This window comes from Vigna unguiculata, chromosome 1 (genome assembly GCF_037176805.1).
Source record: "Vigna unguiculata cultivar grain cowpea cultivar isolate G323 ecotype 2 chromosome 1, ASM3717680v1, whole genome shotgun sequence".
In the NCBI taxonomy this organism is placed as follows: Eukaryota; Viridiplantae; Streptophyta; class Magnoliopsida; order Fabales; family Fabaceae; genus Vigna; species Vigna unguiculata.
The window spans coordinates 38,707,235-38,777,886 of NC_140792.1; the positions used below are offsets into that span (position 1 = coordinate 38,707,235).

Below are 70,652 nucleotides of genomic sequence, written 5' to 3' on the forward strand. Positions count from 1 at the left end.
AATTTTTTGAAAGTATATTGTTTTTCTTAATACAAATAAAATTTTCGTAGTAATAACTATAAAAGCTCTTAATGAATCTATCACACTATTTTTTTTCCACAAATATTTAAAAAACAAAAGTTGTTTAATAAATATTTTTTTAACTAAATGTCTTTATTGTGCTCTTTTCAGTACATATTTTATGCGTATATATACACTAAAAATATACTTGATTGACTGTATATTTTTAAAATTTTACCGGTTGATTATTATTTTAATTAAATAAATTAGAAAATTTGTAAATTTTACATATTGAATAACTCATAGTTCGTTGAATTATATTTATTAAGTATATATGATTTAAATTATTTTTATATTTGTATATTTTAAACAATATAAAAATTGTAATTTTTAAAGTATTAAATATATTTTTAATCCCTAAACTTACGTGAAATTAGAATTAATTATTGTCCCAAATTTTAATACATTTTGGTTCATAAATTTAAAAATAAATGAATATAGTCATTTTAATCTAACAACATTAATTTTGTTAAATTTATTAAACAGTATTTCAAATTAACATTTGAGGTGAAATGCGTTAAACAGTTTAAATGTTATCCTAAAACAGTGTTTAACACGTCAAAAAAATTTATATAATTATATTAAAATAACTATATTTAATTATTTTTAAACTTTAAATATCAAGTTTAAAATAGAAACAAATTTCAAATTTATGTTAAAGTATAGAGTATAGAGATAAAAAACATATTCAAAAATGTTTAAATTATAATGAATTTTATTTTTATTTTAACAATTTTCTCATATGCTATACAAGTTTGTAAAAATAAATCGTGAGACATGTCTCGTTATCTCTCACGTGTAAGTCAACGAATCAACAGGTTAAACAAAGTGAAGTAAGGGAATAACAAGGTAATTAAAACTAATCAAACTAAAAACATTATATTCTCTCCAATTTGATGGTTGGTCTGATTCAACCCATTTGATTCTCAACACATTGCTGAACAAAGTGATTATTATAACTCTGGAGAAGTGAAAGCAGCAATGAATGTTATTAAGTTGTTGAACACGATGAAGTCTATTTCATTAAACAACTTAGGTTAGAACAACACTAATTACTTCCCACATTTTACAAAACCCCCACCCTAGGTTACGCGCTTTCACCCAATACAAAATATCCACGTGTATTCATTTATTTTAGTTCATTTGCTCAACCTTTTAATGATCATTAAGAATTTTGTATTATATAATTAACATGGGATGATGCCATCATAATACAATTATAATTATTAAATTTAACTGAAAAAATAACAATCAAACCAAAAGAAATCAAGAGAGATGAATAAAAAATAAAAACAAGGACCAAATCCAAACACGAAGAATAACTATTTTAGCTTATATTAATTTTGCCATGTGTATATCGAGAACATCTATTACTTGATGGTTAATTATTGTTGTAGGAATATAAAATATATGATTCATATCTTGAACTTTAGATATTATGTTTTCATGCGTTAGATTGACGTAATTTGTCATGTGATCAACTTCACATAATTTGATTACATAACTTGAAGATGAAAATGCTATTAAGTCAAAGGAAAAATAGTTCCATATAGACTAAAATATGTAGATGTGTTTCTAAACCCAAGTAATCAATCTTGAAGAAAATATTTTAAAGTTGAAGAGAAGTTGCAATAAAAGCATGAAAAGCGATAGCATGCAAATACCCAAAATATGAATGATGATTACTAGTTAGCAATTTACAAGCTTGACCCACTCCATATTATTTCAAACACCTATACCTATATAGGATATAGCCTCTACCTAGATGACCCACAAACCCCAAACTTTTGAGTTTTGACGCCATTTTACAAATATGTCTCCAATCATCATTTGACTTCTACGGCTTTAACTTACAAAACCTTCCATGATCTACTACCACCATTATTTTTCAACGGGAGTAAAAAAAATAATGAAATTATGGTTTATTAAGCTTTATACCAAATGACAATTTTCTTTCAAAAGGTTCTCAATTTTTGTCTTTTACTTCAATTAGTGTCAATCAATGTTTCACGTACAGAGATAAATGAATTTATATTATATAAGTGGAAATAAACTTTATTTATAAATTAACTTTATAAGGTTAAGTTAGGCTTAAAGTTTACTTCTTAAAATAATACAAAAGTTATTCAAAACTTATCTTATTAAGATTTGTTATTTGTTAGGCCTATAGTATCATCTATTATTGGAAGATTTGTTGTTGTTAGGTCTATCATGTAACATATTATTGGACCGTTATCAAACTATCTATATATTAAGAAAAAATGTTCTTTTACACCATTTGACGACCATTTAACAATTCTTAGAAGGATAAAATAGTCTTAACAACTCTTAGAAGGGTAAAATAGTCTTAACAAAAGTTAATTTTTACTTATTTAGAAAAAAAGAGAAAGTGAATAATAACAAGAGATAGTATTAAATGGTAGTAAGAAAAAGTGTGATGTCAAAATACTAGTGTCCATATATTAATGTTTAGTTCTACGTTCGATCGATATCTATATGTTTCAGTGTGAGGAGTGAATTGGAGATTCCACGTTCACTAGAAGTAAGACGAGTTTACAATATATAATTAAGTACTAAAATCACCATATAAACCTAGGATTGAGTCAGATTTAAAATTGACTTAAGTGGTATAAATATTTTTATTTGGCATTTGATGGTTTGGTTTGTATATGTTGAGCATGTAGTATAAAGTGATAGGAGTTTTGTTGTGTAGCAATTATTTTGCCTTGCGTTTGATGAAAGGGGTTGCTGTAGCAGAAGGTAGCTAGGTGGAGATTATCTTGTTGTAGGCATAGATATATATCCTAAAGGTGTCACAACGATGTTATTTCTCATCTGTCGCAATGTTGAAAGATGCCAAAGGAGTCACCATCTTTAGGTTCCTTTTGTTTGTTCTTTATTATCATCCATTGAGCATCTAATGCACGCGCACTTTTTACTTCTTTGGGTCCCAACTCTGTTCTAGTGTGTGTGTTCTTCAGTTTTCACACGGGCCACCCTGCTCCTGCACCTCCATTTCTACATGTCAATTTCTTCCATTTAATGCTTCACCAGCTACTGCATTCCATCGCCAATTTAAGGTTGTTCTTCTCTGTTGCTCATTTCCACATACAATATCTATGCTATAGTTACCACTACTTCATCAAAAAACAACAGTGTTTCCCATTTTCTTTCTCGTGTGTTTGTGACAGTTTATGGTAGGGAACCATAAATTCTGGTTTATGTCTCTGCATTATGTGCTGAACATGGTTACGCCAGATTATCACTAATTAGATCATGACAGGCTGATATGTTAGGCCAAAACACAATAATTCAATAAAAATCTATATTTTTAGCTGCATAAAAAATAAATGACTATATTATTGAGTACGAGAATACTGTTATCTAATTATGTGATCATTTATATAAGAAAATAATACATATATCTCATAATTATAAGAAAGGGACTTATTTTCAAATATATTAATTGTACATTTCTTATATCTAAGCCGCAACTTTAATTATTTGCTTCATATATATATATATATATATATATATATATATATATATATATATATATATTAGATGTATAATATAATATTGGATAACTATATATCATATATATCAGCATTTCAACATCATAATATTTACAAATTGTCTTTACTTCCTGGTTACATATTGTCTCTGCTTTCTACCATTTATAGTTGCCATTTTCTTATATTATTATTTTTATATAGAAGTCATCTAACATGGTTGTTTTATGTATAATTTTTTATTTTATTTTTATAAATTTTATACCGTGTATAATTCTTTTACATAGTAATTTAAATACACATTATTCGTTTAAAAAATGGTCGGGTTGCATGTCCCTGCATGTTTTTCTTATAGAGAGTTGATTTTTAAGTCATTCTCATGGTACATGAGTCCAACGTTTAAAAAAATGATAAACTTATATCTCCGACCAAATTTTGCAGCATTTCACCTTATGTTTAATAGAATCTTTATTACATGTATTGTATTATAGACATAAGTTTTAAATTATAATTGGAGAATAGCATAAAAATTTGATCTTTTAAAAGCAATCTGTGTATGTAGGGGAACATAAAAAACATAAAAAATAAGACAATGAAGGTCCAGAGAAAAATAAGACAATGAACATAAAAAACAATCTGTTTATGGTTAGAAGGGTGCTACGATGCTTATACACTGTGGAATTTTAATTGACAATTCCAAAAAAATCATTTTTTTTTTCTGGCTGAACAAATTTCTAGAGTTAAATTTTAGGTAAATAAACAGAGACAAAGAAGAAAATCTGGATGTAAAATTAAAATAAATATTTTTTGTGGAAATATTTTTGTAAATAATAATGTTGTATACGAGAAAAAAAAAGTGATAATTGTGGGAAACCATTTAATATTATAACATATTTGTTGGTCAATAAGTTGAATATAGGTTGGTCCAACATATTACTTCGGCCGATAATATTGCATACGAAATACACTCATAAACAAGTAACATACAAGTTATCCGCACGTAATTTAGTTGTTTGAAATAAAATTCAACTCTAATTTATTTTGATTAAAAAATAATATTTTTATTTAATGTATAATTATTTCTTTTATAGTCCTGTAACATGAAAGTAAACCAATAACAGTTAAATATAATATGTGTGTAAGCTTTTTGCAATCATAATTTAAATAAAGTTCAATACATATATAATATGAAAAGAAATTCTACCAAAATATACAATGAAAATTAAAGTCTAAAATACACATTGTACATATGCAAGATTTTGCAATTTCACTGATCAGACCAAATTGCATCATTCGTATAGATGAAAATTACAGGAAACATGAAAATATGACAAAAAATCTCAATCAAAATAGCACAAAATCATAACCAAATCATACTTTTGGGATAAAAGTCCAACGTTTAAAATAAAATTAAAAAATTGCTTATGAAATTTTAGCAGTTGCATAAAGTCTTTCGATACAATTTAATAGAAATATAAAGATGAATTGAAACCAAAACCAAATTAAAAACCTTGTGTGGATCCTATATATACTTACCAATTTATAAAAAAAAAAAAATGCATCCAACTTTGTATATTTACTTGTTTAGACAATGTAGAGAAGCCTTTATACACGGATTACGAGGAACAAAATGTTTTTCACAAATTCAACCAAACGAGTAAAAAAACAGAGAATGATAAAAAAGTCAAACAGATAATAATAAAATAAAAATTAAGGAGATTCATCATACCAAATTAACAATTTAAATACACGTCTTTACAAAGACTCAAAGAAAATCCCTCACCAAAACATAAAACTTACGTAAAAGTTAACTATAATATATCTAGACTAGCCTGCACCTAAAACTACTAATTAAGCTCTTCTAAGAAGTTATCTAATAAACTTAATAGCAATTAATTACAAAAACATACAAATAAATACAAAAGACTAAATAAAGATTGAATGCAAAATTATATATAAGGTATCTAAATCTTAAATCTTATTTCTCTACCTTTCATCACATAAACCTTATATACCGAAGCTTAATAGTAATTCATTACAAAAACATACAAAAAGATACAAAAGATTAAGTAAAGATTGAATGCAAAATTACGATATAAGGTATCTAAATCTTATTTCTTGACCTTCCATTACATACAACCATATATACTAATCTTTGCTCCTCCAACACTTTCTCTTGGATTCAAATTTTTTACTAGTTTTTTTATATTAGTTTCTGTTGAACATTGAAATACAATAAAGTTGATACTTTAAAAAATTGTCATATATTTTAAAATATCAAAATCAATGTCCATTAATATAGTTTGAAGACACAATAGAGGAACAATAATAAAAGTTTTAGTAGAAAATCTTTTTTTTTTCTTGGTGCATCCTAAAACAAATATTTAAATACCAAAATTAACTCATTTGATATCAATTGGTGTATTGAGGTACGTGCAGTTTGTTAGGTATTGAGCTTCCTTCCTATGTGAAGAAAAGGTCCAAAACTTGAGAAGCTCATTTCTCACTTAACCTAGTGGAGAGGGGCTATAAAGTAAATAGAAAGGCAAAATAATAGAGTCAGAACACACTGAAAGCCCTAATACATATAGAGGGAGAGGTAGAGGAAAAATTATGTTTACGTTTTCCACATAACTGTCACCGTAAATTCGGTCCTGCGCATTCGTTCACTGTTGGATCGGGCTGAGACTCTTTTGTACTCTTGTTGATCATAGTGAAACTATTTCTTTGGTCTGGATGACTCGTGGTTTTTACTCTTATTTTAGGGGTTTTCCACATTAAAAATCTTGGTGCCTTTATTTATGTCTTTGGTGATTTATTATTGATGCTTTTTGATTGTTGGTCCTCATAGATTCTTGCAAATTAGGGAAAATTATATCCGCTGCATTTTTTAGTATATTGATTGTGTTGTTGTTTTCCCATCACACTTAAACCTATAATCCCAAATTAGAAAATTGATGTTTTAGATGGGTGATTTTAAAATAATAAGTGTTAAAAGATGTAGAGTAAGCACCCATGTTTTATGTAATTGATTTTGTCTTAAATGAAAAGGAAAAAGTAAGTTAGATGGCTTTGATTTTCGTCGCTAAAGAAACTTTAATGCACCAAAACCACCAATCTTTCTTGTATTTTGGTTGGAAATCTCAGACAAAAATTAAAGCAATTTATAGTATATAATCAAATGTAAATGTCATCTTATAAGTTAGTTATAAGTTAGTTTTGTAAATTAAATTAGGTTTAAAATTCATTTCTTAATACAATATTAGAGTTGAGATGAAGTGTATTATATATAAGTTAGTACAAATCTCATCTTATAAGTAGGTTTGTCAAATTGAATTAGGCTTAAAATTCATTTATTAATGTATTGCATAAATGTTTAATTAAGTTAATATATATTTATGTTTGCAAACAACAATTTCACTTTCATTTGTGTTCCATAAATGTTTAGATGTTGAAAACAATAAGGTATGAAATCATTTATGTTAAAAATGGCAACATGGCATCTTTTATCCAGTGATTCATATTGTCCCCAATGTAGAGTTACTAGAAGTGTGTGAAGGCAATGATTCAATGAGTTATTGAAAGGCAGAATGGGGAAGAGAGAAAGAGGTAGCAAGGTGATTAAAGGTTATGATAGTATAGGACATTAGGACACCTTTACCTCATCTCTTTTGGCCTTTTTCTTTTTGTCACATAAATCTTTTGCCTTTTCAACTCCATTTACTTCTGCTCCTTCCTTTAATCATCACTCCAGTTATTTCATACCTTTTCTGTTCTCTGACAATAATCTGTTGGCTTCACTATTATGGATTAGGACCAAGCTGTTGGGACGTGGAATAAGAATTTGGGGTATTTAATTAATTCATCACAAACGGCTTTTATCTCCAAACTTTGAAAATTGAGGATTCTGGATTTAATACGTATCAAAGTTTCCAAGGGTAACCTAATATTAAAATAATTGGATAATGAAGTAATGGGTAAGGAAAAGGACTTTTAGCCGATGTATATTTTTTGTGTCATTGTCAGTTTTGTAGAGTATTATTATAATGGTTTGCTGAATTGTTTATCAACTCAAGGAAGGGCTAAGGATGATAATAATAGAGTTCATGCAGAGAGAGAGAAAGAGGAATCTTGTGAGAAATAATTAACCGGTCCCCTTCTAAAACAATAGGTAGCACCATCATTATCATAAACTCAAAGGAAGAAGAAAAAGAAAGGCACTGTTTTCAATCACACATCATCGTTCTGCTTCACCCCAAAACCAGAAGAAGCAATCAAATTAGTCATCACTTGGAATGAACTCTACAACATCCCCTCTTATCTCTATTTGCAAGGGAGAGGACGCAAAAAAGAAGAAGAAAATAACAACTCAAAAGACTTCTTCAAAAAGGGTGGTAAAAAAAAAAGAGAGGAAAAAAGGACATTACTGATTACAATGAAATACTAACTAGTAACTTGTTACTACTACAACTATTCCTAGTCTTGTAATAAAATCATGATGAATGGAAAATTTGGATTTGACTTTGTGCGTTTTTTCCGGTTATTATCCTCATCAAAATGCAGGACTTTGGAGCCACGGTGCATGCAAAGCACACTGGTGAAGTCAAGAAAAGCCATTGCTTTCAAACTCTAAATTTTCTATTCCATCCAGCACCATTTCTTGGTGGCGGCACTCCCTGCTACAGAAAGCTTTCTCTCCTCTGCACAACAATAAACCAGTTCAGTACCTTAAACTAAATAAGATCAATGAATGAATAAAAAGACCATAGAGTACATAATCAAAAGGCTCTCGAGTTTTGTTGTGTTGTGGTTGAGGAGTCACAGAAGAAGGGTAAGATTAAAACTATTGGTGACGCAAATTGTAAAGGTTGGGATGGGAAAAGTGTGTGTACCTATAAATAAAGATGTCCTTGGTCTGGTCAAGATGTTTCTTGCAAGTGTGACAGAAGCTGAGGAAATTTGCGGAGGTAGCAGAATGAGAGTTTTGGTTTTGGGGGAGAGAATAATAGGTCTCCACCACAATGCAATTATTGAATATGTGTGTGGTTTTTGGGTTAGGTCCATGGGATATCACGCATGTATATTCCTCAGAAAGCTCCATCTCACTCCAAGACAGAGCCCTCACACTAGTTGAAACGCAATCATCCTTTGCAAAACTTTCTGACCCAGATGAGTTTTTTGAATCCTTGGGCTTGCTTCCAAAATCATCACCACATGTCTGAGACTCAAATGGGATTTTCACTCTAAGCAGAACGTTTCCTTTGTTGGTCTCTGAACTGTCATGAATTGGGTTATCGTCATCTTTGAAAGCACCAACAAGAGCAAGAGCAAGACCCTTTGAATCAGGCTTGTCCCAGGATGTTCTGCTTGGTGGGGAGGTTTTGTTTGGAGGAGTTGAGAATGGATTTGCAAAGGCAAAAGGGGATAATGCTCTGGCATCAAGAATTGAAGTTGGGCTCCTTAAGGCCTCGGTTCCTGAAGAGAGACACTTGTTTGTGAAATCTCTGAATTTTGGTGACCCAAATAGAGAGGGAATAGTTTTAGCATAGTTTTGAGTGGGGGATTGTTGAGAGCTATGATCAGCCATCAAACCTGGCTTGCTCACTGCTCTTGATCTGTTCCTCAGCAGCATAAGTGGAACGAAAATGATCCCACAAGGAAAATTTACTCCTGAACCAAGATCAACTCAAAATTAGAAAAAAGTAGCAATAACAAAATGTTACAAGGATGGTGAAATATTTATGATAAGTGAAACTCACCCAAAATGGTTATAGAGAGTGATGGCACTAGCAATAACAAACCACTCACACGGATGCAGATTGCTATTTCCTTTCAAAAAGGAAAACACCAGCAAAGGTCCTTTTCCTGGTTCTAGCACTGAACCCTGTCTGGCGTACTGGGAATGTTTCTGTACTTGGAACTCGTTATTTTTGAACTCACGAAAAACTGAAAACAGAATTGGCTCCTCTCGGTTATCTTTTTTTGTCAGTTTTGATATTGAATGAGAAAAAGCAGTGAAAGGCATGTGATCAGCAGCAGCTCTGCCATTTGATCTGTGGCGTTCTGAAACAGATCACGAAAAACAAACAGTTTTGGATTTGATGCTGTGTCTGAGAAAAGCATCATCCCAAAAATGAAGTCTTGAGCTTTGTTTGGTTTTCGTTACCAAGCACATGAACTTCCTGCCACTTCCTCCCCATCACTGATTCCTCACTCTTTTTGATTTTTCTATATTTCTTTTTCTGTTTAATGCTGCAAAGTCTGGGAGTTTAAATAAAGAGCTTTGGTTTTGGAGCAATAAAGAAGAGAAGAAAAAGAGAGAAGAGAGAGAGAGAGAGAAAGAGAGAGTCGTGTTTGGATTCACATGCCAGTTCAGAGATAAACGAAGGAGAAGCAAAGGAGTCGTGTGCATGAAAATCAAACGTTATTACTATATATGCTGAAATGCATCTTTGTCTTCATATGTATGTATTATCTCATTTTGTTTTCTAATTTGACTGAACAAAAACTTCTTTAAATTTATTTTTTTATATGCAGTTAATTTTTAATTTCATCTTCATCATTTAGTGTTGTTTAAATATCAGCCTTTGAACTTATACTATAACAAAATACAGAAATTAATATATATTAGATTTCAGAATCAAAAGTAGAATGCTTTCATTTTTATGTTTGACTAACGTGTTTAATATTATTATTATATATATTTTACATTAAAAACATATAAATGTCTTGAAATCATTTTGTTTTATAAAAAACACTAAATTGTTATGAGGATGAATTTCAAATTAATTGAGCATTAGAAATTAAAATACAATATTTTCCACAAAAATGCATATTACTATATATTATTGTTTTATTAATGAAAGAGAATAAAACGGGCTTTAAGATATTTTTAATCATCAGATACACATGCAGAGCAAGTAATTAAATATTTTAACTTAAACAATGGTCTTCATTAAAATAAAAATTTAATTAAAAAGAATAAAAAATTACAGATTTTTTTGCATACCAACTATTCTATCAACATTTACATTACATTTTCTTTTTCTCTTCCTCTTTACTCATTGTTTAACATTATGTTAGAATACGAACAATAGAAAAAGAATGAAAGAAATTAATTTAAGAAACTTGATTAAAATTTTTGGTGAAATTAAATTAAAAAATTAATGTATCTGTTATACAATTTTCACATATATTTTTATATTGTATTTATCTGTTTATCAGTCATTACTTTTCTTTTATTTCTTTTCGATCAAACAATTGTTGTATTAACTCATCTTCCCTGTTTTTCAAAATAATAATTTGGATAAAATACTCATTATACCATTAAATTATTTAATGGGTTATGATAATCTAAAAAAGAAGCACTAAATGGATTCAATTTAAATGTATATATGCATACGTGATTTAAAAGATTTTGCTCTTAGATTATTATATTAGCTATTAGGTCATCTACTTTATAAGAATATTATACAAGGTATTAATTTATATTTTTTGTTGTTATTCTAATGTATGATGTCACTTTTAAAATTTACTTGAAACTTTTAAATGAATACACATGTTTGAAAATATCTCTAGTTCTTAAGATGTTGCTTAACAAAAAGTAATCGTATCTTGTAAAATTCAACAACTTTATTTATACAAAGAACGATGTTTAACGAGAAGAATGAAAAAAATAATTACGTATAAAAACCATCTGTTAGAACAAAACTTCTATAAATTTAATATATATATTTATAATGAGTTGTTTAAAAAGTATGTGGCATAATATGTTTGCTAGTTGAAGTGATATAAGAATTTTAGTGTGTTGTTGTTTACAAAAACTGAATATATTCTTATAATACTGGCTCTGAAATTAATTTTTATATTACCTAATTGAATGATAAAAAAAATTATTTTTAATTTTTATGATTCAGTTTTAATATTATATATGAGCTACCATAGATGGTATTCGAAATTGAGTTTTAATTGAGTTTTAATTTAGTTTTGATTTTGTTTTAATGTGATTAATCTCCAACCATCCAACTGTGTGAATAAACAGTTTTATTTTTGTCCTTTTTGAAGATTTGAATGTTGTGTTGGGTGATGGAAGGTATTTTGTCCACACTCTCTTTTGCACAGTGCCTCATAACAGGGAAACAGACACACCAGCTAACCCTATCATTTTATTTTAGAATTTACTTTCATTAGTTCATAGATCTCTGTTATCTCTCTCTTAGTAAAACTTTTAAATATACAACAAATAATCTCGTAACTACGTAAAATAATCATCAAATATAATTAAAACATTGAGTACATCACTCTTTCTTTACAATTCTTACCAAACAATAAACTAAAAGGCAACAATTAATATAAGTTAAAAATAAAACACCACACGCAAATTAAAGTGAAAACTTAGGTCAACCAACCTTCTTTTATTTCTTCTTTAATATAATCATATTATTACAAAACAGTAAATGGGCATAGCCATAATTGGATGGTTAGTAAGGAAAAGATAAGTCATGGAGACTCAATTTGATTAGAGATAAAAAATATTTATAATATATAAAGAAGAATAAATCGTATTTTATAAATTAATTTTATAAAATTAAATTAGATTTAAATTTTATTTTTTTAAATATTATCAAAGTTAAGGATTATAAAAATATTTGTGTTTGTGAATATCTCTGAATATGATTCACGATTAATAGTTAACATCCACAAATATTTTATACTTGCAGGTAGTGAGTAACGGGTATTTTAATAACCGTTTATAAATAGGTATGGTGTGGATATCATACTACATAAACTCATAAATATCCGTTTTCGACAAAAAATTAGAATTAAAATTTAATTTATATTTTATTAAGATAAATTTAATTAAATTTAAAATTAATTTAATTTATATTTAATTTATATTTTTTTGTAATTTTATTTAAATTTTTATTTTAAAACTTTATAAAATATTTTTTAAAAATATTTATAAATATCTACGTATATCCGTAAATTTAAAAAAATTCACATATATATTTTAAACAATTATTAGACAAGCAATGAGACAAAAAAAGATGAATTTGTTTATTGTAGGTAAAATTAATGAATAAACAATATCTGTATATCCGATCTGATCCGTTATCATTTATAACGAAGATATATAATAATATCAGTTGGAGTGAATATAAGACAAATTTATAAAATAGATGTAAATTTTATGTTACAAAGTTAAATTAAACTTAACCATTTACGTCTTAAATAAACGTTAAACCTGAGTTAATCATTTAAGTTATAATATTTTTCATTTATATTAAACAAATAAATAAATAAATGATGTAAGATATGAAACGGGACACAAGGCACAGAGACGTAGACTGCATAATGCATATTGCTTATCCTCGTGGATGGGGCCCACTAACGAAACCTACCTGTCCCACGTAACGTACTTCTATTATCCGTTGGCTCAAATGGGCCCACCAAAGAGCCGTGTCCTTTTCGATCTTATCCAGGGCCCACTTTCTCCTTACTGGGCCGTGTATCTTCTACTTTATATAAGACAAAAACATATTTTCTGCCAAAAAACAGTAATTAATTTCGACTATTAAATCATTTTTCAATTTATAAACAATGAAATAATTTAAAAATCAGTCTTAATATTCTGTTGAGTTAGTTCTCGTAATTGATTACAAGGAATCTAGTAATTTAAAATATCAAGTTGGAAACATGGAAATGACATAGCGATCCAATTTTTCTAGTGGATTAGAATTTGGCCTAAATTAACAACTAATTTTGGTTCTAATACAAATTATTCCTGGTGGCTTGTTTTGAAGGAAAATATCAGCACCAGTCCACGTGGTTGTGTTTGGAACACATGATTTATCCGAAACCGTTAAGGCTTTCAGATCTGAATTTTGAAATCATCATTTTCACATAATCAAATTAATTTGTTTACCAGAGTTCCTAAGTCAATTTTATCTGCCAAAACACGAAGGAAAATGACTAATAATAATATTATTCTTTAAACATAAAAATTATATAATGATTGTAAATTTTTAAACGAAATATTGTAATTTATTTACCATAAATTGCATAAAGTGCTCGCCAACATTTGCACTTCTCTGTTTTCAGAAGCTCCACGTGGATAAAAGAAACGTGGCGAAAGAGGAGTGTGGAAATTGCAAACTGAAATATTTGGCATGTATTTAGAATTATTGGATAACATGGGGTGTTTGGTCACACAATGAATACGATTGTGGAAACCAAAGTTCGTAAAAAAATAAATTGAATTACCCCTTTTATTTCATTTTGAATGAAGGAGGAAATAATTTTTTTCCATTCAAAAAATGTTATCTGTTGCAGGTGGGTGAGAGAGATCGCAATATATACCTCTCATGGTGCTGTGTGTTGGTACAGTGAACAATAAGAATAGAAGAGTCATCCACAAATGTATTGACCAGAAACCTTTTTTAAGGATTGACCCATTTTTGTTTTTAATTATGTTTTTCATTCACAGTATTTAAAACATATCGTTTAAAAGATTCGAACTTGGTTTTACTTGAATCAGTGTCATGGAAGGGATGTGATGATGAAACAGGATTTTATTTCATTTAGTTATATAACAATCCTGATCAATTATAACCTCACAGTGTTAAAATTACTGTGTCTACATGACATCTATAATTAATAATCCAACAATTAAAATATGGATTAAGTTAATAAAATTAGTTTTGATTTTAATATAATTTGACTTGACTCGTTCTGAACTTGGCTCCATCAAACACTAGCTAACTCAGAAACTCTAAAATATCAAAATTAATCATTAGAATGATTAAGTTCACCTTTTTGAATTAAAGTTTCCGTAAACCTTTTTTCAATACGAAAGAAATTAACTCTTACTGTAAATTAATCAAATAGGTGAGAACTAAATTTTTAAATTTTACTAGAATACGAATAAGGAAAGAAAATATGAACCATGGACAAATTTTCTTTATGAAAGTTATGAAGTTAAATAATATTGGTTGATAGTAAAATTAATTATTGAAGTATGTTGGATAGAGTTGCTTACACACAACCATAATTGCTTAAAAAAGTTATGCATGAAGAAGTATATTAATAGAGTTATTCATTGGAGCTGATAATGGATTTTAATATAACTCTTATATGATTTTAAAGTAATATAACTCAAGCTTAATTGAATCCCACTAAATTAATTCATAAGATAAAGATTATTTTAATTTATGCTATAAATCAATCTTATACGTTGATGTGAAATTTCTAAAAACAATAATAACATATTCGAAATACTAATAACGTTATTAAGTAAAAGTAAATAGCATTGATTGTTTAGTATTAATGTGAAGTGAGTGTAGAATAGCAAAGTTTATATGACATTATAAGGATTCAGAAAATGAAGTTGTTTAAAGTGAAAGTGTTATAAATGGGGTGAAAATAGTAAGTTGGGTTGAATTATGAGGTTTTGGGTAGCTAGAAGACAAGAAGAGTTGAGACATAGTGATGGCGGAATAAGGTAAAGGAGTTAGGTAGAGTGTCACCACCCTACGTTGATGTTAATTATAATGCAGCCAAATATGGAGAAGGGGTCCCAAAAGCAACGTCAAAACTTCGAAATGGAACTCCCATATACTCACTCTGCAAATCACCACAGTCAAAACCCTAATATTTCACCTTCCTTCTTATCACACCATGGATGGATCTTAACATGTTATACTACGTTCATGCGATTCTTCTATACACTGTTAAAACATTAGCATAGAAATATGCATGGTTGATCATCACGAAATTTACGTGACTGAGTTTTTTTGGATAAGGATGAAGTTATTGCCATAACATAACCTACGATAATTACTTCAATCTTTGGTGTGCGGCTATTTTCTAGATAAATCTTAAAGAAACACAGGACCACGTTGTCAGAACCATATAGCATTAGACACATTAGGGATGATGAGGATGATGTTATCCCAAAGAACACAACACGTATTATTATTATTATTATTAATTTCATTTTCTTTTTTTTTAAATGTGATGTACGTTGTCCTGTATACTAAAATCAGATTATCTAAATTCGTTATTGAGATCGAGATTCTCTCATTCTTAAACTTGGTCATGTTAATTAATACTTCAAATAGCTTCATATAATATACTCTTGAAATGCATAAATGTTGTCACTCTCTGAGATTTCGTATTTCATGTTGTCTATTGAACACGATTTTATTAATCATTCATTTAAAATGTTACAGTGAATATTTGTGTTTAAAAAATATATTTTCTCCGCTGTATAGATATACGTATACATTATACAAATGTATACGGCAGTTATATTTCGTAAAACTGAGGAGGAATCGTATCCGTACACGCATCATTACATGTCATGCTACTCTTTCTCTGCTTCAATTCCTTTGTTTCTCACTTTCCTTTGGTACAAAAGATTAGAAAGCCACGTCAGCATCTACCAAACAATTTTTCATTATATCTCAAACTAGTTAATAATACAAGAAATGCATGGTGCACTTAATCCATGGCCTTTGGTGGTTTGGTAATGATTGAGACTCAATCAATTAAACATTTTTGTTAATTTATTTTTACCCAATTATAATTTTAGTCTCTTTTTAATTTTTTAATTTTTTTCTATAATTTTAAGTTTTTACTTGTTTTATACTTATTTTATATAAGGTTAAAATATATTTTTTTCCTAATTTTCGTCAAGTTTTATCAAAATAAGTTTTAATTGTGTTTGTGTTCAAATAGGTCCAAATTTTCGTCAATTTCATTCAATTTGATCATTTCTTGTTAACACCGTTTAAATCATTAATGATCCTACACAGTGAATGTCATGTGTCACTTCGTGAGTTTTTTTTTTTTAAATGTACATGTGTCAACCCAGCATGTCACGTGTCAAAGTCAATATTTTATATTCAATTTGGTTCCTATATTTGTTATTTTTATTCAATTTAGTCCCAGTTTTATTTAAAATTGACCAATTTTGTCCCTCTTAAGGTGAGACCAAATTTAATTTTTATATAAGTTATAATGATGTGAATTTTAATATATTATATAAAAACATTTAATAAAAAATGTGAATTTAATATAAAAATTAAATTTGGTTTCAATTCAGAGAATGACAAAATTGGTTCATGTTAACAAAAGTTGGGACTAAATTGAACAAAATTAACAAATATATGGACCAAATTAAATATAAAAACATTGACTTTAACAGGTGACACGCTGCTGGGTTGACAGGTGGACATTTAAAAAATTAAAAAAAAATTAAAAAAAATTTAAAAAATTAGAGAAAACTACAAAGTGATACGGAAAAGTCACTGGTGATTGTTAATGATTTAAATGATGTTAGTAAAAAATGATCAAATTAAAAAAAAAATAATGAAAATTAAAATCTATTTGAACACAACAACAAAATTAAGATTAATTTGATAAAAATTAGAATCGAATTATTTTAAATATAAAGTTGCTTGTGTGTAAAACTATAGTTTATTTTTTTTGTTTTGGTGAAACTATTAGTTTGTCTGATATTGATTGGAATAACAGCGCCAAGTTGGTATCATTATGAGTTAAGAGGATCAAATGAGTGGAGTTGCTGGGTTGAGCCAATGGTTATTGAACTCATCAATTCAATCATTTCGGTTGTTATTAATTTTTTCACCTCAATCGATGCTGACGTGTTGATGTATCGTTGATATGATGAGATGGGTCCAAGACGCGTCATCGATTGAATGGAACAATCTTGTTTACAAAGCCAAAAACTCTTTTGACTAGAGGAATCGACTCATTTTTCCCCAAAAATAACAAAAGAAAGATATTAATGGGAATGAAAATGTGATCCTGACGAGTCCTACGCAAGTTTTGGTGAAGAAACTGTGATAAGGACAAGACACTATTCTGGACAAGGTTAAAAAGAAGACCTGTGTTGTTCAAGGATTTCTATAATTGGGTTTCTAAGTTATCTTCGGCATTTCTTTAGAATGTTAGGTCATTATACACTCAATACAAAATAGTACAAAATAATGTATGTACACAAAAATCTAATCTGTCTCGAATATAAAAATAATTAAAATTAGATCAGGGAAATTAAAATCAATTACCCAATTTCATTTCAATTAATTGTTAGAACATGTCACGTGTCTTGAAAAATGTTTTTTTTTTAATTTTAAAAATGATTATTGCAACTTAGGACTTTCAAAATTTTGAAGTTGGTATTATTGCAATATATTCCAAAATTTATGGAACTAATTAAATTGTCCTGAGTATTTTTGTAGACAAGCAAACCATGATAATTAAATTATTACATGAATGTCCTAATCGGTTACAAAATAATGAAAACTTGAATATTTAATATAGTTTTATTTTAATGTAGTATACTGTTCGTAGATGAAACTCAGACGAAATAAAAAAATTATTCAATCAATTATAAAAATAAAAAAAAAGATATATCGATGGTCCATTACAATAAACATAATAATCGGTTTCAGGTTTCAGAGTTGGTTTAGACCTTTAATATGTATATTTTCTTACACGGTATGAATTACTCGTATCTGTAATCAGTTTAAGATATATGAAAAAGCAACATATTGTTTTTGAGGAATTCAACACCGTTCCACAATTCTAAGAAAAACTAGCGAGATCTTTGTTCTAGGTTTGACACAACAAATGTACATTCTCTTTGTATTTTCAAGGATTGAAGCAAATGGTGAAAAATCTAAGAAATAATATTGAGTAAAGGCTATATTATTTATTCATCTTCTCGTAATCGTAAACCGATTTCGAGATTATAACAATTTTTTTTCAACATCAAATGAATCCTTAACACAGACAAATTTATATATTTTTTTTCAGTTATTCAAATTCCTATTCGCCACCCTTCGTATGCATTAGTGATTATTCTGTCTAACAACTAATAAAAGGGAAGAAAACATTTAAAAGATAAGTTTTTTTATCAAAAATGTGTTTGTTAACATTGTTGAATTATTTTATTAATTCGTTTTCTCTAATAAGGAAACTTTATATTCAAACCAAATTTTAAATAACTCATCAATGTATTTTTGAAATTTTAATTAAATATATAAATTTAGATTAATTTCTTAAAATATGATATTTAAATTCGTATCCTATTTTTTCAACTCACCACTAATTGAGAGTCGAAGTGATATACCAACGCATCAGCTCAGAAATAAAGTTCAACGAAACACGCTCTCGCACACATGATTGCGAGGAACGAAACTTGCCTCGTGTTATCGTACTCTGTAGAAGAGCTGAGAATTCATGGACTCGTGCTATAGATAATGTAACAGAGATGAACAAAAAGATACAATATGTTAAGAACAATGTTAAAATAACTGAACAAAATTAATGGCAATCTGGTTTTAATATATCAGATGCACAGTTTATCAAAATAAATAGAATGGATAGTCAGGAATCTTCTATGGAAAATGGTGATCAAGGAGACCGTGCTAAACTGCTTCATATATAAATAAAAACAAAATGAAAAAGAAAAGTGCTAACCCTTTAGTTTTCTATCATTTCTGCATTTCTTCCTAGATTCTCTATTCTCTGAAGGGTATTGTTTTTTTATCAACAGGTGACCCATTGCTGTTTTGACAGCTTCAGCTGCTGCTAAAAAAGCATTGTCATCAACGGATGCAGTTCCTTGCAACGTTTCTAGCAGTTTTTCTCCTCCAGGTATGCTATCATCTCCCACAATAACTGGTTCTTGCTCAACATCTATACCAGAAATTACTCTTACACGAGCCAACGCGGGATAATTGCAACCAGGTAAAGTAGAGACACCAGTAACCATCCACAATGTCCCTGTAGAAGGGCTCGCCAAGCAGGTGGGAACAAAGGCCTCTCCACCAATTGAAACTACCTGGAGTTCCCATCATCATAAATGAACAATAGTTAACACATGAGAACAAATCTAACTTCACATGTTAAAAATAGAAACAAACCCTGACTAAATATTACCAGAATGAGACAAGTGAATAATGGTCATTTCAAGCATGTGTAAGAGCAATACCTTGGAAACAGAAAGAGTTTTTGCAGAAACATTGCAACTCAACAATATTATTCCTTGCAAACTACAGAGTTATCAAATCAAACTTGTCAGAAAACCAAAACAAAATTCTCCCAGTGAGAAATATGCGAGAATGCTATAGTGATAAACTTGCCTCTGAATGGCCACCGCAACAAGCAAACCGTCAAGGACAGTGCATAAATCAGTAACAGCATGGTCATGATCCTCTGCTTTGCCGTCAGACTCTAAAAGTCCTGCCTTTGGAAACAGAGGATGCAGAATAAGAAAGTAAAAACCAAGTTGAACAGCAAAAAATAAGTCAAATCCACAACCTTATATAAATAAAATTTATTTCATATATGTGAAGAATTGGCAAGTCCAGTAATAATTTTCGAAATGCTTCCACAATGAAAATATATATATATACACACAACTTTGAGCCACCAAGAATTGAAGAAATACCTTAGTTGCAACCTCACAAGTATCTAGAAGTGCTCCAGACTCGACATTCCACAATCGAACCTGAAAAAATCAATTCACAGTTTGATAATGTTTTCATCTAAAAGAAAATAGAAAGTAGGCCTGAATCCTGAAGGGTTGAATGAATTACTAACTGTGGCATCCCCACTGCCAGAGAGAAGAAGGCCTTGAGGGCATTCCTGAGCCTGAACGAACGCAAGGCAGGAAACAAACCTGAATAGAGATGCATATTCATTTATTCTAAAACCAGGAAGAAAACTTTACTTAGAAAAAAACAAGACAGCTTCATTCATTTGTCTAGGAGGAAAGTAAGCGTACGAGAAACAATCACTCTGAAAATATCTCTAATAAGACGATCTCAATATCTTAGGACATCTCCAATGCTAGAATGCATTGCAGGTTTTTAACGCACTTTTTGTGAACTCAGCTCATTAGTACCTCACAATTAAAGAACTTTCAGTGATTTTCTCTTGTGCTAAAATCTAATGAGTTCCTAACCTATTTTAATGGATCCCATTATGCATTCTGTTTTTAAAATTTAATTCTTTTTCCCTCCATTGTTGTTTTTCTGCTAATAACAAGTTCTTATGGCCAACTCATTTTTCTCTAATAAAATAATGAAATAAGAATTGAGTTTTTACTCTAAAACGCACAGTAAAAACTAGCATTTGAAATGCCCTTAGTATTGTTTAACACTAGAATAAATTACGCAACCATACGCAGTATCCACAGTCATGGAAATTTGATAATGGCAGTCATTGAACGTCATCAAATTCAACAATAATAGAAGCAACTCTTACTCTGTATGACCAAGACAGAAACTTTGTATCTGGTGAGCTCCATTTAAGGGATTCTTCGGAAAACAAGTAACCTGCGATATGGATATAATTATTAGTGAAAAGAAAAAGGCAACAGCTGACACGAACTTTGAAATAATGCTCACACGAATTTTGAAATCACGATCAGCACTTAAAATGAAGCGACCATCCGGGGAAAATTCCTGCATAAGACAATGGCATAGGAACAATTAGAAGAAAGTTAAGTAAATTAATTCGAAAAGCAAAAGGAAGAAAAAACACGTGACGTGACAGACCAAGCTAGTGATGATACTGCAATAGTGAGAAAGAAGAGGTGCCGGTTTCTTATCGTGTAACGGAGGATCGAGATCCACAATCCAAACAAGGCCGAATTTGTCGGCGAAGCAAACGTAGGTTCCGTCGTCGCTAATTGCAACAGCGGATACTCTCTTCTCGGAGGACCTAATGTCATCAGCAAAAAAGGAAAAAAATCAATGATTGAATTGAAAGAGTGCACGTGAACCAACACAAAGCAAGAGCGAGAGAGAGGTTGAAATTACACGTTGGTGATGCAACGCCATGACTGTGTTGACCAGACCTTGACAGTTTTATCGTCACCGGCGGACACAAATAGTTTTCCTTTGGCGCCGAAGCGAATGGCTCTGATGTTGTCGGTGTGGAAGGGGGAGGCGCCGGAGTCATCCGTTAATGAAACTGCGGAACCGGCACTGCGGGTTTATCAGTATAACAAGTGAGTTGAAGTGAAATGAGATAAATGAAGTTTTGCTTACAGGAGGTCGAAGACGCGAAGGTGATGACCAACGGCGACGGCGACGGAGCATTGGTCGGGGTGAACGGCGATAAGTGCCGGAGCGACTTCGATGTCCTTTTTGGGTTCCGAATCCATGCTGCCACTGAGAAACTAACCTCCGTCTTAGGGTTTGGCGCTTCCCCGTTCCAAATATTGGGCTTTCTAGTTTCTCTGTAACCCACTAACAAAAAATAAAACCTCCACGTTTAAATATGCTTTTTATTTTTTAAATTTAAAATAAGTTTTTTCCCCTAAAATTTATTTATTTTTTTATAATTTGGAAAAAAAAAATAGTCATTCACTTCTATATATTAACAATTTTGTTTGCATGTCTCGTTAGTAGTTTATTTGACTTTATAATTTATATCAAATTTTATTTTGTTTTTTTGTCCATTAATTCATAATGAATTGAAATTATTATTATTTTTTCAATTTTTAACCAATTTAGTCTCCATCTTTCACAATTTGATGGATCTAATCATTTTAACAAAAATTTGTTGAGTTTAGTTGATGTTTTAAAAGTGTTTCTAACTAATATTGAAATAAAAATGCGTTAAACGGTATAAATAACTCAAATATTATCATGAAATACGTTTGAAACGTCAAATAAAATATAAAAAATTTGGTTAAAATATAACTAAATACATACATTTTTAAGGTTGAATGACTAAATTAATCTAAAGTTTTGATGGAGAAATATTTCTAATTTTTACTAAAAGTTAAATGATGAAAAACAAATTTAACATTCTTTTTAATACAAGTATTTACTCTTTATGATAATTTGGTAGAAGTCGTTCAAACGTAAAATTTAAACTTAATTTATTATTTAAGCGATAAAATTAAAATTATCTGTTGTATTTACAAATTAACTACAGATTTAAAAAATTAAAAATATATTTAAATCAATCTTCTTTTTTCATACTTTGAAACTTTGAGTTTAATGGCAAACTGTGAAAACAGATATCTTTACATCATTAGACAATCCAAACTGTTTTTAAAGTATTTATTACAAAGATAAATAAAATTGTTATTTATGATTAGAGGATAATGTGAGTTACATGTTTCTCTAATATTTTTTTCCCCGCAAAAGTTGAAAATTAACTAGGACTTGTTTTTTTCATATATTAACTTGTTGATATTACATAACCAAAATATGCTCATTCAAATAAGTGTGCAATATATAAAAATATTGAACTTCAATCTTATTCACTTCTATGATTATCTATATGCTTATTTAATCATTCAACATTATTGAAGTTTCAAAGACAATTTCAAATCAATTTCTTAACGTTGGAGTTTATAAAATACTATTGTAACAAATGATTCCTAAAATATTTAAAACAAAATATTTGAGTTAAGTTCAAAACCAATTCAACTAATAAGTTTAAATTTATCAATATTCAAAGTTACTACACGGTTTGATTTAGCCCATATTTAGAATTTGTTTTCCAACTTTAATCTAAACAAAAAATCAGAGAGTCACTCATAAAGTCATTTATCATCAAGAACAAAGTCAACTCATTAACACCGAACAAAAATATAATGTTTAGCTTTTATACCCATAAATTTTTTATCAGATAAATCTAGGCTCTTTTCACCTAAGAAATTAGGATTTTGGATAAAATTAATGATTGATGTTAACGTTAAAAGCCTAAGTATTTGATTGATTATCACATAACATTGAGATGTACAATTAAGTTTAATCTGACAATTTTACTTCTTTTATTTCTGTATAAACTCTTAGTTTATTTATTTTTCGTATTTTAGTATAATAATTACTCTTAAAAATTTTACAATCATTTTTGTATTAAAATTTCATATTTCAATTAGTCAGAAATTATATACTTTGCTAATATTACACAAATATATAAAAAAACATACTTAAACTTTTCAGTATGGTTTAGTATGCTTATCAAAGACATGTTAATTTTAAATTAAAAAAATATATATTGTAAAAAAATTCAATTAGTGCATTTTGCAAAAGAAGAAAAAAAAGTGAATACGTGATTGTCTTGTTGAAAGAAGTTACTAATTTATAATATTATATATCTATTCAAATTTTGTAATAGAGGATATTTATTAATATAATATAATATAGTATAGTGTAGTAGTGAATTCAAAAGGAATTAAATGGACCGAGGAGATCTAAATGAGTGCATATATGCATCTGGAAACAAAGACAGTGAAATTAATACAAAAATGGGTTGGAAACAACTTCTAATAATTAAAATTTTCCGATTCCAAATCAAATGAATTTGACTCTGATATAGAATATATGATTAAACTAAATAGTGTATCAAGAATAAAATAATTCATATGAATTTAAAATACTTACTTGATTAAGACATAATCAAGGTTGATGCAAATGATTTATGTTTAAAGTAGTATCTCCAATTCCAAAGGATAATTTTCAATATTCCTGTGTTTGATCACGTTCTCCATATTTTATAAATTTTAATGAGACAAATCTTAAAAACAATGTATAAAGTGTGAAAATAAAGGAACCTCCTAGTATGAACATAGTTATTGGACCCACACCAATAAGAACTGAGTCTCCAAAGCTCCTAAACAATCATTCATATTTTTATTATGTTTGGCTATCATCAAGTGAATCATAATAGTTACTCATTTTTGACAAAAACAAAATATTACAATTACTATAGTCCAAAGAAGTTATATAAAAATTCTAACCATCTCAATTAATTTAGGTTGCATTTGAATTGTTTGTGAAGATCTCGTTCTTAGCTTTTAAATTTAAATTTGAAATCAAAAAGTTATTTGGATAGAGTCTACATAAATTTTAAAATTATTTTAACTCATTTCTGGAATATAAAAATCATGTTTAAATTTAAGCTTTTGCAATATATTTCAATATTTTTTTTCTATTCATGTTCTATCTAATTTTGATAATTTTTTTAATTTAATTTTCGTTGGAGATGATAAAACGAGCGAGATAACCCACTCGTTTTTGTTATGAAAAAGAAAAGTTGTCAGAAAGAATGTTCAATGAAAATAGAATTAAAGTAAAAATAATTTTTTATTTTTATCTCCCAAGTAAACTAACTCTCTATTTTCGCTCAAATATTACTTTCTATCCAGACAAAGCAAATATTCAAATCTTTATTTCTTTTTCTCTCACAGCTAGCATTTACTTTCAACCGGTTAACAGATTGTAAATCATATTATTGTTTCCCTCTTTAGTATTGATATTGATAAACTAATATCATGTGATGTATTGAGAGTGAGAGAGTTCTCCGTCAATAGTGTTCTCGAGTTTCATACAAACTTCAGTCCAAAATTTTGTTAGCAAGAAATGGTTCACCTTTTTTAAAGGAAAAAACAAAATCAAAACAATCAAACTTCAGTTACAAAAGAAAAAGGGTGAAAAGCTAAATGAAGTTTATTTCTCCTAGTGAAGTGATGAATTTCAAGGTAGAAATATCAATAGAACCGATTTGTTGCCTTGTTAATGGTGATCATTAACTGTTTTACTACAAACAGAACAGATACAGAAACTCAACTCGTTACTGCATGTGATCAACATAAAAACAAGGACAAATATTATGGCTTACATACAAAACAGGGAAACCATTGAACGACTGATTCTTTGTCTACGAAGGTATCCAAATCCTGCGAGAACAAATAACACTAGAACCTAGAATGCGAAAGCCTAAATTCTCAGCAGCGTACAACCAAGAATAGTACCATGACACCAAGTCATTGGAGCCGCTTGACGCCAAGTTGGTCTCTCATTTCCAAGTGTGAGAACATCAACTTCGGATAATGGCTTAATGTCCCAATTCCATCTATCAGGGCCAATGAAGCCTCCAATCACGTATAACTCATCACCTAGTCCCGCCATTGCAAATCCAATTCTCTTTCGAAACTCAGATGCTGAACCCACAACCTTTCTCACTTCTTTGTCCTGTTTGAGGATAAATCCATTGGTCATCACATAGAGCGCATCACGGACAACTGCCATCGGACCTTGAAGCCATCCACATTCCTCAACAATCCACCCGGGCCCTGCATTGTCTAAAACTTGCACTGTTGACATATCCTTGTGCAGTACATGCACCTTTCCCCCGATCACTACTCCTGAACAGGCCGAATTATGAGTGCGATGAAGATCAGGCATTGGAATCCAGACATCCTTCTCAGGATCATACATTTCTGCTTGAGATATTGATTTTCTGCAGCTAGTGAAGCCCCCGGCTACAACAATTTTCCCGTCCAAAACACAGCATGCAAACATAGAACGTGGGACAAGCATTGGTGCCCGAGGGGCCCACTGTCGAACCACAGGGTCATATGACCAGACTTCATCTGTTGCGAAACAACCATCTTGGTCCCCTGTCAAAGGATCAACAGCATCACTTCCACCACCAATCACGAATAACTTTCCAGCAGTGGAAACTGCACCAAAGTGGGAAAGGTGCCTGATCTTTGATGGAAGAACAGGAAGTCTGATCCAGAGATCTCGCAAAGGATCATACAGCTGCCATAAGTTCTCTGGATCATAAGCACAGACACATAACAGATCCTCAGTTGAACCAACCTCCTGCCGAGCTCTAAATAGTTCAGAGCTTCGAATAGCTGCTTGCCAAGATCGAGAGACACGCTCTAACACCGGGTGAAGGTAGAAAGGTACCCGTGCAAGGCACCTAATTGCAACAGCATCAGGAAGTCCTTCAATCAGTCCAGACATTATAAATTTATAACTGCTGTTTCATCTATTTCTGATAACTTTCCACTTCTGACTCTCTGTTACTATAAAAGGTGCACCTGCAATCACAGTATTTATTCATTAATGTATACCAATATAGTGATACTTTAGAAATTCAAATTGAGTACTAATGTTAAAGGCAAGGGAGATTTTAATGAAATTCAAATTCAATTTAGAAGTTTGAATGAAAATTGCCTACAAGCCATTTACATTCAATTTAATTGGATATCAGAATAAATTAAAAACAATAAGCTTTCCTTTCTGTGAATTAAATATCAGCAGGAATAACAACTGAAACAGTGCAGTGGCATATAATTTATGAAAATTCTTAGAGATCGCACATTGATTAGAGATATGACTAAATATTAATAGATGGGTGCAAACCTCACCTTAACAAGTTAGTTTTACAAGGTTAAGTTAGATTTAAAATTCACTTTCCTAAAATGGTACAAGAGTCATCTAGAGCTTATTTTTAGTCAAGTCTTTTAGGTCTATCGAGCATCCACTATCGAATCCCCCTAGTCTCACTAGAGATTGTGAAGGTGTCAACTGGAGAGAGATATGGCTATGCAATAATAAATAGGTGGGTGTAGATCCCTTCTAACTAAGCCAATTGTATAAAGTTGAGTTAGACTTAAAATTCATTTTCTTAAAAATAATTTTGAATCCCTTTAAATGATTTTTTTTTTTTTAAATTGAATTACCTATATTGTAGAACTGGAGAAAAGGTACAAATGATCAAGTGAGTCTCACAGAGACACACACTGACCCATAGGATTTTAGATCAGCGGTCCCTCCCTCTACCTAATGGTAAAAGTCCTGTTGAAAATGTGGAAAACTTACACATAACAGTGAATTTCCTAAGCGTCAAGCAATGACAAGCTGTTGTTTAAGATTAAGCCAAAATAGCCTTCTAAGATGTCTCACAATTTCATCCCCTTAGCCGCAGCAACTAATCCCATGTTCTCTCACGGTCTTCAAACTAATATGAATGCACATTTAACCAACCTCTTCAATCCTCTTACAGAATTATTACATATATAAATACCTATTCAACGTCACCCCCTCTGAAGAATAAAAAAAACTTCAAATATTGCTCGATTATTCTCCTAGAAATATATGAACCAGGCTGGCAATTAGAGTTTAACTCAAATTGACAGGCGTACAGCTAGGGACCTTGAATCATCTCATTTTAGATAATTGAAGGATAAAATCTGGTTTACAAAGGAGACAGGAAGGCATAAAAATGCAACCCAGCATCATCTAGTGTTTATTGCCTATATAAAAGCCACAAGAAGATAGAGTAACTACACTTAAATAAATAGGCACATCCTTCATTCAATACATTCGCAAGGGTTCTACTTTTTCAACACAGTTATGGAAATAGAAGGGTACAACAGATGCTATAATGATTAATTAACCAGCAGGAACTAATTCTCAGATCATTCCCAAATACCGACTTTTACATTATGCATTCTATGCTTGGACCTGTTATTGAAAGTCACAAAGACCCCCTCTAAGCTGCATTAGCTTGCCACATCTAAGTTTCATGATACCTAAATACAGTAATATATATTCTGAAGGGTCAAGGAAGAGTAATTTAATATTAAACTTCCATTAGTAAATGTCCAACCCCAATAATGGAAAAACAAAAAAGAACAAGTCAGTTATATGCCCTTCTTATCCGGCACGAAATAGAGCAAAATGTTTCTGTCATTTAAGAAAACCATGAACGACCCGATAAAATAAACCTCAGGATGCAGATGCTCCGAAGAAAAAAAAAAGAAGGTAAAATAATATCTACATGTAAAAGGACAAATCAATTTCACTGAATCACTGGACATTATACGCTCTATAGCAAACATGTGAAGAAAAACTCTTACAAATTTCTTGTGAACAAATTACCCCTCACTTGTATATATTATTTTGGACATATCACTAGTCAATATAGAATCTACAACAAAAACCGCCCAGGGAGAGCCAAAAAGGGAAATATGATCTAATATGAGTACAATGCAATGCTTTCCTATCAGTATCAAGAAGAAATACATTCAAAAATGAAATTGACCGAAAAAAACCTCTAATTCAGTTTCAGTGCATAACCCAAAACAAAACGAAACTGAAAGTTTCGAAAAATGTCTTAAATTGGAAGCAGCAAAAAAGAGACCAAACTCAGTTCTACCAAGAATACAGCAATGAACAAAGTCAAATGGGAAAAACCAACAACGAAACTCGGCGCTGGACACGGATTGACGAACCACTTAGCGTACACACAACACATAATTCAAATAGGGATTCCAGCCCTAACATTTCTCACCACTCGAAAAAAAAAACAGTGTAATAACAAAAACAGGAACAAGCAAGTACGATAATTGCGACAAGTGGTAAAGCAAAATAGAGTCGAAATTCGAAATTAACAGAGCAATGGGTATTGGATCAACTCCAAACACAGCCAAAATCAACGCAAATTAAGTATCATCCCTCACTCAATTAATTAAAAATTAAAAAAAAAAAAAAAAGACAAGAGAAGGGACAGAGGAAGGTGATTTACCTGGCAGCGAAGAGAAGCGAAGAAGAAAGGTAATTGGAGAGATTGCGAGGAGAGAGAGAAAGAGAGAGAGCGCGATGGAGAGAAAGGAAGCTTAGGAAACGGCTCGCTGAATTAAGAGTTAACAATGTGAATGTGAATGTTGTGCGTTTCGGTTTGCGTTACTTCCCCTTCCCTAGGTTTTGTTTTTCAAATATGCAAACTAGATAATACTTACAATATATCTTTTTATTTTTCAGTATTAATTTATCCTTGTGATTTTACATTTTATGAATCTAATTAATTAATTAATAATTAATAATATACCATACCATAATTTAATTTCAATTAATTTATGTTTCCCTTTGCGTGCTCCAATTCACCACTCTCATTCGTTATGGTGCTGCTGCAGCAAACCAACGAATAACTCTCCGCATATTCTAAATTCCTTTTCATTTTTCTTCCCCACAACTTCTGGAATCTCTAGTTATTTATTTATTTATTATTTATTAATTTTTTTTCAACTCTCTTTTGTTTTTATTTCCGTGCTTCAAACTATCATCAGAATTGTTCTATATTCGTATTCACGTTTGGTAGACATGTGAATCGCGCGTGGACAACAAAAAATATAAAGACTCAACTCAACAACAACGATGTGTTCTTCTTTTTCACATGAGAGGTTTTATTTTAGATTACAGTGGCCCATTCAATTCCGTAACTGGCTACGTTGATTTGGATATTGACTCTTGATTTCGTATGGACCAGGTAATCCACCCGTTTATTCTCTTTTTTGTTTCCAAATATCGGTTTACTTAACTTATAAAATAACATTGAATAAAATATGACCATTTTTTTTTTAAATTCTTCGTTTATTAATGATGTGATATTAAAAAATATTTGTATGTTGCGTGTATAGTGAGCACCCATTGTTTCTAGGCTTGGTGCTATCTAATTCGGAGTTGTCTTTGATGTTGATAAGACATTATAAAGTATCTCGAAAAATTAGAGAGTATTGATTCAATTAGGTAATACGTATTTTTTCCATAGCTACCAACGTAATTTTCGTTATACTCTAATTTCAATTACAAAAAAGGGTTTGAAGTTAGATTTGTGTATTTTTTAAAAATAGTGTCGATGCATATAAATTTTTTACATTAATTTGGGATAGTTTAAGGTATTAATCAACCAATATAATAGAGGATATTTGGAGTAATTTTATATTAAAAATATGAACTATGATTCAAACTTAAAAGGGAAGAAAAAATTAAAAACAATTATTTAAAAATAAAGGTTATTTATTTATCTTGAAAATAGGAGTTGCATAGCTCAAATTTAAAAAGTAAGAGAGAACGTGCAAAGATCACACTTTTAAGGGGGTAATGGACAAAAGAAAAAGTTTTTGTAATATGTGATAAGCCAAGAAAATAAAATTATAAATACCGAATATTATGACTTAAGTCATAAAAATCACCTTAGAGACTTTGACTGTAATATTTTGAAACCCAATGGGAAGTAGGTAAAATTGTTTCTATATTATTATAAAACAAAGTTTCTTTCTAATATTTACTTCAAACCCTTTTAGTCTTCCTTTTACCATAGTCGTTGGAACACATTTCTTTAAAATCATTAATCTAACAAAGCAAATTGAGAAAATTCATATAAATTGGAAAAAAAAAATAACATGAATTATGAGTTGATGATAAAAGATTCATATGGTGACATCTAATTTTTCATTAAATAAGAATTAGACGTTGGCAAAATAAATTGCTTTACAGCGAACACAGCAAAATAAATTGCAATCAATAAGTGAATTAATTCATCATCATTCTTAAAGTTAATAGATAAAAGTACCCCTGTATTTTTAATGTAGCGATATATATATATCATCCCCTGCATTTGAAAAATAATTTAATGAATAAAACTTTATTTCGCTGACAATAAGAAAAATAGATTATCAAATTCAGTCTAAGAAAAAAAAAAATCTGACCCATGAAAAAGTATATACATTTTTTACGATAATCGATTATCAAATGTGTAACTTGTAAGAGCATTGCCATCCAAATGTAATTGAATTACTTATATATTTTTTTTTCTCAATTATGCATGTTGCAATAATACCAATAGTTGAACATGTGACACAATTTTAGAAATAAGACAAAAGAAAACAATTGTGAATGATGAGACAAGATCAAGATGTTTTGAAGAATTTCACCAAAGGACAAAAGAGTAGAGAAGACCATGCCTTTGTTTTCCAGAAATAGTGAAAGGAAAACAAGTGGATAAAGTAAAATGTATTAACAACGAAAAAGTTGGTTCATGCAAGATATCAAACAAATATAAGAGAATTATCTTCACAAACTTTTTTGCGATAAACAATGATCAAGTTGTAGTATGTAACAATTATAAATTCAGGAAGAAAACAAAATTTAGCTTAATACCAGAGAATTCATCTTGGATAGATAAAAGGGGAACATGAAAGAATGAATAAGTGTAAAGTTGGTGGTCCTTCCTTATGGTATTTCTTTGAATTTTCGAAAATGTAAAGGAAAACAGAGCATGATTTGATTCATAAAATTTTGAGATATTAGAAAATGTCAAATACAAAAAAAAAAATGAGCATTTTGATTATTATATTGAAAGTAAGAGACTCAGAATTATGTAAACTTCATAGAAATTACAATAAAATTTTAGGATTGTGTAAATACTCAATTTTATTAATAAATTATGTTTATCTATAATAATATCGGGGATTTCTGAAAGTATGAACATTATTCGTTTCTACTTTGTCCTTGATTATATTTTAAAAATTAATATTTTTGAATTTTAAAACTAATCATTTCTATAAGTGTTTCTTTTCTCTTTCACATAAAATTGTAATTTATATTGCCTATTTCATATTATTTTTATTAAAATTATAAATTACATATCAAATATAAAAAAGAATATATAATATTTACGTAAATATGTAAAATTAAAATTAAAAATATATATTAAATTTTAACTCAAAAGTAATTTTTTTACAAGTTAAAAATGTTTTTTTTTTTAAAAAAAAGAGGTTCTACATTCAGATTTTAATGAATCGAAGAAAAAAAAATGATTTTTAAGAAGAAAATTGTGATAATAGACTTCTAGAAAAGAAAGTTGTTCTTTTTGATTTTACGAGTTATGTAAGACATATATAATGAGGCAGCTACACTGATGCAGGATTACCAAATAAATTATACTAAAACCTATTTTATAAGAATATGGCTAATTATATCAAGATTTATTTTTTAGTACTTGTTTAATTTAGTTTTGAATTTGCTTACCAAATATATTAATAATTTCATGGTTTTGTAATTGGTACAGTTTCGATAAAATACTTGAGGGAAAACGTTAACTCTAAACTTTGGAGATTCACTTTGAGAAAAGTATATACATTGCAATATTACGAATAAATAAAAGAAAACCACCTTGAGGTAAATTTGGAAATAAATCTCATACCACAAGTTCGAAATGCCACACACAAGAGGTAGGAGTAGCAAATAGTAGGATAAAACTTTTGTTGTAACTAAATGTATGACAATAAAAATCTCAATTTCACTTGTTTAAAAAACAGAAAACATTAGAAAAACAAAAAATAAATACATTTGTAATTATCAAGCAGGAAAATATGTATAGAAATTATTATTAAAATAAAAAACTTGAGTTCCTCACGTAGAAATGTTTTCTATTCCATTCTTGAGAGAATAAGAATTAATTTCTCAATCCGCGGACACTTAAAAAACAAACAAATGATAACAAATCTTACTTCTTTTTCTTAAATTTGATATTTAACTATTTTAAATTAACTGGCTGTATGTACTTTAAAATTCAATCCTTTTTTTATATATACGGTTTCAGTTTTTATTTCAATTAATTGTAAACCCAGTGTTCATAGTTCTAAATATTTTGAAATTTCAGTATCAGTTTCTATTTAAATTAATTGTTCACATCTACCTTATATCATGTTATGACAGAATCTAATATGGTATCACTGTACATAGCGCAGACATAGTTAGAAGGCAAATAGAAATAATTAAAAATACAGAGGCGAAATTATTCCTAACTCTGTTAAGGCAAAAGGCACAATATAACACCAGTGGGTACGATGGAAGATGTAAGAGATAATAATAAGAAGGGTTTAAAAAAGGTTCAGCGATGTGGTGTAGGTCGTACTCTTGAAGGTGAAAGTCAAAGCGGTTGCAAGGGCAAACATCAGAAACCAAGAACGCGATAATTTAGTAGAGGAACTTGAATTTCCGTGAGATGAACCACCGACACTTCTACTACCTCCGGTCGCTGATGAAACAGTGTCAGATCCAATCCCTGTGCCAAAAAGGTACTCTGTCAATTCCACTGTACAAGTCATAAAAGAAGAAAAAACGAAACTGTATTCTGTATTGCATTCATATCTGATGTTGAAATTGAAGAAAATAATAACGTAAGCATCTACGAGTATGGAACCTGAAGGGGAGTTGGGAAAGTTTGAGACGGAAAACGCTGGTGAGGAAGAAGCTGAGGCTGAAATCAAGAGATAATAAGAAGGTGATGAGTTTTTGACATGTGTGATTTACATATTGAAAAATGTGATGAAGTTGTACCAGTGCAGGTGCTAAGAGGGGGTGTCTGAATGTTGCAAGAAGTGGGAAGAGACAAAGCCCGAGTCTGATTGATGTTGAAACTTGCAGCAATAGATGAAGCAGCGCCGCTAACAACCTCACACAGGCACAGTGGTTGTGAAGTCACGACATAGGAAAGTTGAGAGCAGCAAGAAGAGGAAGGGGTTGATGCATTTCCTGTTACATAGTCAAGGCAAGGAGCAAGACTTATGAACACATTGGTGCAACTTGATTGAGGTTGAGCCGATGTGGCACCCCAAAGAGCCACCACAAAGCACAGCCTTAGCAGCATCTTCATCCTTCTGGGTGCCATTGGACGATGATGTTGATGATGTTGACGATGTTGTTGTTGTTGTTTGTAGGTATAAGTTATTCCCCCAACAATGTTGGTGTTGATGAAATGCGTTTGTTTGGATTTTTTGAGGGGGAAAAGTAGGAAGAGAATGACTTATTGTGAGAAAAAGTGAGTTAAAGAGTGGCAGCTGGATAGCTTGTGCAGAAGGGAAATAACTTTTTTTACTTTGCATAGGCAACAGATTCTTTCTTAATTTTGTGATTGGAACTTTACCATTTTTGATTTAATAAAGTTTCCCTATGTGTCGTTCAATGCTTCTTCTTATCTTTCCTTTGTTGCTATGTATGTCCCTTGGGCAATGCATAATGTATTGATGATGGTTTACTTTTGAGAATGATTTGTAGTGGAATTAGTGTGTGTGCTTTTGGTGCAATAATTATGATGAATAATGGAGGGGTACTTAAAGGGGAGTTAAAATGTCAAGGCATTGAATAACAACAAAAACAAATGCTTAGAAGAGAAGGCATGTTGTGGGCATGGGCGTTGAAACATGGGATACTTTTGTCCAACAACTTTTTCCTCTTTCTACTTCCAATGTGTGATGCAAAGATGGTCACGCCAAGAATAGCTACAAAATAATTATAAATAAGAAAATGATTCATTGCTGGAGGAAACAAAAACATAAAATGTTATATTATTTTGTGCACTCTTTTAACAGGCAATCCATAAAATTGTTTTTAAATTTTTTTAAACAAATCATATCATAAAGATTCTATTTTTAGGAGTAGAATAAATATTTGTCTTTAGGAAAATTTAATGTAAGTTTATACAAAATTGTATGGATTAATTAGCCGATGGAGTAATTCATTAAAGAAATGGTGATTTAACTCGCTAATATGTTGTGGCTCACATCTTATTAACCTTGCCAAACCAAGTGGACCACACTAACGAGAGGAAAAAGAGTAGTATATACTTTTTTTATTTTCAAAAAATTTAAAAAAGTATATGCACTGATTTTTCAAGTTCAAAGTTATCAATTAGTTACATTTTTAAGATTTTAAAGTTTTTTTAAATAATAATAATATGTTATTATTGCTACTTTAAACTTAATTTGTTTAATAATACTGAAGACTGTTTAGACTAAATTATGATATATTTAAAATTTTTAATCAAATTTACCTATAGGTTAATTTTTATTTTTTGTCTAATTAGTGTATTTGCCTACCAACTCACTTTTAGGTAAAGCGGCAAAATGTTCAATTAGCTTTCATTTGATTAAACAACTTGACCGACTTTTCTTTTCTTTTTTTTTTCAAATCAGAGACAGATTGGACCCAATTATACAGTTTTATTTTCCCTAATTTTTTCAAGATTCTTATCACTAATTGATTTTCTAACTAAAACTTTAGCATTTACATGTTTCATTTTCTAAGAAAATAAACCTTCAACGCATACTAAACTTTACTTTTGCTTAAGCATTGAAGTTTCCTAGTCACGATTATTCCTAACTTGATTGATGACAAATTGTTTTCGAAATTAATTTTTATTTGTTAAGTTCCTATGGCCAATTTCAACTTAACTGTGTCCAACACTCAATCTTCGTATACAAAAACTATGGGCCTCCATTCTGTTCAACAAGACTCTTATGACGGTCTAAAATGGAGATCTTTACAATTTATATACACAATTGTAATTAACGATTTTTTAGTACCATATGTAAGAATTTATTTTAGGGTTAAATATGTTTTTGTCCTTCAAGTTTCAGCGAAATTTGGAATTAGTCCCTCATCAAAATTTTTGACCAATTTAGTCCTTCATCTTTCAAAATGCGTGAATTTAGTCCTTTTAACCAAATTTTGTTAAGTTTATTTGACGTTTCAATCGCATTTCATGATAGTATTTAAATTATTTACATTGTTTGACACATTTTTGCTTCAATGTTAACTTAAATACTATCATGAAATGCGCTTGAAACATCAGATAAACTTAACAAAATTTGGTTAAAAGGACTAAATTCACACATTTTGAAAGATGAAGGACTGAATTGGTATAAAGTTTTGATGAGGGACTAATTTCAAAATTCACTGAAACTTGAGGGACCAAAAACATATTTAACCCTTTATTTTATAAGGTTACAAGAAAAAAATTAAATCAAATAGAGAACAAATAATTTCTTATTTTGAAACTGATAACATTTCATCTTTTTAAACTCTAAAATATTTAAGTTATTTTTAATGTTTTTGAGATAATTTCTTATCTTTTCTTTAATAGATGTTAGAAGATGATATAGAATATGATAATCATCGAACCCGATTAAATTTGTTTAGATTGAGTTTTTATGTTCTTTTGATTTTTTTTTGTTTTCATTTTTTTTCATGTACAGAGTTACAGTGATAACATGTGATATTAAAACTCAATTTATGATTTTATGTTAATCTATGACATGTTTAGTACATATTATGTAAAAATACTCGTGTCTGTAGATAAAATTTACATTTACATAAGATAATTGATATCCACATGTATCTATTTCATGTGAGTAACAGGTAGCGGATATTTTAATACCTTTTTATAAACATGTTGGATGTAAGTATCATGCTCTTCGTACTTGTGATTATCCGTTACCTGTAAAAAAAATTATTTATATTTTTTTAAGTTAAATTTAATTAAAATTTAATTTATATTTTATTAGATTAGATTAAATTTATATTTAATTTATTTTATTTTATTTTTTGTAATTTTATTTAGATTTTATGTTAAAATTATAAAATATTTTTGGGTATCCACAAATACTCGTAGGTTTTAAAAACCTCGCAAATATGTTTTAAAGGGTATCCAACGAGTACCAGGATGAATTTTTTGTTGTGAATTAGATAGTTGGTAGAGAGTATATGTGTCTGATCCGACCTATTGTCATTCCTAACCCATATTATCCCTTCAGATAATAAGTTGATTTTTTTTTTTTTACTTCTAAGAGCAATTTCTTGAGAGATATTAAGGGTTAATGTAAAATGGACCAACTAATCTTTTGGTTCGAAAAAATATTTATAATTGTGGGAATTGTTTATTGAGTCGTTAATCAATGATTAAATTGTTAGATGATTGAATTGAGTATTTGATAGTTTCATGAAAGTATATTGTTTAGACAAATTTGATTTGATAGTACACAAAGAGTAATCGAAGAATGAACTTCAATTAACTGAATAGAATTAATATTTTAAATGATTTGAGGTTACACAAGTTGTGAAATGAATTGATATTAAATTATATACTTAAAATTTGTTTGTGAAAAATTGTCTTAATGTTAAGGATGAAAATTTTGAGAGTTGGAGAACTTTAATTTGATTCAAGAGTGATAGAGAAGTAGTTTTTCAAACCAAAATAGGTTAAGTTATGGTCCCAAGTAGAAAAAGTAAGCTCATATATGGTTAATATGTTTAACTTATTTTATTTATCACAGCTAATTTCAACTTGAGAGAAGTTAATTAAATACATACTTAATTACTCAATAAATCTTATAAATTAACTTAGTGGATTAAGTTTTGTTCAATAAATATCAATCAAAGAACAATTGGTTATTTTTGTTAAAGTTTGTCTAACGAATTATAGTTTTCAATAAATAAAATGTGTAAAAGTGAATGAATTAACTTAGTTAATATGAGAAGTTTAATGAAAAGAACAATAAAAGTAATACATAAATTATTTACCAGGAAATTTATATTTGAAATGATTTAATGAAAATGAGAGTGATAGATATATATTAAAAATATGGACATGTACTGCTTTGTGAGCATGTACACTGCAGTGGTTCGTGACACATATGGAAGAATTGTGGAAACATTTATATTTCATATATTTTGAAAAAGAAAATCATGTAATATATTAAAAAAGAATTTCTGGTTTGTGAGCATATGTATACTGCAATGGTTCGTGAATGATAATCTAAGAAAAATATTTTTTAACTACTAAATTTTGAAAACTTTTTTTTATAATTATAAATGCTATTTTTTGAATAGTTTTCATTTTTTCATTTTTTACTTTTAATATTTTAAAATCATTTACACCTCATCTTCTAAAGAAGTTTGTCAAAATTTTATAATATAAATATATTCTGCATGTTCTAATGCAAAATTCGTAAAATCCAATTTCCGTGAAGCTTTGCAAATTCTTCTTGCCAACCACACCAAATTGCAAGCCTGTAACAACAAGTGGCGCAATCGACTGCAATATTAAATGTTAGTCAAGTTAGTTGAACTCCTTTATCAATATTCTCACATCTACCAATCCTCCATTGTAGTATATAAAATCATTCATCAAACACAATCTCCTTCATCAAAGATTCATGCTCTTATCCCTCATGGCTTTTCAAATCGGAGTGATTCTGACAGCCCTCGCAGTGAGTTTAGTAAATTCGGTTACTGGACAAGTTAGCACTTCTTGCACAACCTCTATGATGAACAGTTTCACACCATGCGCCAACGTCATCACCGGAAGCACTAATAACAATGGCTTAAAGCCACCAAGTACGTGTTGTGATTCACTGAGGTCTTTCATGAACACCAACTCCAACTGTGCTTGTTTTCTGCTCTCTGCCAATGCTCCATTTCTCCAACTACCCCTCACCCTTGCCCTCTCATTTTCACAAGCATGCAACATCAATGCTCTTCCTTTGCAGTGCAAAGGTTTGCATCTGTTACACTCACACACTTTAACTTTCCCATTTTCATTTCTCATAATCAAATTAGATTTCTAATTGTGTTTTCTTCGGATACATCATCGCAGCTTCTGGTTCTCCTTTACCAGCTCCAGGTATTTTGCATTTACCAATACTCCAGATTATCAAAATTTTACCTTCCTCGGTCAATAAAAAAACAGCTAATGTATATTATTTTTTGTTAGGTCCTGCAGTTCTTGGATCGAATGGCCCAGCGCTATCACCAGGTGCGAGCAATGAGTCTAAAGGTTCGTGGAAATTGGCCTTAACAGAAGAACTATAATGTTAAAAGTAACGAAAATTGGTTTATACACTAATTTATAAGAGATGTTTAGCAGATTCAAAAATGGTCGAAGAAGAGAAATATGAGAAAGTGCAATTGGCAGCAGCAGCAGCATCATCTCCGGCGGAAGCAGAAGCACCCAGTAGAAGTAGAATTCCACAGATCAGACCAGTGTTGACTCCACTTCCTTCGCCATCTCGTTCATCTTTTCTCTCATCACCACCTTCCACTTTTCTCGTAGGAATCGTGCTTCTGTGCCTCTATTCCTAATTTTTACTGTGCAATGCATAACACCAAAACCCTAATCTAATCACTCTGCACAACCTGCTTTCTCCATGTTTCTGCTTACTCATACAAATAATAATGTTCTAATAAATAATAGTAGAACGTCATGGTTTCATTTCATGCATGCTTTAAATTTTTGGATACGTTAAGCGACACATCAATTTCCAATTTCTTGATCGTTTCGTTGTGTGTGTTTATGAGTCTGATAAGTACTATGTGACTCATCATCAATCTTAGCCAAATTAACCTGTTGTAATAAGTTTGATATGAACAAGATTCGGTATAGAGATAAGATGGTTCAGGTGGTGTTTCGAAAGAATTAAAAAAAATGAAATAAGTGCTGTTTGATTTTTCATTTGGATTAGCTAATTTAATTTGAAACAAATAAGTATATATATACATATAAAAAATAAAACTTGATGTTTTAAGAAATTATATTTGAAGAAGGAATTTGTTTAGTAAGTACTGTTTATAACACCAAACAAAATTTTCAATTAATATAAAATTTAAAATCATTAATGTTGAACAAAACAAAAAATGCAGCCATTGTAAACGCTTCCACAAATGTTAATGATTAATTAACAACTTATGAGACAAATAAATGCAAAATTTGTATTAATGATTTTTTTCTCTACATGAATTTCAAAAAACGAGAGTAAAAAACCCATACGATTTCTCGTCTAGTATGACAAAGACAAGAGCTCCAAAGGTGTTGAATTTTTTTAATTTTTGAAGTGTTCTAAAGATAAGTGGAAAGCAAAACAAAGACATGTGTGTTTACAATTCTATATATTTTCAGTTTTTTCTTACAAATATTAGATTAAAATTTATGATGGACCAAAGAGATGCACAAATTTCATATTTCATTACAATCGTGCCTAAGGATGACTCTAAAATTGAAATGAAACATATAAGACAATTCTTATTTTAACTAAGATTCCATGAATTCACAAAACTAAAGAGGTTTTAAACAACTATAGAACAAAAGTTGATTAATATTGTGTTAACAGTGAATGATTGTTTAAATGAGTTTTTTTTTTTAATTGTAAGTTTTACAATCTAAATTTAAACATTTCATATAAAACGATCTTTTATATAAATTTAAACACTTTTTATTTTACCTGTGTAAGTTTAAAAAGGGTCTTTCTTCTTACATCTCCAAACATTTCTTCTGCACCTCCAATTTTTTTTTAAATTTCCAAAATACCTTTTGATCATTTAAAGAAACTCACGGACATCACACCCCAAAAATACTTCTGGATGTCGACTTCCGGAAGTCAAAATATATAACTTCCGGAAATCAAAATATATTTTTAATTTTAATTTTACATATTTACGTAAATAATATATATTCTTTTTTATATTTGATATGTAATTTATAATTTTAATAAAAATAATATGAAATAGGCAATATAAATTACAATTTTATGTGAAAGAGAAAAGAAACACTTATAGAAATGATTAGTTTTAAAATTCAAAAATATTAATTTTTAAAATATAATCAAGGACAAAGTAGAAACGAATAATGTTCATACTTTCAGAAATCCCCGATATTATTATAGATAAACATAATTTATTAATAAAATTGAGTATTTACACAATCCTAAAATTTTATTGTAATTTCTATGAAGTTTACATAATTCTGAGTCTCTTACTTTCAATATAATAATCAAAATGCTCATTTTTTTTTTTGTATTTGACATTTTCTAATATCTCAAAATTTTATGAATCAAATCATGCTCTGTTTTCCTTTACATTTTCGAAAATTCAAAGAAATACCATAAGGAAGGACCACCAACTTTACACTTATTCATTCTTTCATGTTCCCCTTTTATCTATCCAAGATGAATTCTCTGGTATTAAGCTAAATTTTGTTTTCTTCCTGAATTTATAATTGTTACATACTACAACTTGATCATTGTTTATCGCAAAAAAGTTTGTGAAGATAATTCTCTTATATTTGTTTGATATCTTGCATGAACCAACTTTTTCGTTGTTAATACATTTTACTTTATCCACTTGTTTTCCTTTCACTATTTCTGGAAAACAAAGGCATGGTCTTCTCTACTCTTTTGTCCTTTGGTGAAATTCTTCAAAACATCTTGATCTTGTCTCATCATTCACAATTGTTTTCTTTTGTCTTATTTCTAAAATTGTGTCACATGTTCAACTATTGGTATTATTGCAACATGCATAATTGAGAAAAAAAAATATATAAGTAATTCAATTACATTTGGATGGCAATGCTCTTACAAGTTACACATTTGATAATCGATTATCGTAAAAAATGTATATACTTTTTCATGGGTCAGATTTTTTTTTTTCTTAGACTGAATTTGATAATCTATTTTTCTTATTGTCAGCGAAATAAAGTTTTATTCATTAAATTATTTTTCAAATGCAGGGGATGATATATATATATCGCTACATTAAAAATACAGGGGTACTTTTATCTATTAACTTTAAGAATGATGATGAATTAATTCACTTATTGATTGCAATTTATTTTGCTGTGTTCGCTGTAAAGCAATTTATTTTGCCAACGTCTAATTCTTATTTAATGAAAAATTAGATGTCACCATATGAATCTTTTATCATCAACTCATAATTCATGTTATTTTTTTTTTTCCAATTTATATGAATTTTCTCAATTTGCTTTGTTAGATTAATGATTTTAAAGAAATGTGTTCCAACGACTATGGTAAAAGGAAGACTAAAAGGGTTTGAAGTAAATATTAGAAAGAAACTTTGTTTTATAATAATATAGAAACAATTTTACCTACTTCCCATTGGGTTTCAAAATATTACAGTCAAAGTCTCTAAGGTGATTTTTATGACTTAAGTCATAATATTCGGTATTTATAATTTTATTTTCTTGGCTTATCACATATTACAAAAACTTTTTCTTTTGTCCATTACCCCCTTAAAAGTGTGATCTTTGCACGTTCTCTCTTACTTTTTAAATTTGAGCTATGCAACTCCTATTTTCAAGATAAATAAATAACCTTTATTTTTAAATAATTGTTTTTAATTTTTTCTTCCCTTTTAAGTTTGAATCATAGTTCATATTTTTAATATAAAATTACTCCAAATATCCTCTATTATATTGGTTGATTAATACCTTAAACTATCCCAAATTAATGTAAAAAATTTATATGCATCGACACTATTTTTAAAAAATACACAAATCTAACTTCAAACCCTTTTTTGTAATTGAAATTAGAGTATAACGAAAATTACGTTGGTAGCTATGGAAAAAATACGTATTACCTAATTGAATCAATACTCTCTAATTTTTCGAGATACTTTATAATGTCTTATCAACATCAAAGACAACTCCGAATTAGATAGCACCAAGCCTAGAAACAATGGGTGCTCACTATACACGCAACATACAAATATTTTTTAATATCACATCATTAATAAACGAAGAATTTAAAAAAAAAATGGTCATATTTTATTCAATGTTATTTTATAAGTTAAGTAAACCGATATTTGGAAACAAAAAAGAGAATAAACGGGTGGATTACCTGGTCCATACGAAATCAAGAGTCAATATCCAAATCAACGTAGCCAGTTACGGAATTGAATGGGCCACTGTAATCTAAAATAAAACCTCTCATGTGAAAAAGAAGAACACATCGTTGTTGTTGAGTTGAGTCTTTATATTTTTTGTTGTCCACGCGCGATTCACATGTCTACCAAACGTGAATACGAATATAGAACAATTCTGATGATAGTTTGAAGCACGGAAATAAAAACAAAAGAGAGTTGAAAAAAAATTAATAAATAATAAATAAATAAATAACTAGAGATTCCAGAAGTTGTGGGGAAGAAAAATGAAAAGGAATTTAGAATATGCGGAGAGTTATTCGTTGGTTTGCTGCAGCAGCACCATAACGAATGAGAGTGGTGAATTGGAGCACGCAAAGGGAAACATAAATTAATTGAAATTAAATTATGGTATGGTATATTATTAATTATTAATTAATTAATTAGATTCATAAAATGTAAAATCACAAGGATAAATTAATACTGAAAAATAAAAAGATATATTGTAAGTATTATCTAGTTTGCATATTTGAAAAACAAAACCTAGGGAAGGGGAAGTAACGCAAACCGAAACGCACAACATTCACATTCACATTGTTAACTCTTAATTCAGCGAGCCGTTTCCTAAGCTTCCTTTCTCTCCATCGCGCTCTCTCTCTTTCTCTCTCTCCTCGCAATCTCTCCAATTACCTTTCTTCTTCGCTTCTCTTCGCTGCCAGGTAAATCACCTTCCTCTGTCCCTTCTCTTGTCTTTTTTTTTTTTTTTAATTTTTAATTAATTGAGTGAGGGATGATACTTAATTTGCGTTGATTTTGGCTGTGTTTGGAGTTGATCCAATACCCATTGCTCTGTTAATTTCGAATTTCGACTCTATTTTGCTTTACCACTTGTCGCAATTATCGTACTTGCTTGTTCCTGTTTTTGTTATTACACTGTTTTTTTTTTCGAGTGGTGAGAAATGTTAGGGCTGGAATCCCTATTTGAATTATGTGTTGTGTGTACGCTAAGTGGTTCGTCAATCCGTGTCCAGCGCCGAGTTTCGTTGTTGGTTTTTCCCATTTGACTTTGTTCATTGCTGTATTCTTGGTAGAACTGAGTTTGGTCTCTTTTTTGCTGCTTCCAATTTAAGACATTTTTCGAAACTTTCAGTTTCGTTTTGTTTTGGGTTATGCACTGAAACTGAATTAGAGGTTTTTTTCGGTCAATTTCATTTTTGAATGTATTTCTTCTTGATACTGATAGGAAAGCATTGCATTGTACTCATATTAGATCATATTTCCCTTTTTGGCTCTCCCTGGGCGGTTTTTGTTGTAGATTCTATATTGACTAGTGATATGTCCAAAATAATATATACAAGTGAGGGGTAATTTGTTCACAAGAAATTTGTAAGAGTTTTTCTTCACATGTTTGCTATAGAGCGTATAATGTCCAGTGATTCAGTGAAATTGATTTGTCCTTTTACATGTAGATATTATTTTACCTTCTTTTTTTTTTCTTCGGAGCATCTGCATCCTGAGGTTTATTTTATCGGGTCGTTCATGGTTTTCTTAAATGACAGAAACATTTTGCTCTATTTCGTGCCGGATAAGAAGGGCATATAACTGACTTGTTCTTTTTTGTTTTTCCATTATTGGGGTTGGACATTTACTAATGGAAGTTTAATATTAAATTACTCTTCCTTGACCCTTCAGAATATATATTACTGTATTTAGGTATCATGAAACTTAGATGTGGCAAGCTAATGCAGCTTAGAGGGGGTCTTTGTGACTTTCAATAACAGGTCCAAGCATAGAATGCATAATGTAAAAGTCGGTATTTGGGAATGATCTGAGAATTAGTTCCTGCTGGTTAATTAATCATTATAGCATCTGTTGTACCCTTCTATTTCCATATTAAAAAAATTAAAAAAATCATATTAAAATAACATATATAAATAATATATAAATAATGAAATTTAAAATTTTAAAAAACGAATATATATATATATATATATTTGTATATATATTTTCTTTTTTCTTTTATTTACTTTAAATTTTTATTATTTAAAATGAATTTAAATATTAAATAAAATTAAATGAAGCAGAATAAATTTTGTATTCTTTTGTTTTTTTTATTTAAAGTTTAATATTATTTTAATTTTACTTATTTTTATATTTATATTTATTTTTCAGTATATTAAATAAAAATAAAATTATATATATAGATATTAATGTTGTTTAAAAAAATATATATTAAGAAATATGAAAACATAAAAAATAAATAAAATAATAAACTAAAAAAATCATTAGAAGTTAAAAAATATAAATTTTAAAAAGAATTGAAAATATTCAGAATAAAACTTGTTTTTCACTTACGGAAATCAACTTCCGGAAGTCGACTTCCGGAAATATTTTTTGACTTCCAGAAGTTGACTTCCGGTGATGATTTTTGACTTTCGGAATTCGACTTTCAGTGATACATTTTGATTTCCGGAAGTCGACTTCTGGTTATGTATTTTGACTTTCGAAAATCGACTTTCGTGATATATTTTGACTTTAGGAAGTTATATATTTTGACTTCCGGAAGTCGACATAATTTTGAGGATGTGGTGTCTACGGGTTTTCTTAAATGGTCAAAGGGTTTTTTGAGAATTTAAAGAAAGTTCGGAGGTGTAGAAGAAATTTTGGAGGTGAAGGAAGAAAGACCCGTTTAAAAACCCCCATTGGCTCATAAAACTAAAACCCAAAGCAATTGGCCCATAAAACTAAAACCCAAAGCAAGGGCATTGATTAACTGATTCAGGGCTTAGCCTCTCTCCACGGTGGCTGATCGAAGTCGGGTACGGTGGTTTCATGGTTGGTGTGTGTGTTGATGGGCAGAGCAGAGCTGAGCAGTGGACAAACCAAGTGGTTGCTGTTCGCTGCCTTGTCTGGCTGTTTATCAAATGAAATGAAATCATGGGCATCAACCACTTACTCATATCCTGGTGAGACCTTAATTCTTACATTTTCCCCACTTACTAGCGACCCACTTGGTTTATGAGATTATATTCACTTCTTTAATGGTTTATAGTGATGAAAGTACCAACTTTCAAACTTTTATCGGGTTTCTGCCGTTGTTCATGTCTGTCGACTCTTTTCTTTCTTTGTAATAATTGTCTGTAGTTTGTGAAAAGTGCTTAAGGAATGATGCCAAAGCAAGTTTTAATTTTTGTGTCACAAGTTAGATGTAATTAAAATAAGTAAAGTTTAATTTTAACCTGCATAATTATATCGGTTTTCTGGAGATGTTTTATGTACTTACAAATGTAATAATTCTGAATTTTCAATTTTATTTTTGGCTGTTACCATAATGCACTTCTAAACCTGCTTTTATTTTTGTTTTACCAGACTCCTCTTGTTGAAACTAAGTTTCAACACTGCTCATTCCACGTTTTGAGTATAACTCTGATTTGTTTATACTATTTTAGTGTAACATTTGTTATGCATTTTGTTTACCAAGGACACTATGATTGTGCAGGTTTTTATTGATTTCATTCTTAAATTCATCTTCCCAAAATTGCTTATAGTTAAAGATGCTTGGAGTGAGAAAGCTCAAAACGGGGCCTGATATCCCTTTGGTTTTAAGTGTCATGGTTGCTAAATGCAATTATAGAACAGCCCAAGTTTCCAGTGACAAAAGTGTCAGGTATATTGTTAAGTCGGCTGTCTCTTGTTTAGCTAAATCAAGTTCACCAGCATTTCTACTGGGATCAGAGAATAATTTTGCTCTTCAGGGACTATATTTCTCTAGTGTGGCTGAAAGAATCCTGGTCCATGCTCAAGACCCTGCCAAAGTTAGTTTGGAGATACAAAATGCTATCGATTTGAATCAATTAGATTATTCGTGGAAATTATTGGAGCAGCATATGCACATGGAGGGGTTTCCCAGAAAATCAGTCATCAGTAAGCTTGTAACAAGCTATGTGGACAGCCTTGATACGAAATTGCTAGGTAAGGCTTATGAGTTGGTAGAACGTGCTATTGAGAAAGGTAAACAAGATTTGTTGGAAAAGGATGTGCTTATCTACCTCAGCTTTGGCCTTGCAAAAGCCAGACTACCAGTTCCAGCATCAACCATTTTAAGAAAGATGATAGATATGGAGCATTTTCCCCCAGCCACTGCTTGGTCTGCAGTTTTAGCGCACATGTCACAAACAGCAGAAGGAAGTTATCTTGCTGCTGAGTTGATTCTTGAAATAGGTTATTTGTTCCAGAACAATAGAGTAGATCCGCGTAAAAAGAGCAATGCACCTTTGATAGCCATGAAGCCAGACAGTGCTGCTTTTAGCATTGCTTTGGCAGGGTGCCTCCTATTTGAGTCATCTAGGAAGGCAGAACAGCTTCTTGATATGATGCCTCGAATTGGTGTCAAAGCAGATGCACACTTACTGATAATAATGGCACGTGTATACGAGAGAAATGGGAGAAGGGAAGAGCTCAAAAAGCTGCAAAGGCACGTAGAGGAAGCTCCAAATCTAACTGATTTACAGTTTCGACATTTCTATAATTGTTTATTGACATGCCATTTGAAATTTGGGGATCTAGATTCTGCATCAAACATGGTTTTGGAAATGCTTAGGAAAGCAAAGGAAGCAAGAAATTCTCTTGCAGCTGCCAAATTTATGATGAATGCACATGGAATTGATCATAACCGTTCTCCTGGACTGGCTTCTGTGCATAGTTTGAACAACAGTAAAGATTTAGATAGTTTACAAAATAACAGGTCAAATTCAAGTGCTGTATTATCTTATGAGGAGTTCTCTAAAGATAGGAACTTCTCAAAGCTTGAGGCAGAGTCCAAAGCTATACTTGGTTCTTTATTATCAAAGTTGCAGATGCGGGTGGACTTGATCACAACCAAGCATGGTATATTGCAACCAACTGAAACAATTTATGTAAAATTAGTTAAAGCTATGCTAGAAGCTGGCAAGACCAAAGATTTAGCTGTGTTTCTTCTCAAGGCAGAAAGAGAAGATTCTCCATTTTCCAATGACAATTCAGCTTTGGTTCATGTTATTAACGCCTGCATCTCACTTGGATGGCTGGACCAAGCACATGATCTCCTGGATGAAATGCGTCTAGCCGGAGTTAGAACTGGTTCATCTGTATACTCCTCTCTTTTGAAAGCATATTGCAGAGCGAATAGGGTGGCAGATGTCACATCGCTTCTGAGAGATGCTAGGATAGCTGGTATCCAGTTTGACTCAAGCTCTTATGAGGCGATGATCCAATCCAGAGTGCTTCAGCAAGACACCCAGGGAGCACTTCAACTATTTAAAGAGAGGAAAGAGGCTAGAATTCCAAGAGTTACTCAACAAAATTCTGGCATGATGGCTAAAGATGGAACGGGGACTGAAGAAGCTGGGCTAATGACCAAGCTGTTACAGGAAATCAAGGAAGGGCAGAGAGTGGACTGTGGAGTGCATGACTGGAATAATGTAATCCACTTCTTTTGCAAGAAGAAACTGATGCAAGATGCAGAAAAGGCTCTAAAGAAGATGAGAAGCTTAGGCCACTTGCCAAATGCTCAAACTTTTCATTCTATGGTCACAGGGTATGCTGCCACTGGAGGAAAATATCAAGAGGTGACAGAGCTGTGGGGTGAGATGAAAGGTCTTGCTTCTTCCGTCTCCATGACGTTTGATCAGGAACTTCTTGATTCTGTGTTGTATACATTTGTAAGGGGTGGATTTTTCGTTCGAGCCAATGAAGTTGTGATCATGATGGAAAAAGGAAACATGTTTATTGACAAATACAAGTACCGAATGCTATTCTTGAAATACCATAAATCACTTTACAAAGGGAAGGCTCCGAAATTTCAGACAGAATCCCAACTAAGCAAAAGGGAAGCAGCCCTGTCTTTTAAAAGGTGGATAGGCTTGACTTGATGACAGTTTCAACCAAATCAAGGCACTAGCTTTTGAAAGTTTCAAAATTCAAACCATCAACTTCATAAGTCAAGGCTGTTTAATTTTGTTCTATCTCCTCTCATGTTTACAGGGTTAACACTAATGTACTACCAATGTGAATAAACCAATATCTTTTTTATGTAGAAAATTTAAGTTATACATCTTCAGTTCCGTTATTTTAAGGCGACAAATAGAAGATGGTGTGGCACATACGTTCATGCATACATAGTTCATGGCCATAAAATATGTTGATGTATTTTATCAATTGGGACAAACACATGCTCGGCTGAGAACATTGTTATTTGTGAATTCTGATTTCTGACACAAGCAATGAAATGAAATGGACTTGCGTGATTGTAATTTGTAGTACATGCAGGGCTCAGCTAGCTATACATCATAAACCGGATAATACATTAATAACAGTAGCAGGATGGGAAAAACAAGAGGTTTTTCCTGCCCTGCACACGGGCAAGCATCAAGAAATGGGCCATAGGAAGACAATTACTGAACAGACTGAACAACAATCTTACGCCAACAATGATATCACTTGCTGAAACATGCCACTGACAATTTTTACAACAAAATTGTAGAAAGACTAATACCATTTTAACATCAATTTTCTTCAATAACTTCTTACAATTTATGTTTTTCTCCATTTATATCAGTAACATGTATCCTATCTCATGTTTTTTATTATTTTCATATATTTTTTCTTATTGTAAAAAGTATTGAGAGGAGTATCTAATTAGAAAAAAAGAACTATACACCCACACGTGTGTGTTCATGTTATAAATTACCGGGAAGTTCACTCATTATAAAAAAAAATGAGATATGGTCGTGCTTGAAATACAGTGAATCATACACTTATTTATGCAATAAACTCATCTCAATTTAGTTCAAAATTTATTAAGGCGAGGCAATACCTACTATTAGAAAAAGGAAAAAAGTAGGGAGCCAAAACACTTTTTCTTTATCTTTTTTAAGTTGTTTCTTATTCAAGTTGTTGCCTCTTTAAACTGCAGTCATTAGGATGCTTTTGATGTGCTGATTTGCGAACAAAGACAAACTAGCATTTGACAGTGACGTAATCAAAACTTGATTAATATTAGCTGCAAAACAAAGTCTAATAATTGGGCAGTTACCAAGAATAACGAACTTAACGTGCTTAGGAACAGTTGCTTTATATTCTTTTTTACTTCCATTGAATTGATTTAAGTGCCAAAAAACCTCCTGATGAGGTTAACGTGCTAGACCAATTTTTTTGTAACTAGTTAGAATGCAAGTATAATAATATATAAAAATGTCAGGGATTTATAAAAAGCAAAACACATGTGTTGTCTAAAGAGACCCTTTTTCGATAAGAGAAAAATGCAGAAACAACTGAAATGCGTGAAGGCACTAACTTTGAATGCATTAACTTAAAACATGGGTATATGGATTGAACATCAGATTCATTGGTGGTTTTGTCCTACAAAACACTTGTTTACTTGAGCATTTATTGAGAAGGTTAGTGGAAGTTGCATTCATGATGGTGGTCCACATTTTAGATTTTGACAACTTAGACGTGAGTCATTATTGGGGTCAGAAAATTTCTTCTGTGAAAGGATCAATTAGTCAAGAAAAAGTACACTTTGCTACGTACACCCTTTTCTCTTACATAGCTAAAATAATTTTGTCATTCTTTAACGGATTAGCTTTTCTGATATTTATCACCAAAAAATTCTAAACCAGACGATCCATGAAGGACCGCAGGCTTTTGTTTTTGGTGTTACAAATTATTTAGACAACATCATTCTTGTTAACATTATGCGAATTGAACTTATTCCTTTAAGAATAAACATTGACCGAAATGAACAAATGTTGCTCAAAGAAACATGCCTAAATCAGAATGAAACAAAAGGAAAAAGAAGTTTAGCGTTGGGTACAAATAATGAGTTACTGGTAAAAGCCAATAAAGCAGTGAAAGTAGTATAGTTCCTTTTTCCTTTTCGTTGCAACTTGTTGAGAAAAACAAAAACGTAATTTTAGTCGTTAGCTTCAATGATTATCGTTAAAGCTTTCTATAAGGATACAGTAGGATGGTACAAATATTCCCATGGCTTATCACAGTTGTGTTAAAGAATAATAAGTCAAACCCCTAGTTAGAATCTTCAAACCCTGCAGTAATAACAAAGACAAGAAAATTTGTGAGGAAGTAAAACTACTACTTCATACTAAGTTATATTCATTAAACTAATTCTTCGAAATACTATTTAAGAGACTGACCTCTCTTTCACGAGAAATGAGAACATGCGGTTTATTTTGCCCCACATAGCCATTATTCTGCCAATATGGTTGTGAGCCGCAAATATATATAGTTGGTGCATAGCCACAAACTCTGCAGCTGCAACAATGATGTATGAAGAAGGTTAGAAGTTAATAGAAAGAAAAAATGTAGAGAAACTAAGAAAAGGAAAGAGGGGCAAAGGACAACCTTGTTTGGGGGTGAGGGTAAATGTCTCGATCATGATTTTGGCTGGCAAACTCCTCACAGTATTGCTCACCTAAAAGTGTAGGGGCCCCAAGTCAAGGATAGGATAAGGCTTGCATGACATCTCAACTAGAAACTTTATTAGGAAGAACGACATGGTCAAATCCATTACTATCAAGAAATCTCTGAAATATTTCTACCATCAACTTCTGCACACTCAAATTAATAAGCAAGAACTGACAATATAAGTACACATTCCTTGAAATGGATCTTGTGGTTACAAATGTCTATTTGTTTGGTGAAATTAGGTGTGGCTATATACCTAAACTGTATGATCATTTCACAATTAACTAACTAATTTTCATCACAAAGACGATTTAGAAGAAGTACAGGTACTGAGCATATTGGACCTTGACCTTCATTAATGTTTGAAATTGAAGGAAATGTAATCAACGGAAATATTTATTGGAATTTTCTTGTTGAGGTAACTTACCTTGCGTGGTAGACCTTCAGTTCTCTCATAATAGTCAAGTTGATCATGTGGAATAAGGATTATTGGCATTCATCAAAAGTAGTGCAGATCAGTGTAGCCATAACCATGTGAATGTGGAAACAACTCTTCTACATCAATCCTGGAACTGGAGCTTTTCTTTATTTGGTTGCAGCTAATAGACTCAACGTCTGCCAAGAATATGCTATAAACTGGCCTGTGATCAGAAAATCTTGACTCCCCACGAACATATGATAATTGGTGAAGGCCCCTTCCATACCACAAGATACGATCACACCTTCATGAATATAGATTTGGTTTGTATGCATAAATAATGATACAATTTCACAATAATGATCCAGGACATTTCATTAGGGAATAGCATTGATTCACACAAGTTATTTGCAAGAAAGAAGAGTACCATGCTGGAGTTCTTCTCTTTTGTTTTGAGCGCCTGTCATCGCCTGCATATCGGTCTGAATTGTTTGAATACTTATAAGTTGGAGGGAAATATATTTTCCCTTCGTTCCATCCTTCAAAGATTCTACCTTGCCTCTGCTCTATACACAGCTGAAACAAAAAAATATCAAACGATCAGAAACATATCTAATATGGGAAAGGAGCAAAGATGAATCATAAATTACTTGTTAAGAAACAAAATAGTAACATGCCTGGTCATTCTCTAACAAAGTCTTCCAATCATGCATCTCAACAAGAGCTTTTGCTGCACGGTAAGAAAGTGCTATCCGGTAGTTTAAATCCCCCAGCCAAATTATTCGACTACACCAGTTACACCAAAAGTTTAGTTTTATTTAAATTTACAATCTCCAAGTATGAAATGCATTGTATAGATCATGAGTGGAGATGAGGGGCTTACTCATGTTCCAGAATTGTCTGAGGAGAATTCTCATCACCCATGTCGTGGACTGGGGGAAACCTTGTCTTTCTGAGAATCTCCATTACATCCGAGTTTCTCCTTAACTCATCACCATCCTTTTGTCCAGAAGTCAAATGACTACAAATGAAGCAAAAGCTTGTTTGGTGCAATGACATACTAATTGATATTGATCCCTGGAAAATCCAAGACAATGAAATTGTTTCCTTCCCTAGTCCATTATAAACTCTGCTATTGAAATAGATTGTCAAATGTACCTTGTTTCCGAGATATCCCATCAACCCTCGGCCAACACAAGACACTTTCATGTTGTGAACATCATCTCTTATATCACTTTTCACCCAAACAGTTAGAAATACCCCAACCATTTGCTTGCTAGCGACCAAGCAGTATCTTGAGTGGCCTGTGCCTGTCTGTCTATCACTGTCCTCTGCAGAGAAACAACCACCATACGACATTGGTGAATATTGTGCTGTAATTGGAGAGTCACCAGCGCCATTTTCTTCATCTGAGGAACCCCATCGATAATTGGGGTCATAGTCACTCGCTCGGTGACCAAATATCACTCTATCACAGACACTGAAACGGCGATCAAAGCATGCTTGTTGCATTAACATATCATTGTCCATTCTCAAACTACGACTCAGGGATTGGAAGGATCTTCGTTGAAAGAAAGAGGTTGTCTTCTGCCTCACTGATCCCTCAAAATCAGCATCTAGCTCTACAATAGGATCAGGGAGGGGTGAAGGTGTGTGGCATCCTCCACTTGTTCCAGGAAGGTTGTTCAAGGTCCTCCTAATAAGGGCTAGCCATTTTCTTGCAGGACCATTGTCTTCTGTTCCCAAAACATTACCAGCATTAAGAGGTACAATTTCTTGAAACCTGAGCCATGAAAATTCAAAATATTTCAGTATGTGAAATTTTGCGTAAGTAAAGGAGATGGAACATTATACAGACAGTAATTTACCCAAGAACATAGATATCAGCTGGTGGAGAGGTGTGAAGCCAATCTTCAAGACTCAAATAACTTGGAGGTGACTTCCCTGCTACATTCCAAGTGGCAGCAAAGATTCTGTATTCGAAAGGGGCGAAAAGAAGCTCAATAGGATAAAAATTATTAAATTTCATGGCGATAGTAACAACCAGGGTAATCAAGTTCTATACGCAGTTGCATGAATCATACCTATAGTTATACACATCTGTAACCTGAGCTTTATCAAGGTCATTCTTACCTCTTCGCGATCTGTCTGAGTACCATCTGCTTGATCTCTCTACATATCAAATAATGACATTAAACATCTGCAATTAGTAGGACGCGAAAAACTAGAAAAGAGAAAAAAAAAAGAGCAAAAAGAAATAAATTTACAAATGAAGGCTGAAAAATGTGGTCTGAATAAGTATCTTTTTATCCATATCTAGTGGAGGGATTTGGAATGATGTGGTCCTAAGAGAAAAGAAGGTGAAGAAGGTATTGAACCTGATTTGCTTTTCCTGATGGTGCATGCCTCCCTCTCTGAGTAGTTGCTACTACACTCTTCATCAACACCTGAAAAAGGAAAACCGTAAAGTTAACAAAGCTGTGCTCTTTTCAGTCATTTTAGCACCTACTCAATCAAACAAGGCAAAATAAAGCAGAATTATTTTTTATAGCAAAAGGGTGAATTAGAAACCATGGAAGCAGGAAAACAACAAAGGGCAGATCTTGTGCTGCAAGTAGCATGCGCATACCCATGGAAACAGACAATAAAAAAATATTTTAAAAATAACTGTTTAAAAACACAGACAAATCAGTAGGACTAGTAGCAGAAATGATGCCCTTTTTGGTTTTAAAACAAAATATTTGCATCACGAGAGCCCTAGAATGTGGATTACATCAAAGTGGGAAAATTGATGAATCACCTTGGGAGAGAACATCATCTGCCTGAAAATCCTCTGCTTTGCTCTTGATATTGAACCACTTCTTGACCAATGTTTTTGGCCAAGAAAGCTTGAACAAGAAAAACAGGGTAAGCAATGCCAATCCCAGAAATCAAATGCAAATGAATTTGAAGAGAGCTTGCATTTCTCAAACCTTGCTCTTCTTCGAGTTCTCATCTCTCATTGTTGGGGCAAAACTCACAACTTCATGTAGCTTTCTCTATTCAGAAACAAAGCCACTGAATTACTGTCACACAATCTATTCCTTCTTTCAATCAACACTCCTCCTTTCTGAGGTTACGCTTACACACCAAAATGGAGATTGTGAAAGTCAGAACACAAGTTTATACACCAGGACAGGACAACCTTAATTTCTGTTGACTTTCACCTTCTGGTATATGTATGTATCTCTATTCAAACAGAGAGAAAAAGGGAGGGGAAAACGTCTTGTGGTGATGATAGCAATGTGATGAAGTTAAAGAAGGTGAAGACTGAAGAAATGATTAAGTGCAGCACCAGTTGTGAAGTTTAAGGTTTTGAGGGGAGAGAGGAAGAAGAAGACAATGTAGAAGACATGAAGAAAGAGAGAGTTTTGGAGAAACCTCGTTGAGGTACAGAGAGGAAAGCAACAAAAACAATTGAAAGAGAGTGAAGGAAGGCAAGTTGGAGTCTCTGTTGAGGACTTTCACTTACCGCAAAAACAAGGCTTACCTCACCCACCCAACCTCACACATTCAACAAAACATAACCTGCAACTACGTTTGCTTATATATTGGTAATGCTCACATTCCTTCATCGATGTTCTCAAATGATTCAATACTTAAATTCTGTTTACAATTATATCTTTTGTAAAGATTTTTAAGAAGAAAAAATATATAATTGAAATTAGTGTTTTTACAAGTTAAAATTATATATAAATGTTTTAAATATTTATTTTTGTCTTGTTCATCTCATAGTGAAAAATAGTGTATATAAGAGTTATTTAGTTAAGGATTGAATAATGTATAAGAAATCCATTGAGTGGTGTTGTAATAACCTTTAATGAACATCCAATTAAATGTCATTAATTACTCTATTATATATATTTTTAAAATGTAAGCATGTGTAACTTAGTGATTGGTCATTTAATAATTTTTCGTATTCCAACCTTGATTTGAGCTTAATTACTCTATTATGTAATGGACTTCATAAAAAGGAGATTAATTAAGGATATAATTTAAAAACTTTATATACTTGGTGATTACAGAAGAAGACAATCAGCATTTAAAGATGTCATTAGGCTTAGACATTTAAATGTCTTTTTAAATGGTATTTACTAACATTTCTATATAAGAAAATTAAAACAAATATTTTGTTGGAATTTACATTAAAAGTTACTAGAAATCCCACTCAGCATTTTCCATATCTAAGGAATTAGGAAGTGTAACATGTGAATTTCATGAACATGAGTGGACAAGTTAAGAGATTAGATTAGAAATGAAGAGTGTATAGTAGTTTGAAATATACATGACTGGTAGTTGTGGCAGGGACAGTAAAGTTAGGTTTGATCTTAATGTAAGAAGTTGGTGATGTAGGAGAAAGCAGTTAAAGAGGAGAAAAGATAAAGAGGCATGTGTGGAGGATCGTTTTCCTCTTCTTCTTCCTTCTTTAACTTCTCTCCATGTTTTCACATTGTCTTCAATATACACGACAAAAATCATTTCTATTTTTCCCTTTTCCACCCAATTTATTTCTTATTATTTGGTTGGTAAAATTCCATGGAGGCTTTGAATCTACCTTGTTTGAGACAAAGTATTGTAAACATAGTGTGTGTGGTGGCATAGTCCGAGAGAATGTTTCGTGTTTTACGGAAAAGTGTAGAACTACTTGTGTTTCCAATGCCACACCATTTGTAATTTCATGAGTTTTGTTATCTCTTGGTGTGTGTTGGGTTTGGCAAATTCAAAGGACTCATTGGTTCTACAAGTTACATAACACTATGTCTCCTCAAAAACTTCATTCATTGCTTTTTGAAAGCAAATATTATTAAGCAAATGAAACTTTGGCTTTTGAGTACTCCTCATTTTGACGCATCCTTCATCATGCTAAAATGCATGTTTATATCTTCTTATTTATCATTGAATTATAATATTTACTTTAAAACATATATATCTAAAATGAAGTTTAGTAAGTTAATATTTTTACCCTATAAAACAGTATCTTGTTGGGCCATAGCGATTTAAGTCCCACCTCGTCGAAAAATGATGTTCCTACTTAACCCACGTGAAAATATGCGATTTCCTTGACCTAAGTGAAACCATGTATCTGCAAAATCATAGTTTATGAGTTCTCTGTTTTCAATGAGCTTTTTGCATTTTTAATAAGAACTAGGTGGGAGGTTTTTGATGTTAAAAACTTCAAATCAAGAATTTAAGATTCAGAGAACCCCAGGTGAATGTTTGGGTTGGAATTTGAAATGAACCCAACATAGTGACCCACTAGTTTGAGTGAAGGTTCTACTACCACCATATAAGCCTTACCCCCAATAGTGCATAGGTTGTCAAGACCAGTACATGTGGTTCTCCAAAATACCCTCTTTTCCTAACTATACGTGTCGTGTCCTTTCACCTTATCATATCATATGATTACACTTTCGGACAAAAAAAAATACACCCAACATTACTCTCTTCACCAATATTCTCTGTATTTCATCTCCTTTTAAACCCAAACACTTCATATCTATACACTCTTTCACTTCTTTCTTCTAAAAGAGCTAGCAAATGCTCTAGGAATAACCAAAACTAGACGCGTTTCCATTTGGTCAATCTTTACCTATAGCTTGCGTCTTATATATAAATAGGATTAAATGATCTTGATTCCTTAACTTTCACTCACTGAAAATTAAAATTAATTTATTTTTAAAACTTTGATTCAATTTATTCTATAAATTTTAGAAATATGTAGATTTGATCTTTTTAACAAAATTTTATTAAATTGATTTGATGTTTCAAACGCATTTTATGATAACATTTGAGTTGTTTATACCGTTTGACATACTTCCGCTTCAATATTAGTTAAGAAATGCTTTTGAAACACCAAATAAACTTAACAAAATCTGGTTAAAAGGACTAAATCCACACATTTCTTAAAATAGAAGACTAAATTGATTCAAAGTTTCAAAGAGAGACTAATTTCAATTTTCACTGTAAGTTAAGATACCAAAATCATATTTAACCCATATAAATATATACCTCCATTAGGCTATCTAGCCAAACATATTCGATCTTTCTATTAATTGGTAGTATTTTGTTAACGAAGGAGTTGAACTCATAATTTTTCGTATTTTTTCTTTCCATACTCACCAAATCATATAGTATATAACTTAGAAATTGAGTTGGGTAGAAAAAGCATATAACTTTTTCAATCATTGAGTATAACTTAGATTTGTTTCTCTTACTCTATACGAGGTTGTTTGTTGTAACAATGTTAAACGAAAATGGAATTTTTTTTCTTGGTGTAAATGATCTGAGGAATCATTGACGGAGCATTGAGTTAGAAGTCAAAAGTTTTGATTTGGGAAATGGGAGTTCTTAGGTATTTGATAATGTTGACTAAGAATGATGATGTATATAGGTGAATCCGACAGGTGAAAGGTCACGATTGCATATTTTTCTCCTTTTTTTTTCAATGTTCCCCTCATAATAGTGGCAATGATGCTTACAAGAAAGGGCAGTATCAAAATTAAATAAGAATGGGCCCAATTCATGGAATGCATAACTAAAGGGGATATCGTTTACCCTACAATTTGAATCTTCTAAATTGCCTAGGGAAAGGTTGCTACCTAGTAGATACTACATTGTCAAAAAGATTGGGGCTCCCTATTATTGGATTCAATAATGAAATACTAGTATATCTGTTATCATTCATTAGGGTTCTTCATTCCCTCCTTTTCTCATTTACACTTCACAACACCCATTTCATCATATTTCAATCTTCTTAGGAGTCTCCACCCCTCAACTCCATCCTCAATTCACTGCTTCTGATGTTTCTTTTTCTCAAAAATAGAGATGAGACCATTGTTGTTATTGGTAATTAAAGAAGATGTAATTGTTTTGTATTCTTTAGTATGTAAGAGTAGTATAATATATGTGTGTAAAAGAATGAGAATTTCCATCACACTATTTTTCGAGTGTAGATAATAAATTTTAATAACTTTCTATCAAAATTATATATTACAAAGTGTATTACTTTAACATTTTAGAATTATTAGTTAAGATCGGTTAGTAATTTCAGTCAATAATAAAGTATCTTTGTGATTGTTTTCAAATATTCATCCTATATGTTTGATCTAGTTTTATTTTAAAAATACTTACCCATCTATTATTTTTTAATGATTTCTCTAGAAAAAAAATTGAATATTTTTCGCACAAAAAATTAAATATGCTTTTAGTTTATTAATATTGATGAAAAATTATGATTCATCATTGTTTCAGATTTTAATACAGTTTAATCTCTAATATTTAAAAATTAATATATATAATTTTTTTAATCTAATTACATTAAATTTGTTTCACATGTTAAATATGTTTAAAATTATCTTTGAATTATTTATCTTATTTGACGCTGTCAAACTGAAAGATTGTAGATTATTTGACAAACTAAAATATATTAATATTGTTGGATTTCGATAATTATATTTATTTATTTTTTAAATTTAAAAATTAAAATATATCAAAATTTAAGATATAAAAAGATTTTAATTTCAAGTTTAAATTTAAGAACTAAAAATATATTTAATCCATAAAAAAATTATTAAAATGTGATAAATTGATTGATGCATTGTGTTGTGAAGAATGAGGTAAAAAAAAAATGGTTGATAGAGAAACGAGGCAGTCAAAGAATGATCTTTAATCGTACTTTAACTCAAGCAAGTTGGATCTAAGATAGGATGATACCCTTTCTATTTCTATTTCTTTTGCTTTTGCAGCTTTGAAAAATCTATTGTTATTATCGTACTTTCCTTTTCTCCTTCACTCTCTTAGCCATTTCATATGAAGGTGTCAAATTAGGTTTTTCATTATTTTATTTTTTTCCTTTTGTCCTTCACAATTTATTTTGCTGTCATTTTCTTAACAATCTGGCAAAGGAGAGATGTAACTGGTACTGTTGTACACTCGCACTTGCTGATATTGAAATAGATATTTATGTTAACATCAACGCTTTTACTTTCTCAACTATATTTTTATATATACATGTCCTTATAGTACAAAAATATTAATCACGATATGGACCATGGACCACTACAATACTTAATACTTTCACACTCCTAAACTTATTTTATTTATGAAAAAAATTATTTATTTACAAATACTATCCAACATAATTGGTAAGTATTCAGAATTTTGAACATATTGGCAGTAGTTTTTTTTTTCTATATTAAGTATCTGGTAAGAATTAAATAACATATGAGAGTGATGATCTCATACCATTTGGTTAAATTATATATTAGTTATGTTAATTAATCATAGGATTTTTGTTATTAAAGGTAAAATTCATTTTAACAGTCTTATATATAAAATAATAATTTTCAACTGTATGTATATTGATAAGAGAATGTCTAGAAACGGAATTAAAAATATTTTATTGATTAAAATTGATTAAGATTTCTCCAGCTATGAAGGTATTATTCCTCCCTCATAAATTTTCTTTTATAGGTAAATCAAAATTTGGACTTATTAATGCTCAATCATGGGAGGCATTAGTTGAACGGCCATTTATGTACAATTTTTGTTTTTTTTTTTTAAAATCTGAATTATTTATTTATTTGAATAATGGAAAGCAGGCTATACAGTTGTTCAATTCTAGTCATATTTCAAGGGACACTTTTTTTTTTTTGGCACTCACTCTGTGTCAATTTTAATTATTTATTTTTATTTAATTGTACTGAATACTCTGAAAGGGTATTGATATCATAATGAATCAAATGGTACAGTGCATTCAATTTGTATGAGAGCACATATTTAGATGAATCAATTAATGAAAGATTTAAATTGCATAAGTTGGATAACCAAAACTTGTTATTCAAAGTAATAAGATTTTTTTTTTCCTTAAACAGAATTTTGGGATTGAAATTTATGAAAAGAAAAGAATAAACACTGAAAGATTATCTAAACATTCTTTTATTTATTTATTTATTTTCATTTTGAATAATCGCATTTTTAATTTCAGGTGAAATGTGTTAAAATTTTCAAAAAACTATAAGCATAAGCATGTCTCCATCCAAACATAAATATTGTTTTTGTTGGTTTGAATACACATTATATTTCGAATTAATTAGTGTTTAAAAATAATAAGAAAAAACTTTTTAATGTAGTTTCTTTTTAATGCTTCTTTGTACGTAGAAATGAAAATGTACATCATTATAAGTACATTTCCTATATTGTCTATTTGCAGTTTTAGCAAATTTAATTTAAGGATTGAATGCGAAAAGAATTTTATTTTAACTTTTCAAAAGAAAAAGAAATAGTAAATTATATCTATGCTTCTTTAAAATTATATATCCCCTTCCCTTTTATTTACAAGAATATTTTCCTTCCTCATGTAACACGGTTAAATCCATCTTGATAAATATTTTTGTTAGTTTTTTTTTTTCTAGTGCAATAATTCTCTAACTCGATTAATGGTTCTTAATAGTTATTAGCAGTTTTGTGATTTGAAAAATGAAATAAAAAATTTAGATAAAATTCCAAATTATGAAAATAGATTCAAATATGTTTAGGATCTCTTAAAAATTTACTAATTCTGTGATTAGATTTTAATAAAAAAAAAGTCCTTAAAAACATAACACTGTTTCACACGTGCATCGAAAAATTAACCTAGCAAGCAGCTCTTAATTGCAATAAAAATTGCTTCCAAATAAAAGTTTCACAGCATATCCTCCTTTTTCACCAATAAATAGGATTCGTAGCAGGAACATAAAACACATTCTTATTAATATTTAAGTTTATTGATTTCTACACCGGCCACAATTTATGATGAATACTGTTCATCAGTTATTGTCTAATTACAACAGTAGTAATAATAACATTAGGAATAGCGAAAAGAAAAGTTGGCATTGAAAGCAGAAAGAGCATTGTGCAGAGTTAATGGAATAGCATATACCAGAATGGGCCCAGCATTATTCAAGTGATAAAGCAGAAGAATGCAGGGAAATCAGAAATGTATATTTTTTGAACCCTTCTCAACTTTGAGGTTAGTGCCTCAGCAACAAACTCTCTTCTTAAGGACCTTTGGTGAGGTTGCTGTTAAGAGTTACATAAATGACTTGCAGTTTGTGTGAAAAGCTTAAACAAACAATTAAGGCTGTGGTGTTGACTTCATAAGGCTGATATTGATGGTGATGTGAAGGTTTTTACCATAGGGTAGAAAAAAATTCAGAGACCCAAACAGTTATTGTTATTTATGGTTTGAGTGAGTTCAGACCATTTCCTCGTTTTCACAGAACCAGACAAAAGATATTTTGTCATGCTTTACTATATCATTTGCATCATCACTGTCTTTAATTCCTGCCAGACCAAACCCACGCATGCAACCCTTTCTTGCATGTTGGATCATCACATCGTCACTGCTACAATTTGGAAACTGTGTACACAACATGATGCTTAACTGTTCAAGAAAATTATAATGACACATTGCAAGAGATACACAAGGTTACACACCTAGTGGACCTAGGAAAAGGACATGGTGTGTGCATGAGACTGAAACTTGTGTCTGATTTGGAAACTGAGCTTCTAGGTAAAAATGTTTCACTTGCTTAAGATTACTATAAAGAAGTCTTCTTTTATTTGTTTATTTTTTTTCTTTTTTTGGATCTTTGCTTTATCCTGCCATTCTACAGACAAAAGAATGCTCAATCATCGCATGCACAACAGTGCTCTCAGGTCTCATGCTTATAGTTATCCATGATGTTCTTCACTGTTTATATATTTAACTTGTTCAACATTTTTCCCTTTTTGCTTTTCTCAGTGGGTACCATTTTAGTCCCAATTTGTGTTTTCAGTATCTCTCTGTGCATTATCCATATACATCATATAACAATTCCGTAACACCTCAAATTATTATTAGATGGTCTTAGTCCACCACTTATTTATCGTTTCAAAAGTTGTTTGTACCATATAACAACCATCTTAGTAATTTCTGCAATTGAAGGCTCACAATTTGAATGTAATAAACATGTCATGCATTTTCATATATCATGTGTCATTTATCTTTCTCTCTAAGCATCTGTGTACAAAACCAGTTTCATTGGTCATCACTGTTTATGGTCCAGCGCAGCATGGTTAACTTGGAAGTTAAGTTTCTTGGGTGGCATATTGAATGTTTTAAATAGGCCACCGAGGAATTAGATGAGTGGGTTATGATTTTGGTGGAGAGTTTATACTTGATAATGCTTCAATGGAGGGTGATGAAATGGTTGCTAAATAGTAGTTGTCTATATTCATCAGTGTTAATATGCAGTTATTTCATATATATAGTTGTATGTTGTACTGCAACTCATCTGCATATATTCATTCATGCATTTTTTATTTACTTTTTTATTTTAAACCTTTTGCACCACAAATGCGCACACAACAACAACAATAAATTACATTGATGACGACAGTATTTCTCTTTCACTTCAATGTTATAAGGAACATAATGCTCTGAAAAAAAATTCGAACAACTTCCCTCTTTGGTCCTCTTTCTCATACCACAAGATGAGGAGTGTTGAATTAAGTAGAAATAATAATAATAAGGTAAATTTATGTTTTAGGTTATTTTTTATTTATATTATTTTATATTTAATTTTATCTCTATATTTTTAAAATATTTAATTTATCTTCTAATTTTGAAAAAATAATAATAAAAACGTTCAATCTTGTCATTTGTTCTGATTGACCCTAACTAGATTAATGAAATCAGACATAAGGGGATTATTAATATTAAAAAAAAAAACAGAGTACCAAATGGACATTTTAGAAAATGGAGAGTAAATTGAATAATCATGGACAAAATAACTAATATATTTGTGTACTCTTTAAATTAGTATTTTTTGTTGTTGTTATCATAAATTGTTTTAGATAAAATTTAAAACAATAAATATTTTTAGAGTTCACTAGTTCAGAAGGGGTCATATTTTTAAGAACGGTGGTAGTTGACACTCCAATTTTTCTCTTACTATCATTTAACATTTTAAAATACTATTATTATATTATAATTTTTTATATATATTTATTTTTATAACATTAATAGAATATTTTATTATTAAATATCGTTCACTAAATGTATTCTCAATCAAATTGGTTCAATACCATTGTGCAATTGTAATCTGACTTAAACATTTTAACCAAAATCATGCCAAACAACAAATTAAGTGATTAACAGATAAAACAACAAATTAAGTGATTAACAGATAAAAGTAAATTCAAAGTAATCTAAATAGCAGAAAACCATAAGTAGATCAGTTAGATGAAAAAATAATACATAAAAATTAATAATTTTCTTGTCTTCCTTTTTTACATTAATAATTTAAAAAATGTTATCCTTTAATCAAAACAATGTCCAATATTACTGTTTCTGCTAAGACAAATGAAAAGGAAGACAGAATAAGAACATTAAGTACTTTTAAAAATTAAACATTCTGTTCTGGAGATAAAGGGACAACCTTAAATAATGTAAATAAGAATGATTCAAAGTGTAATTTAACTAAAGATATTAAGGCCAAGCAAAAGTAACTATTTTGTAAAAGCTTAAACATGAAATATCATATGCGTGCGATACATTTTTACTTGCAAATAGTTTCAAAATATAACTTCATGGACCAACTCATTTTATCTCATTTCACAGTCAATTTCATAAATCCCTAGCCTAAACTGCTAAAGATATATATATATATATTTCGCATGCCAATTATTAAACATGTTTTTTTCCAAAATCGAAGAGAAAAGGAACACGCGCATCTTTCTCCTGCTCTTTACGTGCACAAACTGCGATTGTTCAGGTAACTAGCTCCAAGGCTAAAGCATATTCCAATTTGCATTGGCCAATGTTTCATAATGTATGTCTTCATCAATTAGGCAAATCATATTCATGGTCCTATCTTAGCCCAGAGTTGCAACTTGATCCAAATGCAGTTGTCAGCACTGTTGACATGTACATTATATTGATTTGCGCATTGGTCCTCCTTTCAGAACACAGGGTAGTCACTCTTTGCCAACAATAGCAGATTTACCTCTAGACAGTACACTGTATATCTTCCTTATAGTAGCTGGAGTCGTTCTGCAACAGCCACCTACAAGGGAAGCCCCTACCTCAAGCCATTTAGTAACATATGAGATTAAGTGTTCATCTGTAACACCAGTGTTTTGCTGCAAACAATAACAGCATAGTATCAGTATACAAACGGAAAACATTGTCTTTGGGTAGATTGAATTGAACAGACCTTTGAAGTGTCTAAAAGTAAATCTAAACACACTAATTAAATATCTCCATCCTATATTTCGTTTCTCAGAAACATGACGATTTGTATGATATGAAGTACTTATCAACTTTAACAAACCATCAAGTTCATAAACTTTTAAAACACAATAAAATCGATAACATAGCTAGAAACAGATAAATAACTTCAGGTTAGGTTAGTATAACCTTTCAGTTCTCTGCATTCATGTCAATATTCAATTAATTTATAATCTACTATGTTACTTGTATTGTTTGCTGTTGTGTTCCAAAAAGTATAGAACATTGTGCAGGCTGAACATGATTAAATAATCGCTAAGAGCATATCCAACAACCATTTCTTTCTGGTATCATAAGTTGAAGAAACTGCTCCTTCAAGAAATCTTCCATTGGAATCAATGTGGTAGTCTCGGTTTTTTGAAGTTAAAATTTGTTTCCTATGTAAGAAATGGTTTTTTGTGAACAAAAAATTGTTTCTTTCAGAACAACCAATAACAATAAAGGATAATAGAAACCAAAAATCACATTTTTCAAGAAAAAATTGGAGATTTAGAGTTTCTTTTATCAAAGCAAAAGTTCAGTGTAACTTGTTTAATAATATGATGTAGTATAGTTGGGACAACAAATCACAATTTTCAATCTATGAAGCAACTTATATGACTTGCTTCAATTGGAGATGCCATAATCTCTCTTTACTATCTCCAAAATGGTTTTAAATCATCCCGCAACCACCCGTGTAAGGTTAAATGAAAAATCAGCGCAAAATTTAGAATGAAAATCAGAAAGTAATGAACCTAAAGGAGGAGGATCCTACTTTTTGCATCCAAATTTACTTTACAGCTCAAATAACATTTTAGTCTCTACACTATTCGGTTGTTTATTCAGACCCTCTTAATTTGATTTTCCTGTATTGGTCCCGGTAATTACTTTTGTTTAATTTTAGTCCCTGATGTTAGTTTCAGTTACAATATAACAGTAAATTTTTATATGGGCCCCTCTTCTGTAATGAGTTTTCATTTTAAACACTGCTATTTAGGAAACATTAGGTCATGCAACAATCTTTGTAAGTCATGACATCAATTAAAACAAACAATTTCTAGAGAGCAAAAGAGGAAGAAAAATAAATTAAAACGACCAAAAAGAAAATTGTCATTCCAAACCGGTACCATACCAGGCTACCACTTACAGTTAGACTTCTACTTCTGAGCAAGTTTCCATTTTAGACGATAAATCACACACAATAATCAGAATCAGTAGTACACAGTTCAAATAAAAATGAATAAAATGTTTTCACCAAAAAGCACAAGAGAAGAAATAAGCACACATCTACGTACTTTGTCCTTTAATTAGGTTTGCCTCTACAACTTATTATTTGACAGCATGAGTTGCTTTAATTCAAGCAATTTCCACAATCAAACTTTCCAATACATAGTGATTCATTTTTCTTATTAAAAATGGGCAACTATCTTTTTAAATATAACAGTATAACCACACGAAATGAACTTACCACCCACTGTTTCAATTCAGCATCATAAGTTTCCCCACTGTTAGGATATATTACAACTGGTTTTGTTGTCACCTGAAGATATATGTGAACCAAGGATAAGTATTTATTCCACAATGACAAGTCCCAAAACAATAAAAATATAACAGTTTATTAATGCAGGCACATTTCCTTTCATGAAAATCAAAAACAAGGGAAAAAAGGCATAGTGATATTTTTCAAAAGACATACTTGTGAAAACTGTATGAGGGTATATAGATTAAGTACATGATTCAAAGAGGTTTCCATTCATATAAGCCATCTTTATATATCCATGTGTGTGTGTGTGTGTGAAGGTTGAAAACCTAAACAGCCAATAAAAATGAAAACAACTTGGCAACACTGATACTAATGCTACTAGAACTGAAACGTGTGTGTGTGTGAGAGAGAGAGAGAGAGAGAAAGAGGTTGACTGCTATTCCAGTATAGTTGAAAACCTATACAGCCAATAAACATAAAAACAACTTGGCAACACAGATACTAACGCTACTAGAACTGAAACTGCACTAAATAATAATGTAAAAAAAGTTAAACAACAAATTCATCTCGAAACAAGAGAACCAAAGTATACCTTTTTCAGCAAAACAATCAGATCATGTATAAATCTAGGTGCGGTACAGTTAATTCCAACAGCAACAACTTTATTGCATGATTCAGCAATAGAGCCACATTCCAAAAGGGAATCACCGCTAACAACATTAACTCCATCCTTAGAGTTAAAAGCAAACCATGCTGGAATTTTTATGTCCTCTTCTTCCAGAAGCTCAGCAAAAGCCTGCTTAGTCAATCAGTAAAGTTTGATAAATTCAGGAGTCAAGACAAAAACGAACATTTTAATGGTAGACATACAAATTTTTATTATCCAAAACTATTATTTACCTTTAGATAACTGTTATTTTGTGCTTGTTCCGGGAGTTTAATAGATTAAATATCTCTTAATGAGTTATTCATCACAGTTACATTACTAGTGATTTTAACATTTCACAAAAGCAACGAAAACTTAATGCTTTCTCAATTTCCTGTGGTCTAGAGAAGCAAAGCATAATTTGGGCCTAATTTTAGAACAGTATTTTAGAAACGGAGATAACAAGGAATGAAATATTAAAGAGACTACTATTTTGACAAGAACAGCCTTTTGCTCTTTTCTGAATCCACAAATATACTTTGAAAGACCATGTATGTCTTCAGACTGCAATTCAAACTATACATTGAAGCAAAAGGGCTATGAATAGAAACAATACACATAAAATGCATGATTAAACCTGATTGACAATAAGGCTTCATCTTTTATAACAGATATAGACCATATAATGCAATATATTTGTAAGCGACGAAGCTAATGTTTCTCTGGAAGTAAAGTCAACATGTTCATATGTTTAATTTGAGGATTTTCCCTACGTGCAGGATCGCTATTTATTTCTTTATTTCTTTTGTCAAAAATTTCTTCACTCAAACAAAAATCCATCAGAAGCTTACATAGTTCACATTTTCATGGTAGCATGGAACAAAAATAAATCAGCCAAAATGAATAATACAGTTGCACCAGAATATCTTTAATCATCAATAATTTTACCATCCCTTCCGTTCATTATCTGGCTTTTAAGGTTACAGCATAAAAAATAAGAAAGTCATGAGATAGCCATGATTATGAGAAAAATAAGTTCACTGGACTGAGGTGCCCCTTAAAATATTATTAAGATTCTATTGATCTTCTCTCATTCATAAGTATTAAGTGCTAAGTTAGAAAAAGAAATTGTGCTGCATTATTGTAAAGAGACAGGTGACACTTTCTAAAGATATAAGAAAGAAAAAAGGGAATAGATTTAAGCATCTGGCCGTCCAGAACTTTAGGGTAGGTACCTCAGCTTCAAGCTTATTGGGCACTGTTTCAAATGCAAGCAGATCAGCACCTGAATCTGCTAAGATTTGAACTCTTCTACGATGAAAATCTTTTAGTTTTGTCTTCGTGATAGCATCACCATAATGACCACTGTTAAGAGCACAATATCAAGAAACACGACAATAAAAAAATATAATTTCTATTAGTGTCAACGACAGAAGCAATTATCAAACCACAACCTTTCTAAAATGTTAACAAACCTATGCAGAAAAAAAAAAGCTGAAAACTGTAATTAAGATGGGCCTAGAAATCCATTTGATACAGCATCTTGATATAGTTCCATTCAAGAACGGGAAAGCTTGGTGCCAAAGTAATCAATATAAATTACAAAGCCACTCATGTGACCTTACAGCATATAGTAACCATAAAGTATATCATCTTGATTATTAGTCAATACATGGGCTATATAACAAACCACGGCCGATGCTAAAGAATAGATCTTAATAATTTCACCTGTACTCTGATCCGTCGGCTAAATAAGCTCCATAGCTCCCCACTGACGCAGCAATCAGGATAGGCCGTTGTTTGAGGATTTTACCCTCAGCCCCATCACCCGAACAGCATTCAGAACATCCTTTATAATACAATTCACGCGCCTCGCGAGCAATTTCAACACTTCTTTTGAGCATGGCTTCACTCTCTTCATCAGTATAGCCTTTGTCTTTAAAACCTTGAATGGTGGCCTGTACACGAACAACTACCTCAACTTCAACATTAGCAACAAACAACAGAGAAATATGACACCCCTAAACTAAACCAACTCACTTGATAAGATGCTGTGATTATAATGTCAGCGCCATTTTCTAGGTAATCAAGGTGCACCTGCTCAATTTAGTAACTCAATCATTACCTCCATTTGAAAGTGAAAAAAGAAAAAGAAAAAGAAAATATCGTTTAACTAAGCTAAGACCGTTAACAATGAAAGAACTATTTAACAGATATATAAGCAAAAATAAAACAAAAATATGGTCCTTTATATTGGCAACAATGGATAAACATTGTGGTAACATGAAATACCAGAGATTTATTCATTTAAAAAAAAAAATTGAAGAGTCGAGCGGTGTTAGAATTGAAACGAAGGAGAATGTACCTGGCGAATGAGGTGAGGAGAGGAAAAGAGGCATTTGGCGCTCCATAAGGGATCGTTGAGGTCCGCACCATGGCGCTCCAGCTCCGTCGCAAGACCGCCGTCGATGACGGCGGTGCCGCCTCTTTGGCGGAGCAAATCTACTAGTAACGACGACATTTTTACACCGGAAAGAGGAACTGGTTTTCTTGAATATTTAATTATTTGCTTATTATTTATTACATATTTATAGCTAGATCTTCGAATTGAGACCCGGCCCAAGCTGCATATGGATACTTCATGGCCCCATCTATATATGGATACAACATGGCCCAATCCGACGACTATAAGGCAGCTTTTTCCTCCATCTTCATATATTTATTCATACATTCTCATATCAAAAAAAAAAATCCATTTTATTCTTTTTATATTATGTAATCCATTTAGAAGTTAAAAACCACTTTTAGATCGTAGTTTAAAAGTTATTTTTTAGAAAAAGAAAACTTTTAAACGCTATTTTTTTAACTCTCTAATTTTTAGAAGTCCTTTTTAGTTTCTGAATTATATAATCTAAAAAACACTTTTAGCTTTTAAATTGACTAAAAATCATTTTTATTTTCGGATTGTATAATTTAAGAAAAATAAAATGGATTTTTTTTATGTAAAGATACGGGGTGAAAAATATGAAACTGTCCCATAACGATTACGTCAAAACAAAAATTATTTTTTTTATTACATTTTTAGGATATTGGAGTTAGAGATGACAAATAAACTTGTCTCCGTGGGTATTGTCCGAACCCGTCCCGTTTTGACGGAGAATCCCCGCATTGACTGGGTATACATATGGGTATGGGAAATCCCCGACATGTTCAGTTGGGTATGGGGATGGGTATGGGAATGTACATATCCCCGCCATAATACATGTCCCCGCCATATTTCCATTATCGTTTAAATTATATATATATTCTATTTTTTATTTCTTTTAATTATTTGGTTTGTCATGAAACTCATTTGCATCTCTAATATATTTTTTATCTTATCATAACCTTTATGTAATTATGTTAAAATGATGTATGTTAATTAAAAAAAATATTTCTATTATTTTTTAATATTTTTATTTATTATATATTTTTCTTTCACATGAGAATGTTTATACTCTCAATTTAAGGTAATATAACAAAAATTATTTACTTATTATTATTATTATTATTATTATTAATTTTTGTTTAATCTGAAGAACTCTTTTGTTTCATTAAAATAATTTTCGT

General features: G+C 30.8%; 8 protein-coding genes across 16 annotated transcripts; 2 read left to right on the plus strand and 6 right to left on the minus strand.

The window, feature by feature from the left end:
- Window positions 1–7,793: 7,793 nt before the first annotated feature.
- On the minus strand, window positions 7,794–9,980 carry LOC114192255 (protein MARD1). The gene is made up of 3 exons (XM_028081919.2): window positions 9,332–9,980; window positions 8,465–9,242; window positions 7,794–8,272 (listed from the first exon to the last, which is right to left on the minus strand). Exons 2-3 carry the CDS (start codon window positions 9,202–9,204, stop codon window positions 8,176–8,178), a joined length of 837 nt encoding a protein of 278 aa, XP_027937720.1. The 5' UTR covers window positions 9,205–9,242; window positions 9,332–9,980; the 3' UTR covers window positions 7,794–8,175.
- An 8,943-nt stretch (window positions 9,981–18,923) lies between these two features.
- TRM82 (Transducin/WD40 repeat-like superfamily protein) lies at window positions 18,924–21,865 on the minus strand. Of its 2 annotated transcripts, XM_028057939.2 has the most exons (10): window positions 21,659–21,865; window positions 21,428–21,595; window positions 21,164–21,329; window positions 21,014–21,070; window positions 20,871–20,941; window positions 20,205–20,283; window positions 20,053–20,112; window positions 19,745–19,848; window positions 19,594–19,654; window positions 18,924–19,443 (listed from the first exon to the last, which is right to left on the minus strand). In XM_028057939.2, exons 1-10 carry the CDS (start codon window positions 21,772–21,774, stop codon window positions 19,075–19,077), a joined length of 1,251 nt encoding a protein of 416 aa, XP_027913740.2. In that variant the 5' UTR covers window positions 21,775–21,865; the 3' UTR covers window positions 18,924–19,074. The 2 variants fall into 2 exon arrangements, with proteins under 2 accessions (XP_027913740.2, XP_085528635.1); XM_085672509.1 differs by having other exon boundaries at window positions 20,871–21,070.
- Window positions 21,866–25,060: 3,195 nt separating this feature from the next.
- On the minus strand, window positions 25,061–29,151 carry LOC114193920 (Galactose oxidase/kelch repeat superfamily protein). The gene is made up of 2 exons (XM_028083913.2): window positions 28,956–29,151; window positions 25,061–26,463 (listed from the first exon to the last, which is right to left on the minus strand). The coding sequence occupies exon 2, from the start codon at window positions 26,384–26,386 to the stop codon at window positions 25,349–25,351; it is 1,038 nt and encodes a 345-aa protein (XP_027939714.1). The 5' UTR covers window positions 26,387–26,463; window positions 28,956–29,151; the 3' UTR covers window positions 25,061–25,348.
- Window positions 29,152–32,964: 3,813 nt separating this feature from the next.
- On the minus strand, window positions 32,965–34,107 carry LOC114178003 (non-specific lipid transfer protein GPI-anchored 5-like). The gene is made up of 3 exons (XM_028063668.2): window positions 33,554–34,107; window positions 33,417–33,473; window positions 32,965–33,278 (listed from the first exon to the last, which is right to left on the minus strand). Exons 1-3 carry the CDS (start codon window positions 33,882–33,884, stop codon window positions 33,094–33,096), a joined length of 573 nt encoding a protein of 190 aa, XP_027919469.2. The 5' UTR covers window positions 33,885–34,107; the 3' UTR covers window positions 32,965–33,093.
- A 4,095-nt stretch (window positions 34,108–38,202) lies between these two features.
- LOC114194991 (uncharacterized) lies at window positions 38,203–39,263 on the plus strand. Of its 2 annotated transcripts, none has more exons than XM_085667144.1 (4): window positions 38,203–38,548; window positions 38,649–38,675; window positions 38,766–38,828; window positions 38,916–39,263. In XM_085667144.1, exons 1-4 carry the CDS (start codon window positions 38,209–38,211, stop codon window positions 39,131–39,133), a joined length of 648 nt encoding a protein of 215 aa, XP_085523270.1. In that variant the 5' UTR covers window positions 38,203–38,208; the 3' UTR covers window positions 39,134–39,263. The 2 variants fall into 2 exon arrangements, with proteins under 2 accessions (XP_085523270.1, XP_027941194.2); XM_028085393.2 differs by having other exon boundaries at window positions 38,919–39,263.
- Window positions 39,264–43,232: 3,969 nt separating this feature from the next.
- On the plus strand, window positions 43,233–48,789 carry LOC114176514 (Pentatricopeptide repeat (PPR) superfamily protein). 3 transcript variants are annotated; one of them, XM_028061590.2, is made up of 2 exons: window positions 43,233–43,419; window positions 46,200–48,789. In XM_028061590.2, exon 2 carries the CDS (start codon window positions 46,255–46,257, stop codon window positions 48,607–48,609), a length of 2,355 nt encoding a protein of 784 aa, XP_027917391.2. In that variant the 5' UTR covers window positions 43,233–43,419; window positions 46,200–46,254; the 3' UTR covers window positions 48,610–48,789. The 3 variants fall into 3 exon arrangements, with proteins under 3 accessions (XP_027917391.2, XP_027917383.2, XP_027917396.2); XM_028061582.2 differs by lacking the exon at window positions 43,233–43,419 and adding an exon at window positions 44,901–45,666; XM_028061595.2 differs by lacking the exon at window positions 43,233–43,419 and having other exon boundaries at window positions 46,200–46,367; window positions 46,456–48,789.
- Window positions 48,790–50,490: 1,701 nt separating this feature from the next.
- Window positions 50,491–55,145, minus strand: LOC114177402 (type I inositol polyphosphate 5-phosphatase 4-like). Of its 5 annotated transcripts, none has more exons than XM_028062747.2 (13): window positions 54,557–55,145; window positions 54,385–54,472; window positions 53,963–54,031; window positions 53,669–53,756; window positions 53,453–53,557; window positions 52,743–53,367; window positions 52,468–52,661; window positions 52,262–52,370; window positions 52,012–52,160; window positions 51,594–51,861; window positions 51,104–51,309; window positions 50,896–51,013; window positions 50,491–50,787 (listed from the first exon to the last, which is right to left on the minus strand). In XM_028062747.2, exons 1-10 carry the CDS (start codon window positions 54,584–54,586, stop codon window positions 51,666–51,668), a joined length of 1,653 nt encoding a protein of 550 aa, XP_027918548.1. In that variant the 5' UTR covers window positions 54,587–55,145; the 3' UTR covers window positions 50,491–50,787; window positions 50,896–51,013; window positions 51,104–51,309; window positions 51,594–51,665. The 5 variants fall into 5 exon arrangements, with proteins under 5 accessions (XP_027918548.1, XP_027918532.1, XP_027918556.1 ...); XM_028062731.2 differs by having other exon boundaries at window positions 51,594–51,888; window positions 54,557–55,144; XM_028062755.2 differs by having other exon boundaries at window positions 51,594–51,888; window positions 53,718–53,756; window positions 54,557–55,143.
- Window positions 55,146–64,134: 8,989 nt separating this feature from the next.
- Window positions 64,135–69,610, minus strand: LOC114173564 (selenocysteine methyltransferase-like). The gene is made up of 7 exons (XM_028058045.2): window positions 69,409–69,610; window positions 69,084–69,140; window positions 68,772–69,001; window positions 68,279–68,408; window positions 66,990–67,193; window positions 66,383–66,454; window positions 64,135–64,787 (listed from the first exon to the last, which is right to left on the minus strand). The coding sequence occupies exons 1-7, from the start codon at window positions 69,562–69,564 to the stop codon at window positions 64,623–64,625; spliced, it is 1,014 nt and encodes a 337-aa protein (XP_027913846.1). The 5' UTR covers window positions 69,565–69,610; the 3' UTR covers window positions 64,135–64,622.
- Window positions 69,611–70,652: the final 1,042 nt, after the last annotated feature.

Excerpts from the sequence above, each read along its gene's own strand:
- LOC114192255 (XM_028081919.2), bottom strand. The coding sequence starts at position 9,204 with ATGCTGCTGAGGAACAGATCAAGAGCAGTGAGCAAGCCAGGTTTGATG. Across the intron at positions 8,273-8,464 it reads AAGGACATCTTTATTTATAG|AGGAGAGAAAGCTTTCTGTA; the intron begins GTACACACACTT and ends ATTGTTGTGCAG.
- TRM82 (XM_085672509.1), bottom strand. The coding sequence starts at position 21,774 with ATGGATTCGGAACCCAAAAAGGACATCGAAGTCGCTCCGGCACTTATC. Across the intron at positions 21,330-21,427 it reads TGGCGTTGCATCACCAACGT|GTCCTCCGAGAAGAGAGTAT; the intron begins GTAATTTCAACC and ends TGATGACATTAG. Across the intron at positions 19,655-19,744 it reads GTTGCGGTGGCCATTCAGAG|TTTGCAAGGAATAATATTGT; the intron begins GCAAGTTTATCA and ends ATAACTCTGTAG.
- LOC114193920 (XM_028083913.2), bottom strand. The coding sequence starts at position 26,386 with ATGTCTGGACTGATTGAAGGACTTCCTGATGCTGTTGCAATTAGGTGC.
- LOC114178003 (XM_028063668.2), bottom strand. The coding sequence starts at position 33,884 with ATGGCACCCAGAAGGATGAAGATGCTGCTAAGGCTGTGCTTTGTGGTG. Across the intron at positions 33,474-33,553 it reads CCCTCTTAGCACCTGCACTG|CCTCAGCTTCTTCCTCACCA; the intron begins GTACAACTTCAT and ends TCTTGATTTCAG. Across the intron at positions 33,279-33,416 it reads CTTTCCCAACTCCCCTTCAG|GGATTGGATCTGACACTGTT; the intron begins GTTCCATACTCG and ends TTTTTGGCACAG.
- LOC114194991 (XM_085667144.1), top strand. The coding sequence starts at position 38,209 with ATGCTCTTATCCCTCATGGCTTTTCAAATCGGAGTGATTCTGACAGCC. Across the intron at positions 38,676-38,765 it reads TTCTCCTTTACCAGCTCCAG|GTCCTGCAGTTCTTGGATCG; the intron begins GTATTTTGCATT and ends ATTTTTTGTTAG. Across the intron at positions 38,829-38,915 it reads TGCGAGCAATGAGTCTAAAG|CAGATTCAAAAATGGTCGAA; the intron begins GTTCGTGGAAAT and ends AGAGATGTTTAG.
- LOC114176514 (XM_028061590.2), top strand. The coding sequence starts at position 46,255 with ATGCTTGGAGTGAGAAAGCTCAAAACGGGGCCTGATATCCCTTTGGTT.
- LOC114177402 (XM_085672537.1), bottom strand. The coding sequence starts at position 54,586 with ATGAGAGATGAGAACTCGAAGAAGAGCAAG. Across the intron at positions 53,757-53,962 it reads CATCAGGAAAAGCAAATCAG|AGAGATCAAGCAGATGGTAC; the intron begins GTTCAATACCTT and ends TTTGATATGTAG. Across the intron at positions 52,161-52,261 it reads CTTTGTTAGAGAATGACCAG|CTGTGTATAGAGCAGAGGCA; the intron begins GCATGTTACTAT and ends TTTTTGTTTCAG.
- LOC114173564 (XM_028058045.2), bottom strand. The coding sequence starts at position 69,564 with ATGTCGTCGTTACTAGTAGATTTGCTCCGCCAAAGAGGCGGCACCGCC. Across the intron at positions 67,194-68,278 it reads CCAATAAGCTTGAAGCTGAG|GCTTTTGCTGAGCTTCTGGA; the intron begins GTACCTACCCTA and ends TTGACTAAGCAG. Across the intron at positions 64,788-66,382 it reads CTGAATTGAAACAGTGGGTG|CAAAACACTGGTGTTACAGA; the intron begins GTAAGTTCATTT and ends TATTGTTTGCAG.